Source organism: Microcebus murinus, chromosome 14 (genome assembly GCF_040939455.1).
Source record: "Microcebus murinus isolate Inina chromosome 14, M.murinus_Inina_mat1.0, whole genome shotgun sequence".
NCBI classification, from domain to species: Eukaryota; Metazoa; Chordata; class Mammalia; order Primates; family Cheirogaleidae; genus Microcebus; species Microcebus murinus.
Genome location: NC_134117.1, coordinates 74,708,189 through 74,779,348, shown reverse-complemented (window position 1 = coordinate 74,779,348; position 71,160 = coordinate 74,708,189).

Sequence of the window (71,160 nt, the reverse complement as noted above, 5' to 3'; positions counted from 1 at the left end):
AATTTATTGGTTTCAGAAAAGTATATAAGAAACATTCACTTCTTCATAAACAACTTCTGTATATAAATTTCTACGGTGACAGACAATGGTAATAAACATAAAGTGCATTTCTTATGTGCGTGTTCTACAGGTACTGAAACACTGTGCACATTGTTTTTACAAACGCATTTATGAGACTCTGTTTTCGTATAGAACTTCCACAATTAACAAAGACCTAGACAAAGGAGATAGAAACTTTTTGTGTATATATTTTTTCATCTCTAAGAATTAAAATACTCTGTACACTACACTAAAGTATATAAGAAACATCGGGTTCTTTCAGGAAGAAGTTTATACTTAAATGTTAGCAGTGACTTAGACGAAGTTGAATGCGTTCGTTAAGGGATTTTTTTCTGAGAACTGAAACTCAGTGAATGTTTTCACAAAGGCATATAAACTATAGTTCCTTCAGAAAGAACTGTCATGTAAATGTTTGCAATGACTTAGAAAAATCAGTTAGAAAATATCTTGTTTATACGTTTTGTTCTTCCTTCAGAAACGAATATTTGGTTACATTGTTTTCACAAAAGTATATAATGATCATTCTATTCTTTCATAAACCGCCAGATATAAATACTTATACTTAGAACAAGTTGGTATAAAGTTTGTTGCTTATGTGATTAATCATTTCTGACAAGGTAAAGTGTACCTTGTTTTCCAAAATGCATGTAAGAATCATATTTTTCTTCATAAAGAAATCCCATATATAAATAAACTCAGACAAATGAGAGAAAATGGAATTTTTATACACTTGTTCTCTTGTGCACTGAATACCTGTATACATTGTTTTTACAAACATATATATGGTTCATTCATTCTTCCATATATAAATGGTATTGACTTAGACAAATGCGGGAGAAAATACCTTGCTTATAAGCTTGATCTTCTCTGACAACTGAAGAACTGTGTACATTGATTTCAGAAACAGATATAAGAAAAAACTCTTCTTTCATAACAAACTCCCATATAAATTTCAGTGACTTACACAAATGTTAAGGAACTCTTATGTTTTTTCTTCTGTAAGAATTGAAGCACTTTGTACACGGTTTTCACTGACGTACAAAAGAAACATTCAGTTGATTCATAAAGAACTTTATATGCCAATATTTGTAGTGACTTACGAAAAGAAGATCGAAAGTGCCTTGCTTATATACTTGATCTTTGAGAACTGAAAAACTGTGTACTTTGTTTTCACAATAAGAAACGTATAGTTCTTTAATGAAGAAATCTCACGTGACTTATATGTCAGTGACATATAGGATAGAAAGTGTCTAGCTTATATTCTTTTTTAATCTATGACAACAGAAATAGAGATAGGAAGTTAATTTATTGTACTCGTGTTCGTTTCTGAGAACCGAAACGGTGTTTCGTTCTCACAAACCCATATGAGAATCATCCAGTTTGTACAGAAGGAACCTATATATATAAATGTTTACAGGGAGTTACAAAAAGAAACGGAAAGTGCCTTGTATATGCCTTTGATCTCTGAGAACTGAAGAACTGTAAACATTCTCACAAACACATATCAGAAACATACAGCTCTTTGGTAATTAATTCCCATATGTAAATATTTACAGTGACTTAGATGAAGGTTACAGAATGTGCCTTGCATATACTCTTGTTCTTCCCTAATAAATGAATTAATAAAAAAAGTTTGTTCTTCTCTAAGAATTGCAGCACTTTGTCACAGTTGTCACTAACATATATAAGAAAGAGTTCTTTCATAAATTACTGTATATGTGTTACAGCGACTTAGACAAAGGACGTAGAAAGTGTGTTGTTCATGCGGTTCTCTGAGAACTGAATATCAATCTACATTGTTTTCATAAACGCATATAAGAAACACAGTTGCTTCAAAAAGAAAATCCATTTATAAATGTTTGCAATGACTTAGACAACTTGGAGAGAAATTACCTTGGTTATATGCTTCTTCTCTGAGTACGGAAGACCTGGGTACCGTGTTTTCATAAGCACACTTAAGAATCAGAGTGCTCTCATAAGGAAACTCCCACTTACAATATATGATTACAGTGGCTTAGAAGACGAGAAAGTGTATTGCGTATACGCTTATTGTTCTCTGAGAGCTGCATTTCCGTTGTGTGTGGTTTTCACAAAAGGTTATAGGATTCGTTTCAAAGTTTTACACAAAACTTCCATATGTAAATGTTCTCAGTGACGTAGGAAATGAGAGAGAAAATGTTTTGCATATATGCTGGTTCTTCCGTGAGAACTGAAGAACTATTTACATTGTTTTTACAAAGGCAAATAGGAAACAGTTCTTTCAAATAAGACTTCCACATATGAATATTTACCATGACGAAGAAAAGGAGCTGGAAAATGCCCTGCTCACATGTTTGCTCCTCTCTAAACGTGAAGCAAATTCTAACTTGTTTTCGCTAAGGTGTGTAAGAAACATTCAGTTGTTTAACGAAGTTTATATGTGTAGACAGTGACTTAAACAAAGGAGATAGAAAGTGTCTTTCATCTCCGAGACAAAATGAAAGTGTCTTTTATCTCTGAGAACTGAAGAACTGTGTACCTGGTTTGCACAAACACATATAAGAAACATTCGTTCGTTCATAAAGAACTTCCATATGTAAATGTTTTCAGAGACTTAGTCAAAGGAGATAGATAGTGCCTTGTTTGTATGCTCGGTCTTGTCTGAGAACTGTACCAACCTGTACATTGTTTTGACAAACACATATACATACATTTACTCATGAAGAACGTACATATTACATTTTTAGAGTGACTTAGACTAAGTTGAGAATGCGTTGCTTGTGAGGTATTTTTTCACTGAGAACACAGTGTAAATTATTTTCAAAAATACACAGAAAGAAATGTTCTCAATAAAGAAATTACATGTATAAATGTTTACAGAGAGATTGAGAAGGGGGATAGAAACTACCTTTCAGAGAGGAACAACTGTGTACACTGTTTTCCCGTACTCGTATAAGCAATAAGTTCTTTCATAAATGACTCGTTTTCTTCTCTGAAAATTGAAACACTGTGTCAATTATATTCACAACACATATAAGAAACATACAGTTCTTCCATAAACAACTCCCTTATATAAATATTGGCAATGACTTGGACAAATGAGAGAGCAAATTGCTTTTTATAGGCTTTGTCTCCGAGTACTGAAGATCTGTGTACATTGTTTTCACAAACTCATATAAGAAATTGTTTTTTCATAAATAACGTTCATATGTAAATATTGATAGTGAATTAGACTAAAGAGGTGGTGCCTTGCATATATGTTTTTTCTTCTCCGAGAATTGAAGCACTGTGGACAGTTTTCACTAACGTTTAAAGGAAACATTCACTGCTTTTCATAAAGAATTTCCATATATGAATATAGAGTGTGTTGGACCAAGAAGAAAGAAAGTGCCTTCAGTATATGCTTGTTGTTCTTTGAGAACTAAAGCTATGTGGACATTGTTTGCACAAACATCAAAAAAACATGTTTCTTTTAAAAAGAATTTCCATACATATAAAGGCGATAGAAATAATTTGTTCTATGAAAACTTAGGCAGTGTGTATTGACAAACATGTAACCGAATCATTACGTTCTTTCATAAAAATTTCCACATACAAATGCATACAGTTACTTAGACAAAGAAAACAGAAAGTGCCTTCTTCGCTTGTTTATGTCGGATACTTGAAGTCGTGTCAGTGGTGTTTTGCAAATGCCTATAACACTAAGATCTGTCATATGCACATGTTAAAATCCGGACAAAAGAGATAGAACCTTATTTATATAAATATACTCGTTTTTCTTTGAGAACTTTAGTAGCGTGTACGGTATTCTGACAAAGGTATATAAGAAACCCATTCTCTCATAAAAAATTTTCATATACAAATGTTTATTTTAGTCACCTAAAAAATAGACAGAGACAAGAGAGACAAAAAGGTGACAGAATGTTTACAATCACAAGATTTACAAAAACAAGACAGAAACTATTTTGCTTATAAGCTCGTCTTTTTTTAAAAACTGAAGCAGTGTTTTCACAAAGGAGGAGAGAAAAAATTAGGTTATTTCATAAAGAACTTCCATAAGCAAATGTTAAAAGTGACTAAGAAAAAGTATGTACAATTGGTCTTGGTCATTGGCTTCTTCTCTGAGAACTGAAACACTGTGTAGAATGTATTGGCAAAAGCATATAAAGAAACCTTTGTTTTATAATCAACTTCAATGTGGAAATGTGTAGTGACTTAAACAAAGGAGATAGAAATTATCTTGCTTATATGCTTTTTCTTCTCTGAAAACTGAATAAGTGGGTAGAGTGTATTGACTAACGCTTAGAGAAACATTACTTTCTTTCATAACAAACTTTCTTATACAGATGTTTACAGTCACGAAAGAGATGAAGCGTTGGCTTACAAGCTTGTTCTCTGAAAACTGAAGCAACATGTACAGTGTTTTCACAAATGTGTATGGGAAACAAGTTCTTTCATAAAGAACTTTAATATGCAAAAGTTTACAGTGACTTAGACATAGGAGATAGAAAGTACCGTGTTTATTCGCTTGTTCTCGGAGAACTGAAGCAGTATGTACAGTTTATTCACAAATGGTGAGGAAAAACATTAAGTTCTTCGATAAAGAATTTATATATATAAATGTTTAAGGTCAAGAAAGGCATATCATATAGATTGCTTTGTTTGTGTGCTTGTTCTCAGAGAACTGAAGCAATGTGTAGATAGTTTTCATAAACGTGGAGAAAAAAATAAAGTTCTTTCATAAAGAACATATACAAATGTTTCCAGTGATTTACACAAAGGAGCTACACAAAGTAAGTTGCTTATAGATTTGTTCTCTGAGAACTAAAGTAGTGTGTGAGATATTTTCACACATGCCTATAGGAAACGTTAAGTTCTCTCATAAAGGAATTCATACTGACATGTGTACAGTGACTAAGACAGAGGATATAGAAAGGTGATTTCTTACATGTTTGTTCACTGAGAACTGGAGCAGTGTATTTTGACGAACGCATATAAGCAACATTAAGTTCTTTCTAAATAATTTCCATATACAAATGTTAAAAATCGCTTAGATAGATATGATATAAAAATCACTTAGATAGATATAATCAAGTAGATAGCGATTTCCGCAAGGAGTTGTTTCCTGAGATCTGAAGGAATGTGGAAGCTGTATTGACAAATGCATACAAGAAACATAGTGTTCTCTCATAGAGAACATCTAAATATAAATGTTTACAGTGACTTAGACAATGAAACTAGAAACTGCATTTCTTATCGGCTTGTTCTTATCTTAGAATGAAAACCACTTGTAGCCTTTTGTTTTAAATGTATGCCAGACCCAGTAATTTCTTAAACAGAAAACTTCCATATACAAATAAATCTAATTAGACAAGGGAGCGTAAAAGTGCCCTGATTTACCGATACTTCTTGTCTTAAAACTGTAACAGTAAAGTTTCCTTATAATGCACGTAGACATATTTAGTTCTTTCATAAAATATTCCAAATACAATATTTACAATAACGTACACAAATGAGCCAGAAAGGGATATTCCCATCAGTTAATTCTTTTCTAACAACCAAGGCAATATGTGGAGTTTTCTGGCAAATGCACATAAGAAACCTTACGTTCTTTCATAGAAAACTTGGATATACAAATGTACACAGGGACGTAAAGAAACTGGCTCTAAAGTGCATTGCTTATAGGTTTCTTCTTCCATAAGAATTGAATCACGGTGGAGAGTTTATGCCCGGGGCACATAGGACACAGTAAGTCCTCTCACAAAGCGCTACCATAGGCAAATATTAAAGTGACTTAGACAGGCAGCTGTAAAGTGCCTTGCTTCCAGGCTTGTTCTTCCCTGAGAACTGAGGTAGTCTATAGAGATTCTAGTAAGAAACACTTAAGAAGGCCGGGCACGGTGGCTCAGGCCTGTAATTCTAGCACTCCGGCAGACCGAGGTGGGAGGAAGGCTCAAGATCAGGAGTTCGAAACTAGCCTGTGTAAGAGGAAGACCCCGTATCTACTAAAAATAGGAAGAATTTAATTGGCCAACTAAAATATATATAAAAAATTAGCAGGGCATGGTGGCGATGCCTGTAATACCAGCTACTCGGAAGGTTCTAGCAAGAAGATCGCCTGAACCCAGGAGTCTGAGGTTGCTGTGAGCGTGACTGACGGCACGGCACTCTAACAGGTCACCCATGTGAGGCAAATCTCAAAAAAAAAAAAATTTAAGTAAATAAGTTCTTTCACAAAAATTGTCCAAAGAAAATTGTGTACATCCAAATAGAGAACGTTGCTAGACACTTGCTTTCCCCTGAGAACTGGGGCATTGGGAAAAGTTTGATTTCAAATGCATATAAAAATAGTAAGCTATGACATAAATAATATCCCAAGGCGAACGTTGAGGTCACTAGCGGAGCTAGAATGTGCACTATCCACTTTATTCATTCTGAGAGACGAAGATGTAGAGATTCCTGTCAAAGGCACAGAAGAAACTGTAAATTCTTTCACAGAGTGTATACTCATAAAAATATTTGCACATACTTAGATAAAGTGCGTGGTCTATTCGCTTCATCTCTGAGAACTGAAGTAGTGTTTAGAGCTTCTTGTCAAAGGCACAAAGGAAACAGTACGTCTTAATCAAGAATTTTTGTAAGCAAATATTTACTATCCTTTCGAGAAAACAAGTGGAAAGTTAGTTATGTATACTCTTGCTTTTCTCTGACAACGGAAGCAGTGTATAGAGATTGCTGCAAAACACGCCTGAGAAACAGTATGTTTTTTTCAGAAAAGGATCATTGGCAACCGTATCCTAACTTAAATGCTAAACCTAACCCATGTGTGAGAAGCATGCCTTTTACACGCTATTTTCTGAGAGCTGTAGCAAAGGGTACTGTTTCCGGTGAAATTCATAAGATAAAGATTTTTCATGTTTACTTACACTTTGAGAAAGCAGCTAGAAAGTGCTTTGTTTATACGTTTGGTTTCTCAGAACTGAAGCAGTGTGTACAGTTTTCTGTGAAATGCACATAAGAAAAATTAAGTTCTTTCAAGAAATGTTCTTAGGCAACCTGAACACTAAGGCTAAACGTAAACGTAAGAAATCCAGAAATTACGTTGCCTGTATGCTTTCTAAGTCTCTCAGAGGTGAAGCAGTGTGTGGATCTCGCTGTGAAACAAACAAGCAATAGTAAGTTCTTTGATATAGGAGATTCTTTGTCAAACCAATCGTAACCCTGAGTGTAACCATCAACCTAGCCCTATCTTATGCCATGCATTGCGTATACACTTGCGTTTCTCTAAGAGCTGAAGAAGTGTGTAAACTGCCCTCAAAGACACAAGAGAAATAATAGTGCCTTTATATATGAAGGAGACATTAAGACATTCTCAGATAGGCACAGAATTCAATAAATCTCCGAGAATTCACCAAGACCAGCCCTAAAAGAGGTACTCAAAAAAGTGTTACGCACAGAACACCATAATAAAGACTCACGATTAGAAACAACCAACATCCAAAGAATAAAGGCCAGATATTACAATGGTTCGATACAGAAATCAAAGCAAGAATATCTAAACCAACAGAATGAACAGTAATCTACCTTATCTATCAATTCTATCAATAAATGTGAATGGCTTAAACTCTCCACTCAAGAGACATACGCTGGCTGACTGGATAAGAAAATAGAGGCCAAGTATATGCTGCCATCAGGAAACACATCTAACCTGCAAAGATGTATATACACTGAAGGTAAAAGGGTGGAGATCAGTGTTTCAACAAGTGGAGGCAAAAAGAAGGCTGGCATGGCTGTTCTCATTTTAGACGACTTAGTTTTTAAACCAGCAAAGGTAGTGAAAGAGAAGGATGGTCATATAAAGGTGAAGGACTAGTTCAACAAGAAGGGACAACAATTTTAAATATTATGCAACCAACTTAGGTGCACCCTGATTCATATAGCAAACCTTACTCGCTCTAAGCAACTTGATTAATAGCAACTCCATAATCACCAGAGATTTCAACACTTCACTGACAGCACAAGAGAGATCCGTTAAAGAGAAAACTAATAAATAATGGACTTAAAAAAGAATTCTAGTACATTTGGATCTCACTGACATTTACAGGACATTCTACCCAAAATCCACTAATATATGTTCTTCACCTCAGCTCAGGGGACATTCTCTAACATGGACCATACCCTAGGACACAAAGTAAACATCAAGGAATTTTAAAAAATAGAAATCATACCATGTATTTCTGATCACAGTGGACTAAAGAAGAAACAAACCTAACTGAAAGTCACATTTCAACAAAAAGGGTTGAAACAATCTCCTACTAAATGATTAGTTCATAAATGAACATATCAAGATAGAAATAAGCAGGGTGCGGAGGCTCACACCTGTAATTCTTGCACTCTGGGAGGCCGATCCGGTGGATAACTCAAGATGAGGAATTCGAAACCAACCTGAGCAAGATCAACAATCCGTCTCTACTATAAAAAGAAAAAAATTAATTGGCCAACTGATACATATAGAAAATATTAGCCGGGCATGGTGGCGCATATCTGACGTTCTAGCTACTCAGGAGGCTGAGGCAGCAGGATTGCTTGAACCCAGGGGTTTTAGGTTGCTGTGAGCTAGGCTGATTCCACGACACTCACTCTAGCATGGGCAACAAAGCGAGACTCTCTCACAACAACAAAAAAAGGCGGAAATAAAAAATTCTATGAGCAAAATGACCGAGAGACATGTTATCAAATCCTCTGTGGCACAGCTAAAGCCGTTCTGAGAGGAAAGTGTATTTCCATAAATGCCTATAACCAAAAGTCAAGGAGATCACAAATCCAAAATCTAATGAAACAACTCAATGAACTGGTAAAAGAACAACACCAACCTCAAATCCAGCAGGAGGACTGAAATCAACAAGACCAAATCAGAACTAAACGAAACTGAAAACGGGAAAGCTATTCTGAAGATTAATAAAACAGAAAGTTGGTTCTTAGAAATAATACACATAATTGACTCGACATTGGCTCACGCCAAAAGAAAAGCAGAACATAGAAATCTCTAATCTACATCAGGAATAAAAAAGGACTATCATAACTCATCCCAAGGAGATACAACATATAATTTATGAATACTTCAAAAATCTGTATGCACACAAACGGGAACATGTGGAGGAAGTGGACAAATTTCTAGAAACACACTGTCTCCCTAGGCTCAAGCAGGAAGAAATAGATATCCTGGACAGACGAATCTCAAGAGCTGAAATAGTAACAGCAATTAAAAATCTACCTAAAATGTCCCAATTGAGGTGGTTTCACACCGGAATTTTATCACACTTACAACAAAAGAACTAGTGCCTATTTTGCAGAAATTAGTCCACAACATAGAGAATGGAAACCTCCCCGACACCTTTTATGAAGCAAATATTACTTTGATACCAAAGCCAGGAAAGGATGCAACAAAAAAGAAATCTACAGACCAATATCCCTAATGAATATAGATGCAAACAAACAAACATGTTACAAACAACAAAATCATAGCTAACCGAATCCAGACGCTTATCAAAAAAAATAATACATCACGACCAAGTGGACTTCATCCCTGCGATGCAGGGAAGGATACGTTCAACATACGTAAATCTATAAATGCAATTCACCACATATACAGAAGCAAAAACAAAGACCACGTGATTCTTTCAAAAGACGCAGAGAAAGCTTTTTACAAAAGTCAACATCTTTTCAAGATACGAACACTTAATAAAATACATACCTAAAAATGATACAAACCATATATGACAGACCCATAGCCAACATCATATTGAATGAAGAAAAATTGAAAGCATTCCCATTTAGAACGGGAACCAGACAAGGCTGCCCACAAACTCCACTACTATACATCATAGTCGTGGAAGTCATAGCTACGGCAATCAGACAAGAAAGGGCAATTAAAAGTATCCAAATAGGCCGGGCGCGGTGGCTCAAGCCTGTAATCCTAGCATTCTGGGCGGCCGAGGCGGGCGGATTGCTCAAGGTCAGGAGTTCAAAACCAGCTTGAGCAAGAGCAACACCCCGTCTCTACTATAAATAGAAAGAAATTAATTGGCCAACAAATATATATATATAAAATTAGCCGGGCGTGGTGGCGCATGCCTGTAGTCCCAGCTACTTGGGAGGCTGAGGCAGGAGGATTGCTTGAGCCCAGGAGTTTGAGGTTGCTGTGAGCTAGGCTGACGCCACGGCACTCACTCTAGCCTGTGCAACAAAGCGAGACTCTGTCTCAAAAAAAAAAAAGTATCCAAATAGGAGCAGAAGAGATCAAACTTTCACTGTTTGCTGATGATATGATATACCCCAAACATTCAACCAAGAAACACCTGGAGCTAATAAATGAATTTAGTAAAGTGTTAGAATACAAAATCAATACACAGATATCAGAGGCATTCATACACGCCAACAATCAAATTGAGAACCATAACAGAGACTCAATTCCCATCAGAATAGCTACAAAGAAATTAAAGTGCCTAGGAATATACTTAATATACGAGGCAAAAGACTGCTACAGGGTGAACTATGAAACACTGAGGAATGAAATAGCAGAGCATGTAAACAGATGGAAATATATAACATGCTCATGGATTGGCAGACTGAACCTCATTAAAATGTTTAAACTACCCAAACTGATTTATACACATAGTAAAATACCTATTAAAATCCCATTAGCATTCTTCACAGATATAGAAAAAATAATTTTATGCTTCGTATGGAACCAAAGAAGACCCCGAATGTGAAAAGCAATTCTAGGTAACATAAACAATGTTGGCGGTATTAATATGCCAGATATCAACCTATATCAATCTGATATTGGAAAAATATAGGAATATTGGCCAGTGGCTCAGATCTGAGAATTTTCATATAAAACCATCCACATATAGCCATCTAATCTTTGACAAAGCAGACAAAAACATACGTTGGGAAGAGTATCCCGTTTCTATAAATGGTGGGAAAAGAGGATAGACACCTGTAGAATGCTAAAACAGGACCCACACCTTTCACCTCTCACAAAACTCAACTCACGCTGGGTAACAGACTTAAACCTAAGGTACTAGAATTCGAGAAGAAAATTTGGAAACACTCTCATTAACATCGAGTTTATGAAGTCCGCAAATGCAATCACAGCAGCAACAAAAAGAAATAAATGGGACACGATCAAACGAAAAAGCTTCTGCACAGATAAGAAATAGTCATGAAAGTAGACAACCTACAGAATGGGAGAAAATGCATCCTACACATCTGATAAGTGGCTTATTCGAATATACTTAGAACTCACGAATATCAACAAGAAACGTCAAGTAACTCTATTCAAAAGTGGGCAAGGCACTTGAACAGAAACTTTTCTAAAGAAGAAAGCAAGCAAACATGCGAAAATGATCAACATCTCTAATCATCAGGGGAATGCAAATCAAAACCACAGTGAGATATCACTTAACACCAGTGAGAATGGCCTATATGAAAAATTCTCCAAACAATAAATGCTGGCCTGGGTGCCGGAGAAAGGAACTGCTGGTGGGGCTGCAAACCAGTTCTACCTCCGTGGAAAACAATATGGAGATACCTCAAAGCGATACAAGTGGATGTACCCTTTGATCCAGCAATCCCATTACTGGGCATCTATCAAAAGATCCAGTGACACTCTACAAAAAAGACACCTGCAGTCGAATGTTTATAGCAGCAGAATTCATAATTGCAAGACTGTGGAAACAGCTCTAGTGTCCATCGATCCAAGAATAGATTAACAAAATTGGTATACGTATCCCATGGAGTACTATTCAGCTCATAAAACAACGTTGATATAGCACATCTTATATTTTCCTGGTAGAGGTGGAACCTAAATGAAGCTGGAACTAAATTAAGTATCCCAGGAATGGAAAAACAAGCACCATATATACTCACCAGCAAACTGGTATTAACTGATCAGCACCTAAGTGGACACATAGGTATTACAGTGATAGCATATTGGGCAGGTGAGAAGGGGGCGGGGGGCGCGTGTATACATAAATAATGAGTGAGATGTGCACCATCTTGGGGATGGTCACGCTGGAAACACAGACTTGGGGGGGAAAGGGCATTTTTGGAAACCTTAAAAGCCGTACCCACATACTATGCCGAAATAAAAAATAACAGTTCTTCACATACACACACACACACACTCACACACACACACACACAAAGGAAATAATAGTGAGTCATTTCAAAAAGAATTTCCAAAAGAAAATGTTTAAAGTCACTAAGGAGCCGGGCGTGGTGGCTTACCACTGTAATCCTAGCACTCTGGGAGCCCAATGCGGGCAGATTGCTTGAAGTCAGGAGTTGCAATCCAACCTGAGCAAGTGCAAGACACCATCTCTGCTATAAATAGAAAGAAATTGATTGGCCAATATATAGAAAAAATACAGTCATGGTGGTGCATGCCAGTATTCCCAGATACTCAGGAGGCTGAAGCAGGAGGATCGTTTGAGCCCAGGAGATTAAGGTTGCTGTAAGCTAGGCTGAAGCCAGGGCATGCACTGTAGTTTGGGCAACAAAACGACACTCTCTCTAGTTTGTTTCAAACATACATAACAAACAGTAAACGCTTTCATAAAGAATTTATATAAGCAATCCAAACACATCCTTGCTAGGACGCTCGTGGTCTAGCATTGCTATTCTCTGAGAACTGAAGTAGTGTCTAGAGTTTGCTTTCCAACACACATAACAAATATTAAATGCTTTCAAAAAGAATTTTCATAGGCAATACAACCACTAACCGTAACTTAGGGAGTGCGCTGTCTAGCACTCTGAGCAAGCAAGGGGTGTGTAGATTTTCTCAGCAAATACAAACTAAAAAAATAAGTTCTTTCATAGAAAATTGTAATGAGAAAATGTTTACCATCACTTAGAAACAGAAGTTAAAACATGCGTTGTCTAAACCCTTCTGAGAACTGATGCTGTGTGTAGAGATTTCAGTTAAAAGCACATAAGAAACACTACGGTCTTTCAAAAAGAAGTTTCCTGTGCAATACTATCCTTAACGCAAAAGTTAATACTAACCCTATATAACAAAGCACATTGCTTATAGGTTTGCTATTCTGAGAGCTTAAGCAGGGTGCAGAGATTCCTGTCAAAGCTATATAAGGAACAGTAAGTTCTTTCATTAGTAATTGCCATAGTAAAATGTGTACAGTCACTTAGAGAATGCAGCTAGAGTGGATTGTGCTCACGCTTCGTGTTCTCAGAGAACTAAAGCAAAATGTAGACCTTGCCCTCAAATGCACATAAGAAACAGTCCTTTCATAACGAAGTTTCATCGGCAATCCTAACCTTAACCCTAATACTAACCCTAACACTAGCCTTAACTCCATTCTAGGAAGTTTATTCGCATATAGGCTTGCTATTCTCTGAGAGCTTAAGCAATGGTAAAGTTTCCTGTAAAGACACATAAGAAACAATAAGTTCTTTCATAAACAATTTTCAGGTGTTACTAGGTTGTAATTATGCATAGTATGCTCTATGTTTGTACATGTGTCAGAATTTTTTTTTTCAGGGGTTACTTTTACTACAATTTCAAATCTAAAAAGAAATGGTACCATCTGAAAGGCCATTATTCAGTAATTCCATTTTAAAAGCTTACAGTGAAAACATATGAAGCTAAACTAGACATGGAGCACTGACATATGAAACCATGCGTACACCTGGAAAACGTGTTGTGTGGGACAGCCCTGCAGGGAACCTTACCTTAGTGGCTGTGGTCTGAGCAGTGGATTCCTACAAGCTCTGGATTCAAATCGTGGCGCTGTTATTTCATAGCTGCACAATTTTGCCAAGCATCTTGACCATCTTTGAGCCTCAACATAAAAGTGGGGAATTACAGTCTTTGCCTCACGGAACTCTGTTGAGGATTCAAAGAGACAGCAAATGTATGGGGTTTTGCTCATAGACATAATTAAGTTCTCAAAATTTAGGAGCTATTAACAACATCAATTATTTAACCATTTGAAATCCTGGATCCTGATTTCTGAGATCTCCAACTGAAGTCAGTCCTTTCCTCAGGAAGCCACCTGTCCATCGCCCTGTCAAGGCCGGGGTATGCCTACAATTGGAGCTGTTTCTTCTTTTCTCTATCCCCTCTGTCTTTGTGCCCAGAGCTGCTCAATCAACCTTTGATGAGTGAAGAAATGAAGGAATGGGGGAAAAACTCAGGCAGGATTTGACTGGGCTTTTCGTGTGAAGGAGCAGGAGGGTTCAGGAAATCATTATTATGGTTTCAAATGCCACTGGCCAGGCAGAGTTTCCCTAAATGAAAAAGTACGTGTGTTTGGTAAGTACCTTAAGTTCACCTACTGTCCGCACTGCTGGGACAATTAGCCAACACCAGGAGCACAAGGGGCTTGGCCCTTCCCCATTTGGCCCAAAATAACCTCCTCCCCCTCTTTGAGCAAATGCTTGGGATACTTTCAACTGGATGATAAAGCCTTTCATCTGCCAATTACTGATAAAGAGAAAATGCAAATATCCAGGGGGAATAACAATGCTGGCTCCAGCCTGAGCCTCAGCCATGCCACACGCAGCTTTGTGATCCTGGTTGAGTGGCTTTGCCTTTCTGAGTCCCTGTTTTCCCTCTGCAAAGTAGGGACTAAGACTATTTCCATAAAGTGTTCTTATAAGAAAAAGAGACGCAAATAAAATGGTTCCCCATGCGCGGTGCCCCAGCCCGGGCCCAGGTTAATAAGATACAGCCCCACCGAGAGGGGTCACAGCTGAAAAGGGTTGTCCCAGAGAGCAGCTGCAGGAGGCACAGCGCCCATGCGCAGTCACCAGCGCGCTGGGGGTTGTGGATGGGTAGGGTGGGCGGAGCCCAGTACCGTTTGGGCCCCAGATGAAGGAAGGAAGGCACGGAGACAGGGTGTTGAAGGCTCCACGTAGGCCGATCCACAGTAGAAACGCAACGTGTGAGGACGAGAAAAGCCTGCTCGACCCAGCACCCCGCATTTGCCCGGTACCCATGTCCCAGGGAGTCTGTGTGGCCTGGAGAGGAACTCAACAGACCCAGCCAGGCAGAGATAACTGCTGGCACCTGATTGCTGGTGAGGGCACATGGTACTCGATTGTACATTCTAGGACACCTGGCTTACTGTCACGGGTTCCAGCTCTGGCCAGGAGAACACAAGAGTTTCCTGGAGGGTGTCCTGAACCACCGTCCACAACAAGACCTTGGAAGGCCCAGGTGACAGAGGAGACCGTCCTGCAGAGGCCGAGGACAGTGAAGGGAAGAGAGAGAAAAAGCGAATGAGGCAGGGGTAAAGTGACAGACCGGGCAAGGAGGAGCGTGTAAGGCAGGGGCAGAGGACGGAAACAGGCCTGGCGGGAAGGAGCCAGTCAGGAAAGGGCCCAGGACAGTGACAGGCCTGGCCAGGGAGGAGCACATCAGGCAGGGGTAGAGGAGAGGGGTTGGGAAAGGGAAAGGGTTACAGTTAGAGCACAATTCACAATCACAAAGATGTGGAAGCGACCCGAGTGCCCATCCATCCAGGAGTGCATTAATAACATGTGGCGCATGGACACCACGGAGTGCTATTCGGCTATGAGGAGCAGCGGTGAGAGGGCGCCTCTCGTGCTCTCCTGGCCAGAGCTGGAAACCATTCCAGTAAGCCAAGTATCCCAAGAATGGACACACGAGCACCACGTGAGCGCGCTCGCAGGGCAAATTGGTAGGAACAGATGGACACCAAAGTGGACAGAGAGGAATCACCTTCATCGGGTGGGTGTCAGGCGGGCGTGGGGATGGGGTGGGCATACACATCCATTAGGGAGGGGGTGGGTACGCACCAACTGGGGGATGGGCGCACTTGAAGCTCTAACCTGAGAGGGAAGGCGGGGAAAGAGCATGGCACCTGACCTTAACCTTGGTACCCCCACAATAGGCTGGAAAAAATGAGAAATAAATGAATAAGAAAACAGGGGGTATGGGGACACGGGCTATATACGTAACTTCAATGATTGGACTCACATAATCTGTTTGAAAGAGAGAGAAAAGAAAATGCAATAATAGAGATAAGAGACACTTTTTAAGAAAATGAATCCGAAAAGAAAAGTAAAAGGAGGCCTGTGGAGCAGGTCTGGGTGTGACTCCGGATCCCCCAACATCTGGTGCCACCACCAAAGATTCCTAGGTGTAGCCCATAGAACCCCGAAAGCAACGGGACGAGTTCTGGTCACATACTCCCTCAAATTACATCCTGGAATGCTTCCGGAACTCCCTCCCCTCTCAGACTCTCAAGGTTTCCTCCAGCGTGTCGGTTCCCACAGACCAGACCTTTGGTCTGAGACCTGACAGTCCAGATGGCACGCATGCTGCCGCGTGGCGGCGGTGCCGCGGCTCGGGACAAGAGGAGGCCCCACGGTGTGGGCTGTGGTGGCAGGCACCCCGGGGGGCGCTGAGGGTGGGGGCGATCCGCGGGACCCGCCGCCGCCACCGCAGTAGCACTCCCAGAAAGGGGACAGAATGAGAGGCAAAAAAAAAAGAAAAGTAAAGAAAAAAAAAAAGCCTCCGGCACCCGGTATTCCCAGGCGGTCTCCCATGCAAGTACTAACCAGGACGGAAGCTGCTTAGCTTCGGAGATCAGAAGAGATGGGAAGCGTTCAGGGTGGTGTGGCCTTAGACAGCGGAGGGCGCCCCCGCCCTGCTCAAGAAGCCGAGTCTCACTGCACTTCCCCGCGATAGCTCTGCCCCGCGCCGGGCCGGGCCTGTTGAGTTCGCCGGTCGGACAGGGCCTGTTGAGTTCGCGGGACTGAGGTGAGGGACGGGGCGGGGGGCTGTCTCTCCACACACAGACACACAGACACACAGACACACAGACACACAGACACACACACACACACACACACACACACACACACGATGTGCCTCCACGACTGGACCCGCCAAGGTGGGGACCTTCCAGCCCCCCTCATCTACTCACCTCGCCTCCTTCACCTACCCGCTCCCCACTCCCAGGGCGCCGGCCGCCGCTGACTGCGCACGCGTGGGGCGCTCGCCCTTTGCCCCCAGCCAGGGGCCGGCCTCGCGCACAACCCCTTTCACCTGCGCCCCCAGCCCTGTGGGTGGGCTGCCGCCTATTCCCCCGGGCCAGGGCTGCGGCACAGCGCATGGGGGAGGCGAGCGAGTGTAGGGGCGTCTCTCGGGATGTGTCCCATGGGTGGGGTGGGGTGGCGTGGCCTGTGGGGCGCTGAAGAAACCAGTCCCCTCCATCTCCTACCTCTGGAAAACCCCCAAGCCCTTGGAGAATGCCGGCACCGCGACCGTGGGGGCCGGGACCCTGCTCTGTGTCCTCCTGTGGCCCAGTCCAAGGGGCCTGGGCCTGGCCGGGGCTGCATTGGACCCCAACCACCCTGGGGTGTGGACTTGCTAAAAGTCGGCGATTAGATATTGGATTCGAGCTTCATTGAGGTCTTTTCACTAATGAATGCACCGAAAAGAGTTTCCTAATCCATCTGTGAGGGTGGCAACTGAAAGAGAATTTTAAAGCTGACAGAATAGGCGAGGAAAGGCATAGGAGATTTCCAAACCCAGTAAGGAAGCCTTTCCCGAAACGGAAGACAGAAACGAGCAAACAGAAACACCGGTAGCCCGCCCGGATCAGAGTCTGCCCCTGAGAGAAAGTACCCTGACCAGGTTCACCCGTGGGTGGGTGGCGAGCTAGCGGCATTCAGAAGAGCGAGGCCCGCAGTCTGTGCAGAAGACACCTGCACTCGGGTGTGTGTGGCGGCACAATTCCCAAGCAGCTCCAAATGGTAATCGAAAGAGAAGCCAGGGAGTTCCCAACGCCCCAGGTGTCCGCAGCCCACGACTGGCTGCTGTGGGAATGCGAAGCCCGGCTCCTTGTCTCAGAGCGGGACAACCAGGAGGTGTGATGTCCACTCCGGGGGTTCCCAGGAGGATGAGGCTGAAGCTGGGACTTGGCCTGAAAGTGTCCCCTCGCATGGGCACCCCCTTCCGCTTCCGGCTCCTCTACCCCTGGTGCCCCTCCATCCAGGGGCCAGACCTTAAAAAATCACCCGCAAGAGAATCCTGGTCCCAAAGAAGCCCTCTGGGGGACCCGTGCTGAGAGAGCTTGTGGGCATGGCCCGCTGGGGCTCTGCCCGACCCAGGGCTGGGAGATGCAACCTCCCAGCTCTGGGTCCCTGCAGGAAGTGTTGGCAAGCACTGGGCCAGTCCTCCAAAGGCCCAGGTGCAGGGAGCCCAGGCCAAGCAGCCTGTGCAAGAAGCCACATGCCGTGCCACCCCGGGAACACGACTGCAGGTCACGGCCCCTCCCTCCCCCCACTCCTCTTCCTCCTCCTCCTCCTCCTCCTCCTCCTCCTCCACCTCCTCCTCCCCACCCCCGACATGGCGCAGGGCTCAGAGACACCTCAGACGCTGCTACCAAAGTCCACAGGGCATCGGTTGCTACTCCAAAGCACCCGAGCAGACCGCGTTGTCCAGCCAGCCCCTGGGCCTCCCTGGGGTGCCCACACAAAAGTGCAGACAACCACCGGACTCGCAATGTCAGTTTGAGGATGTTTCTGCCACTCTAAGGACCCGCAGGCCAGCTGGGCCTTCGGGCAGGACAGAGAGCCCCGGAATCCGACGTGGAGAGCTGCGTGTACGTCCCCATCAGGAGGCGGTCCCCACCTCCCCGGCTCTCCCCTTGCGGGGAGCGGCAGCTGCAGGGCCTCAGGGAAGACACCAGGCTGGGCCCCCGCGGCACAGCGGGGCACCTGAGCCAGACTGCTGAGGCCGCCCTGCTGCCGGGTTCCCGGAGGGCTTCCTGGAAGCAGCGTCCACACCAAGCCCTTGGAAGGCCCAGGCGATGGAGGAGCCGGTCAGGCAGGGTCCTAGGAGGGTGACGGGCGGGGAGGAGCGTGTAAGGCAGGGGCAGAGGACGGTGACAGGCCGGGCGGGAAGGAGCCGGTCAGGCAGGGGCCCAGGACGGTGACCGGCCGGGTGGGGAGGAGCGAGTCACGCAGGGGCCGAGGTGAGGGGCCGGGCGGGGAGGAGGGTGTCAGGCAGGGGCAGAGGAAGGTGACAGGCCGGGCGGGAAGGAGCCGGTCAGTCAGGGGCCCAGGACAGTGACTGGCCTGGCCGGGGAGGAGCGCGTCAGGCAGGGGCAGAGGAGACGGGCTGGGTAAGGGTTAGGGTTACAGTTAGGGCACAATTCACAATCGCAAAGATGTGGAAGCGACCCGAGTGCCCATCCATCCAGGAGTGCATTAATAACATGTGGCGCGTGGACACCACGGAGTGCTATTCGGCTATGAGGAGCAGCGGTGAGAGGGCGCCTCTCGTGCTCTCCTGGCCAGAGCTGGAACCCGTTCCAGTAAGCCAAGTATCCCAAGAATGGACACACGAGCACCACGTGAGCGCGCTCACCAGCAAATTGGTAGGAACGGATGGACACCTAAGTGGACTGAGGGGAATCACCTTCATCGGGTGGGTGTCGGGCGGGCGTGGGGAGGGGGTGGACATACACATCCATTAGGGAGGGGGTGGGTGCGCACCAACTGGGGGATGGGCGCGCTTGGAGCTCTGACCCGAGGGGGGAGGCGGGGAAAGAGCAATGCACCTGACCTTAACCTTGGTACCCTCACAATAGGCTGGGAGAAAATGAGAAATAAATGAATAAGAAAACAGGGGCTGGGGGGCAGGGGCAATACATGTCACCTCAATGCTTGGACTCCCATCATCTGCTTGGAAAGAGAGAGAAAAGAAAATGCAATAATAGAGATAAGAGACACTTTTTAAGAAAATGAATCCGAAAAGAAAAGTAAAAGGAGGCCTGTGGAGCAGGTCTGGGTGTGACTCCGGATCCCCCAACATCTGGTGCCACCACCAAAGATTCCTAGGTGTAGCCCATAGAACCCCGAAAGCAACGGGACGAGTTCTGGTCACATACTCCCTCAAATTACATCCTGGAATGCTTCCGGAACTCCCTCCCCTCTCAGACTCTCAAGGTTTCCTCCAGCGTGTCGGTTCCCACAGACCAGACCTTTGGTCTGAGACCTGACAGTCCAGATGGCACGCATGCTGCCGCGTGGCGGCGGTGCCGCGGCTCGGGACAAGAGGAGGCCCCACGGTGTGGGCTGTGGTGGCAGGCACCCCGGGGGGCGCTGAGGGTGGGGGCGATCCGCGGGACCCGCCGCCGCCACCGCAGTAGCACTCCCAGAAAGGGGACAGAATGAGAGGCAAAAAAAAAAGAAAAGTAAAGAAAAAAAAAAGCCTCCGGCACCCGGTATTCCCAGGCGGTCTCCCATGCAAGTACTAACCAGGACGGAAGCTGCTTAGCTTCGGAGATCAGAAGAGATGGGAAGCGTTCAGGGTGGTGTGGCCTTAGACGGCGGAGGGCGCCCCTGCCCCGCTCAAGAAGCCGAGTCTCACTGCACTTCCCCGCCATAGCTCTGCCCCGCGCCGGGCCGGGCCTGTTGAGTTCGCCGGTCGGACAGGGCCTGTTGAGTTCGCGGGACTGAGGTGAGGGACGGGGCGGGGTGGGGGGCTGTCTCTCCACACACAGACACACAGACACACAGACACACAGACACAGACACACACACACACACACACACGATGTGCCTCCACGGCTGGACCCGCCAAGGTGGGGACCTTCCAGCCCCCCTCCTCTCCTCACCTCGCCTCCTTCACCTACCCGCTCCCCACTCCCAGGGCGCCGGCCGCCGCTGACTGCGCACGCGTGGGGCGCTCGCCCTTTGCCCCCAGCCAGGGGCCGGCCTCGCGCACAACCCCTTTCACCTGCGCCCCCAGCCCTGTGGGTGGGCTGCCGCCTATTCCCCCGGGCCAGGGCTGCGGCACAGCGCATGGGGGAGGCGAGCGAGTGTAGGGGCGTCTCTCGGGATGTGTCCCATGGGTGGGGTGGGGTGGCGTGGCCTGTGGGGCGCTGAAGAAACCAGTCCCCTCCATCTCCTACCTCTGGAAAACCCCCAAGCCCTTGGAGAATGCCGGCACCGCGACCGTGGGGGCCGGGACCCTGCTCTGTGTCCTCCTGTGGCCCAGTCCAAGGGGCCTGGGCCTGGCCGGGGCTGCATTGGACCCCAACCACCCTGGGGTGTGGACTTGCTAAAAGTCGGCGATTAGATATTGGATTCGAGCTTCATTGAGGTCTTTTCACTAATGAATGCACCGAAAAGAGTTTCCTAATCCATCTGTGAGGGTGGCAACTGAAAGAGAATTTTAAAGCTGACAGAATAGGCGAGGAAAGGCATAGGAGATTTCCAAACCCAGTAAGGAAGCCTTTCCCGAAACGGAAGACAGAAACGAGCAAACAGAAACACCGGTAGCCCGCCCGGATCAGAGTCTGCCCCTGAGAGAAAGTACCCTGACCAGGTTCACCCGTGGGTGGGTGGCGAGCTAGCGGCATTCAGAAGAGCGAGGCCCGCAGTCTGTGCAGAAGACACCTGCACTCGGGTGTGTGTGGCGGCACAATTCCCAAGCAGCTCCAAATGGTAATCGAAAGAGAAGCCAGGGAGTTCCCAACGCCCCAGGTGTCCGCAGCCCACGACTGGCTGCTGTGGGAATGCGAAGCCCGGCTCCTTGTCTCAGAGCGGGACAACCAGGAGGTGTGATGTCCACTCCGGGGGTTCCCAGGAGGATGAGGCTGAAGCTGGGACTTGGCCTGAAAGTGTCCCCTCGCATGGGCACCCCCTTCCGCTTCCGGCTCCTCTACCCCTGGTGCCCCTCCATCCAGGGGCCAGACCTTAAAAAATCACCCGCAAGAGAATCCTGGTCCCAAAGAAGCCCTCTGGGGGACCCGTGCTGAGAGAGCTTGTGGGCATGGCCCGCTGGGGCTCTGCCCGACCCAGGGCTGGGAGATGCAACCTCCCAGCTCTGGGTCCCTGCAGGAAGTGTTGGCAAGCACTGGGCCAGTCCTCCAAAGGCCCAGGTGCAGGGAGCCCAGGCCAAGCAGCCTGTGCAAGAAGCCACATGCCGTGCCACCCCGGGAACACGACTGCAGGTCACGGCCCCTCCCTCCCCCCACTCCTCTTCCTCCTCCTCCTCCTCCTCCTCCTCCTCCTCCACCTCCTCCTCCCCACCCCCGACATGGCGCAGGGCTCAGAGACACCTCAGACGCTGCTACCAAAGTCCACAGGGCATCGGTTGCTACTCCAAAGCACCCGAGCAGACCGCGTTGTCCAGCCAGCCCCTGGGCCTCCCTGGGGTGCCCACACAAAAGTGCAGACAACCACCGGACTCGCAATGTCAGTTTGAGGATGTTTCTGCCACTCTAAGGACCCGCAGGCCAGCTGGGCCTTCGGGCAGGACAGAGAGCCCCGGAATCCGACGTGGAGAGCTGCGTGTACGTCCCCATCAGGAGGCGGTCCCCACCTCCCCGGCTCTCCCCTTGCGGGGAGCGGCAGCTGCAGGGCCTCAGGGAAGACACCAGGCTGGGCCCCCGCGGCACAGCGGGGCACCTGAGCCAGACTGCTGAGGCCGCCCTGCTGCCGGGTTCCCGGAGGGCTTCCTGGAAGCAGCGTCCACACCAAGCCCTTGGAAGGCCCAGGCGATGGAGGAGCCGGTCAGGCAGGGTCCTAGGAGGGTGACGGGCGGGGAGGAGCGTGTAAGGCAGGGGCAGAGGACGGTGACAGGCCGGGCGGGAAGGAGCCGGTCAGGCAGGGGCCCAGGACGGTGACCGGCCGGGTGGGGAGGAGCGAGTCACGCAGGGGCCGAGGTGAGGGGCCGGGCGGGGAGGAGGGTGTCAGGCAGGGGCAGAGGAAGGTGACAGGCCGGGCGGGAAGGAGCCGGTCAGTCAGGGGCCCAGGACAGTGACTGGCCTGGCCGGGGAGGAGCGCGTCAGGCAGGGGCAGAGGAGACGGGCTGGGTAAGGGTTAGGGTTACAGTTAGGGCACAATTCACAATCGCAAAGATGTGGAAGCGACCCGAGTGCCCATCCATCCAGGAGTGCATTAATAACATGTGGCGCGTGGACACCACGGAGTGCTATTCGGCTATGAGGAGCAGCGGTGAGAGGGCGCCTCTCGTGCTCTCCTGGCCAGAGCTGGAACCCGTTCCAGTAAGCCAAGTATCCCAAGAATGGACACACGAGCACCACGTGAGCGCGCTCACCAGCAAATTGGTAGGAACGGATGGACACCTAAGTGGACTGAGGGGAATCACCTTCATCGGGTGGGTGTCGGGCGGGCGTGGGGAGGGGGTGGACATACACATCCATTAGGGAGGGGGTGGGTGCGCACCAACTGGGGGATGGGCGCGCTTGGAGCTCTGACCCGAGGGGGGAGGCGGGGAAAGAGCAATGCACCTGACCTTAACCTTGGTACCCTCACAATAGGCTGGGAGAAAATGAGAAATAAATGAATAAGAAAACAGGGGCTGGGGGGCAGGGGCAATACATGTCACCTCAATGCTTGGACTCCCATCATCTGCTTGGAAAGAGAGAGAAAAGAAAATGCAATAATAGAGATAAGAGACACTTTTTAAGAAAATGAATCCGAAAAGAAAAGTAAAAGGAGGCCTGTGGAGCAGGTCTGGGTGTGACTCCGGATCCCCCAACATCTGGTGCCACCACCAAAGATTCCTAGGTGTAGCCCATAGAACCCCGAAAGCAACGGGACGAGTTCTGGTCACATACTCCCTCAAATTACATCCTGGAATGCTTCCGGAACTCCCTCCCCTCTCAGACTCTCAAGGTTTCCTCCAGCGTGTCGGTTCCCACAGACCAGACCTTTGGTCTGAGACCTGACAGTCCAGATGGCACGCATGCTGCCGCGTGGCGGCGGTGCCGCGGCTCGGGACAAGAGGAGGCCCCACGGTGTGGGCTGTGGTGGCAGGCACCCCGGGGGGCGCTGAGGGTGGGGGCGATCCGCGGGACCCGCCGCCGCCACCGCAGTAGCACTCCCAGAAAGGGGACAGAATGAGAGGCAAAAAAAAAAGAAAAGTAAAGAAAAAAAAAAGCCTCCGGCACCCGGTATTCCCAGGCGGTCTCCCATGCAAGTACTAACCAGGACGGAAGCTGCTTAGCTTCGGAGATCAGAAGAGATGGGAAGCGTTCAGGGTGGTGTGGCCTTAGACGGCGGAGGGCGCCCCTGCCCCGCTCAAGAAGCCGAGTCTCACTGCACTTCCCCGCCATAGCTCTGCCCCGCGCCGGGCCGGGCCTGTTGAGTTCGCCGGTCGGACAGGGCCTGTTGAGTTCGCGGGACTGAGGTGAGGGACGGGGCGGGGTGGGGGGCTGTCTCTCCACACACAGACACACAGACACACAGACACACAGACACAGACACACACACACACACACACACGATGTGCCTCCACGGCTGGACCCGCCAAGGTGGGGACCTTCCAGCCCCCCTCCTCTCCTCACCTCGCCTCCTTCACCTACCCGCTCCCCACTCCCAGGGCGCCGGCCGCCGCTGACTGCGCACGCGTGGGGCGCTCGCCCTTTGCCCCCAGCCAGGGGCCGGCCTCGCGCACAACCCCTTTCACCTGCGCCCCCAGCCCTGTGGGTGGGCTGCCGCCTATTCCCCCGGGCCAGGGCTGCGGCACAGCGCATGGGGGAGGCGAGCGAGTGTAGGGGCGTCTCTCGGGATGTGTCCCATGGGTGGGGTGGGGTGGCGTGGCCTGTGGGGCGCTGAAGAAACCAGTCCCCTCCATCTCCTACCTCTGGAAAACCCCCAAGCCCTTGGAGAATGCCGGCACCGCGACCGTGGGGGCCGGGACCCTGCTCTGTGTCCTCCTGTGGCCCAGTCCAAGGGGCCTGGGCCTGGCCGGGGCTGCATTGGACCCCAACCACCCTGGGGTGTGGACTTGCTAAAAGTCGGCGATTAGATATTGGATTCGAGCTTCATTGAGGTCTTTTCACTAATGAATGCACCGAAAAGAGTTTCCTAATCCATCTGTGAGGGTGGCAACTGAAAGAGAATTTTAAAGCTGACAGAATAGGCGAGGAAAGGCATAGGAGATTTCCAAACCCAGTAAGGAAGCCTTTCCCGAAACGGAAGACAGAAACGAGCAAACAGAAACACCGGTAGCCCGCCCGGATCAGAGTCTGCCCCTGAGAGAAAGTACCCTGACCAGGTTCACCCGTGGGTGGGTGGCGAGCTAGCGGCATTCAGAAGAGCGAGGCCCGCAGTCTGTGCAGAAGACACCTGCACTCGGGTGTGTGTGGCGGCACAATTCCCAAGCAGCTCCAAATGGTAATCGAAAGAGAAGCCAGGGAGTTCCCAACGCCCCAGGTGTCCGCAGCCCACGACTGGCTGCTGTGGGAATGCGAAGCCCGGCTCCTTGTCTCAGAGCGGGACAACCAGGAGGTGTGATGTCCACTCCGGGGGTTCCCAGGAGGATGAGGCTGAAGCTGGGACTTGGCCTGAAAGTGTCCCCTCGCATGGGCACCCCCTTCCGCTTCCGGCTCCTCTACCCCTGGTGCCCCTCCATCCAGGGGCCAGACCTTAAAAAATCACCCGCAAGAGAATCCTGGTCCCAAAGAAGCCCTCTGGGGGACCCGTGCTGAGAGAGCTTGTGGGCATGGCCCGCTGGGGCTCTGCCCGACCCAGGGCTGGGAGATGCAACCTCCCAGCTCTGGGTCCCTGCAGGAAGTGTTGGCAAGCACTGGGCCAGTCCTCCAAAGGCCCAGGTGCAGGGAGCCCAGGCCAAGCAGCCTGTGCAAGAAGCCACATGCCGTGCCACCCCGGGAACACGACTGCAGGTCACGGCCCCTCCCTCCCCCCACTCCTCTTCCTCCTCCTCCTCCTCCTCCTCCTCCTCCTCCACCTCCTCCTCCCCACCCCCGACATGGCGCAGGGCTCAGAGACACCTCAGACGCTGCTACCAAAGTCCACAGGGCATCGGTTGCTACTCCAAAGCACCCGAGCAGACCGCGTTGTCCAGCCAGCCCCTGGGCCTCCCTGGGGTGCCCACACAAAAGTGCAGACAACCACCGGACTCGCAATGTCAGTTTGAGGATGTTTCTGCCACTCTAAGGACCCGCAGGCCAGCTGGGCCTTCGGGCAGGACAGAGAGCCCCGGAATCCGACGTGGAGAGCTGCGTGTACGTCCCCATCAGGAGGCGGTCCCCACCTCCCCGGCTCTCCCCTTGCGGGGAGCGGCAGCTGCAGGGCCTCAGGGAAGACACCAGGCTGGGCCCCCGCGGCACAGCGGGGCACCTGAGCCAGACTGCTGAGGCCGCCCTGCTGCCGGGTTCCCGGAGGGCTTCCTGGAAGCAGCGTCCACACCAAGCCCTTGGAAGGCCCAGGCGATGGAGGAGCCGGTCAGGCAGGGTCCTAGGAGGGTGACGGGCGGGGAGGAGCGTGTAAGGCAGGGGCAGAGGACGGTGACAGGCCGGGCGGGAAGGAGCCGGTCAGGCAGGGGCCCAGGACGGTGACCGGCCGGGTGGGGAGGAGCGAGTCAGGCAGGGGCCGAGGTGAGGGGCCGGGCGGGGAGGAGGGTGTCAGGCAGGGGCAGAGGACGGTGACAGGCCGGGCGGGAAGGAGCCGGTCAGGCAGGGGCCCAGGACGGTGACCGGCCGGGTGGGGAGGAGCGAGTCAGGCAGGGGCCCAGGACGGTGACCGGCCGGGTGGGGAGGAGCGAGTCAGGCAGGGGCCGAGGTGAGGGGCCGGGCGGGGAGGAGGGTGTCAGGCAGGGGCAGAGGACAGTGACAGGCCGGGCGGGAAGGAGCCGGTCAGGCAGGGGCCCAGGACAGTGACGGGCCTGGCCGGGGAGTAGCGCGTCAGGCAGGGGCAGAGGAGACGGGCTGGGTAAGGGTTAGGGTTACAGTTAGGGCACAATTCACAATCGCAAAGATGTGGAAGCGACCCGAGTGCCCATCCATCCAGGAGTGCATTAATAACATGTGGCGCGTGGACACCACGGAGTGCTATTCGGCTATGAGGAGCAGCGGTGAGAGGGCGCCTCTCGTGCTCTCCTGGCCAGAGCTGGAACCCGTTCCAGTAAGCCAAGTATCCCAAGAATGGACACACGAGCACCACGTGAGCGCGCTCACCAGCAAATTGGTAGGAACGGATGGACACCTAAGTGGACTGAGGGGAATCACCTTCATCGGGTGGGTGTCGGGCGGGCGTGGGGAGGGGGTGGACATACACATCCATTAGGGAGGGGGTGGGTGCGCACCAACTGGGGGATGGGCGCGCTTGGAGCTCTGACCCGAGGGGGGAGGCGGGGAAAGAGCAATGCACCTGACCTTAACCTTGGTACCCTCACAATAGGCTGGGAGAAAATGAGAAATAAATGAATAAGAAAACAGGGGCTGGGGGGCAGGGGCAATACATGTCACCTCAATGCTTGGACTCCCATCATCTGCTTGGAAAGAGAGAGAAAAGAAAATGCAATAATAGAGATAAGAGACACTTTTTAAGAAAATGAATCCGAAAAGAAAAGTAAAAGGAGGCCTGTGGAGCAGGTCTGGGTGTGACTCCGGATCCCCCAACATCTGGTGCCACCACCAAAGATTCCTAGGTGTAGCCCATAGAACCCCGAAAGCAACGGGACGAGTTCTGGTCACATACTCCCTCAAATTACATCCTGGAATGCTTCCGGAACTCCCTCCCCTCTCAGACTCTCAAGGTTTCCTCCAGCGTGTCGGTTCCCACAGACCAGACCTTTGGTCTGAGACCTGACAGTCCAGATGGCACGCATGCTGCCGCGTGGCGGCGGTGCCGCGGCTCGGGACAAGAGGAGGCCCCACGGTGTGGGCTGTGGTGGCAGGCACCCCGGGGGGCGCTGAGGGTGGGGGCGATCCGCGGGACCCGCCGCCGCCACCGCAGTAGCACTCCCAGAAAGGGGACAGAATGAGAGGCAAAAAAAAAAAGAAAAGTAAAGAAAAAAAAAAGCCTCCGGCACCCGGTATTCCCAGGCGGTCTCCCATGCAAGTACTAACCAGGACGGAAGCTGCTTAGCTTCGGAGATCAGAAGAGATGGGAAGCGTTCAGGGTGGTGTGGCCTTAGACGGCGGAGGGCGCCCCTGCCCCGCTCAAGAAGCCGAGTCTCACTGCACTTCCCCGCCATAGCTCTGCCCCGCGCCGGGCCGGGCCTGTTGAGTTCGCCGGTCGGACAGGGCCTGTTGAGTTCGCGGGACTGAGGTGAGGGACGGGGCGGGGTGGGGGGCTGTCTCTCCACACACAGACACACAGACACACAGACACACAGACACAGACACACACACACACACACGATGTGCCTCCACGGCTGGACCCGCCAAGGTGGGGACCTTCCAGCCCCCCTCCTCTCCTCACCTCGCCTCCTTCACCTACCCGCTCCCCACTCCCAGGGCGCCGGCCGCCGCTGACTGCGCACGCGTGGGGCGCTCGCCCTTTGCCCCCAGCCAGGGGCCGGCCTCGCGCACAACCCCTTTCACCTGCGCCCCCAGCCCTGTGGGTGGGCTGCCGCCTATTCCCCCGGGCCAGGGCTGCGGCACAGCGCATGGGGGAGGCGAGCGAGTGTAGGGGCGTCTCTCGGGATGTGTCCCATGGGTGGGGTGGGGTGGCGTGGCCTGTGGGGCGCTGAAGAAACCAGTCCCCTCCATCTCCTACCTCTGGAAAACCCCCAAGCCCTTGGAGAATGCCGGCACCGCGACCGTGGGGGCCGGGACCCTGCTCTGTGTCCTCCTGTGGCCCAGTCCAAGGGGCCTGGGCCTGGCCGGGGCTGCATTGGACCCCAACCACCCTGGGGTGTGGACTTGCTAAAAGTCGGCGATTAGATATTGGATTCGAGCTTCATTGAGGTCTTTTCACTAATGAATGCACCGAAAAGAGTTTCCTAATCCATCTGTGAGGGTGGCAACTGAAAGAGAATTTTAAAGCTGACAGAATAGGCGAGGAAAGGCATAGGAGATTTCCAAACCCAGTAAGGAAGCCTTTCCCGAAACGGAAGACAGAAACGAGCAAACAGAAACACCGGTAGCCCGCCCGGATCAGAGTCTGCCCCTGAGAGAAAGTACCCTGACCAGGTTCACCCGTGGGTGGGTGGCGAGCTAGCGGCATTCAGAAGAGCGAGGCCCGCAGTCTGTGCAGAAGACACCTGCACTCGGGTGTGTGTGGCGGCACAATTCCCAAGCAGCTCCAAATGGTAATCGAAAGAGAAGCCAGGGAGTTCCCAACGCCCCAGGTGTCCGCAGCCCACGACTGGCTGCTGTGGGAATGCGAAGCCCGGCTCCTTGTCTCAGAGCGGGACAACCAGGAGGTGTGATGTCCACTCCGGGGGTTCCCAGGAGGATGAGGCTGAAGCTGGGACTTGGCCTGAAAGTGTCCCCTCGCATGGGCACCCCCTTCCGCTTCCGGCTCCTCTACCCCTGGTGCCCCTCCATCCAGGGGCCAGACCTTAAAAAATCACCCGCAAGAGAATCCTGGTCCCAAAGAAGCCCTCTGGGGGACCCGTGCTGAGAGAGCTTGTGGGCATGGCCCGCTGGGGCTCTGCCCGACCCAGGGCTGGGAGATGCAACCTCCCAGCTCTGGGTCCCTGCAGGAAGTGTTGGCAAGCACTGGGCCAGTCCTCCAAAGGCCCAGGTGCAGGGAGCCCAGGCCAAGCAGCCTGTGCAAGAAGCCACATGCCGTGCCACCCCGGGAACACGACTGCAGGTCACGGCCCCTCCCTCCCCCCACTCCTCTTCCTCCTCCTCCTCCTCCTCCTCCTCCTCCTCCACCTCCTCCTCCCCACCCCCGACATGGCGCAGGGCTCAGAGACACCTCAGACGCTGCTACCAAAGTCCACAGGGCATCGGTTGCTACTCCAAAGCACCCGAGCAGACCGCGTTGTCCAGCCAGCCCCTGGGCCTCCCTGGGGTGCCCACACAAAAGTGCAGACAACCACCGGACTCGCAATGTCAGTTTGAGGATGTTTCTGCCACTCTAAGGACCCGCAGGCCAGCTGGGCCTTCGGGCAGGACAGAGAGCCCCGGAATCCGACGTGGAGAGCTGCGTGTACGTCCCCATCAGGAGGCGGTCCCCACCTCCCCGGCTCTCCCCTTGCGGGGAGCGGCAGCTGCAGGGCCTCAGGGAAGACACCAGGCTGGGCCCCCGCGGCACAGCGGGGCACCTGAGCCAGACTGCTGAGGCCGCCCTGCTGCCGGGTTCCCGGAGGGCTTCCTGGAAGCAGCGTCCACACCAAGCCCTTGGAAGGCCCAGGCGATGGAGGAGCCGGTCAGGCAGGGTCCTAGGAGGGTGACGGGCGGGGAGGAGCGTGTAAGGCAGGGGCAGAGGACGGTGACAGGCCGGGCGGGAAGGAGCCGGTCAGGCAGGGGCCCAGGACGGTGACCGGCCGGGTGGGGAGGAGCGAGTCAGGCAGGGGCCGAGGTGAGGGGCCGAGCGGGGAGGAGGGTGTCAGGCAGGGGCAGAGGACGGTGACAGGCCGGGCGGGAAGGACCGGTCAGGCAGGGGCCCAGGACGGTGACCGGCCGGGTGGGGAGGAGCGAGTCAGGCAGGGGCCGAGGTGAGGGGCCGGGCGGGGAGGAGGGTGTCAGGCAGGGGCAGAGGAAGGTGACAGGCCAGACGGGAAGGAGCCGGTCAGTCAGGGGCCCAGGACAGTGACGGGCCTGGCCGGGGAGGAGCGCGTCAGGCAGGGGCAGAGGAGACGGGCTGGGTAAGGGTTAGGGTTACAGTTAGGGCACAATTCACAATCGCAAAGATGTGGAAGCGACCCGAGTGCCCATCCATCCAGGAGTGCATTAATAACATGTGGCGCGTGGACACCACGGAGTGCTATTCGGCTATGAGGAGCAGCGGTGAGAGGGCGCCTCTCGTGCTCTCCTGGCCAGAGCTGGAACCCGTTCCAGTAAGCCAAGTATCCCAAGAATGGACACACGAGCACCACGTGAGCGCGCTCACCAGCAAATTGGTAGGAACGGATGGACACCTAAGTGGACTGAGGGGAATCACCTTCATCGGGTGGGTGTCGGGCGGGCGTGGGGAGGGGGTGGACATACACATCCATTAGGGAGGGGGTGGGTGCGCACCAACTGGGGGATGGGCGCGCTTGGAGCTCTGACCCGAGGGGGGAGGCGGGGAAAGAGCAATGCACCTGACCTTAACCTTGGTACCCTCACAATAGGCTGGGAGAAAATGAGAAATAAATGAATAAGAAAACAGGGGCTGGGGGGCAGGGGCAATACATGTCACCTCAATGCTTGGACTCCCATCATCTGCTTGGAAAGAGAGAGAAAAGAAAATGCAATAATAGAGATAAGAGACACTTTTTAAGAAAATGAATCCGAAAAGAAAAGTAAAAGGAGGCCTGTGGAGCAGGTCTGGGTGTGACTCCGGATCCCCCAACATCTGGTGCCACCACCAAAGATTCCTAGGTGTAGCCCATAGAACCCCGAAAGCAACGGGACGAGTTCTGGTCACATACTCCCTCAAATTACATCCTGGAATGCTTCCGGAACTCCCTCCCCTCTCAGACTCTCAAGGTTTCCTCCAGCGTGTCGGTTCCCACAGACCAGACCTTTGGTCTGAGACCTGACAGTCCAGATGGCACGCATGCTGCCGCGTGGCGGCGGTGCCGCGGCTCGGGACAAGAGGAGGCCCCACGGTGTGGGCTGTGGTGGCAGGCACCCCGGGGGGCGCTGAGGGTGGGGGCGATCCGCGGGACCCGCCGCCGCCACCGCAGTAGCACTCCCAGAAAGGGGACAGAATGAGAGGCAAAAAAAAAAAGAAAAGTAAAGAAAAAAAAAAGCCTCCGGCACCCGGTATTCCCAGGCGGTCTCCCATGCAAGTACTAACCAGGACGGAAGCTGCTTAGCTTCGGAGATCAGAAGAGATGGGAAGCGTTCAGGGTGGTGTGGCCTTAGACGGCGGAGGGCGCCCCTGCCCCGCTCAAGAAGCCGAGTCTCACTGCACTTCCCCGCCATAGCTCTGCCCCGCGCCGGGCCGGGCCTGTTGAGTTCGCCGGTCGGACAGGGCCTGTTGAGTTCGCGGGACTGAGGTGAGGGACGGGGCGGGGTGGGGGGCTGTCTCTCCACACACAGACACACAGACACACAGACACACAGACACAGACACACACACACACACACGATGTGCCTCCACGGCTGGACCCGCCAAGGTGGGGACCTTCCAGCCCCCCTCCTCTCCTCACCTCGCCTCCTTCACCTACCCGCTCCCCACTCCCAGGGCGCCGGCCGCCGCTGACTGCGCACGCGTGGGGCGCTCGCCCTTTGCCCCCAGCCAGGGGCCGGCCTCGCGCACAACCCCTTTCACCTGCGCCCCCAGCCCTGTGGGTGGGCTGCCGCCTATTCCCCCGGGCCAGGGCTGCGGCACAGCGCATGGGGGAGGCGAGCGAGTGTAGGGGCGTCTCTCGGGATGTGTCCCATGGGTGGGGTGGGGTGGCGTGGCCTGTGGGGCGCTGAAGAAACCAGTCCCCTCCATCTCCTACCTCTGGAAAACCCCAAGCCCTTGGAGAATGCCGGCACCGCGACCGTGGGGGCCGGGACCCTGCTCTGTGTCCTCCTGTGGCCCAGTCCAAGGGGCCTGGGCCTGGCCGGGGCTGCATTGGACCCCAACCACCCTGGGGTGTGGACTTGCTAAAAGTCGGCGATTAGATATTGGATTCGAGCTTCATTGAGGTCTTTTCACTAATGAATGCACCGAAAAGAGTTTCCTAATCCATCTGTGAGGGTGGCAACTGAAAGAGAATTTTAAAGCTGACAGAATAGGCGAGGAAAGGCATAGGAGATTTCCAAACCCAGTAAGGAAGCCTTTCCCGAAACGGAAGAAAGAAACGAGCAAACAGAAACACCGGTAGCCCGCCCGGATCAGAGTCTGCCCCTGAGAGAAAGTACCCTGACCAGGTTCACCCGTGGGTGGGTGGCGAGCTAGCGGCATTCAGAAGAGCGAGGCCCGCAGTCTGTGCAGAAGACACCTGCACTCGGGTGTGTGTGGCGGCACAATTCCCAAGCAGCTCCAAATGGTAATCCAAGGAGAAGCCAGGGAGTTCCCAACGCCCCAGGTGTCCGCAGCCCACGACTGGCTGCTGTGGGAATGCGAAGCCCGGCTCCTTGTCTCAGAGCGGGACAACCAGGAGGTGTGATGTCCACTCCGGGGGTTCCCAGGAGGATGAGGCTGAAGCTGGGACTTGGCCTGAAAGTGTCCCCTCGCATGGGCACCCCCTTCCGCTTCCGGCTCCTCTACCCCTGGTGCCCCTCCATCCAGGGGCCAGACCTTAAAAAATCACCCGCAAGAGAATCCTGGTCCCAAAGAAGCCCTCTGGGGGACCCGTGCAGAGAGAGCTTGTGGGCATGGCCCGCTGGGGCTCTGCCCGACCCAGGGCTGGGAGATGCAACCTCCCAGCTCTGGGTCCCTGCAGGAAGTGTTGGCAAGCACTGGGCCAGTCCTCCAAAGGCCCAGGTGCAGGGAGCCCAGGCCAAGCAGCCTGTGCAAGAAGCCACATGCCGTGCCACCCCGGGAACACGACTGCAGGTCACGGCCCCTCCCTCCCCCCACTCCTCTTCCTCCTCCTCCTCCTCCTCCTCCTCCTCCTCCACCTCCTCCTCCCCACCCCCGACATGGCGCAGGGCTCAGAGACACCTCAGACGCTGCTACCAAAGTCCACAGGGCATCGGTTGCTACTCCAAAGCACCCGAGCAGACCGCGTTGTCCAGCCAGCCCCTGGGCCTCCCTGGGGTGCCCACACAAAAGTGCAGACAACCACCGGACTCGCAATGTCAGTTTGAGGATGTTTCTGCCACTCTAAGGACCCGCAGGCCAGCTGGGCCTTCGGGCAGGACAGAGAGCCCCGGAATCCGACGTGGAGAGCTGCGTGTACGTCCCCATCAGGAGGCGGTCCCCACCTCCCCGGCTCTCCCCTTGCGGGGAGCGGCAGCTGCAGGGCCTCAGGGAAGACACCAGGCTGGGCCCCCGCGGCACAGCGGGGCACCTGAGCCAGACTGCTGAGGCCGCCCTGCTGCCGGGTTCCCGGAGGGCTTCCTGGAAGCAGCGTCCACACCAAGCCCTTGGAAGGCCCAGGCGATGGAGGAGCCGGTCAGGCAGGGTCCTAGGAGGGTGACGGGCGGGGAGGAGCGTGTAAGGCAGGGGCAGAGGACGGTGACAGGCCGGGCGGGAAGGAGCCGGTCAGGCAGGGGCCCAGGACGGTGACCGGCCGGGTGGGGAGGAGCGAGTCAGGCAGGGGCCCAGGACGGTGACCGGCCGGGTGGGGAGGAGCGAGTCAGGCAGGGGCCGAGGTGAGGGGCCGGGCGGGGAGGAGGGTGTCAGGCAGGGGCAGAGGACAGTGACAGGCCGGGCGGGAAGAAGCCGGTCAGGCAGGGGCCCAGGACAGTGACGGGCCTGGCCGGGGAGTAGCGCGTCAGGCAGGGGCAGAGGAGACGGGCTGGGTAAGGGTTAGGGTTACAGTTAGGGCACAATTCACAATCGCAAAGATGTGGAAGCGACCCGAGTGCCCATCCATCCAGGAGTGCATTAATAACATGTGGCGCGTGGACACCACGGAGTGCTATTCGGCTATGAGGAGCAGCGGTGAGAGGGCGCCTCTCGTGCTCTCCTGGCCAGAGCTGGAACCCGTTCCAGTAAGCCAAGTATCCCAAGAATGGACACACGAGCACCACGTGAGCGCGCTCACCAGCAAATTGGTAGGAACGGATGGACACCTAAGTGGACTGAGGGGAATCACCTTCATCGGGTGGGTGTCGGGCGGGCGTGGGGAGGGGGTGGACATACACATCCATTAGGGAGGGGGTGGGTGCGCACCAACTGGGGGATGGGCGCGCTTGGAGCTCTGACCCGAGGGGGGAGGCGGGGAAAGAGCAATGCACCTGACCTTAACCTTGGTACCCTCACAATAGGCTGGGAGAAAATGAGAAATAAATGAATAAGAAAACAGGGGCTGGGGGGCAGGGGCAATACATGTCACCTCAATGCTTGGACTCCCATCATCTGCTTGGAAAGAGAGAGAAAAGAAAATGCAATAATAGAGATAAGAGACACTTTTTAAGAAAATGAATCCGAAAAGAAAAGTAAAAGGAGGCCTGTGGAGCAGGTCTGGGTGTGACTCCGGATCCCCCAACATCTGGTGCCACCACCAAAGATTCCTAGGTGTAGCCCATAGAACCCCGAAAGCAACGGGACGAGTTCTGGTCACATACTCCCTCAAATTACATCCTGGAATGCTTCCGGAACTCCCTCCCCTCTCAGACTCTCAAGGTTTCCTCCAGCGTGTCGGTTCCCACAGACCAGACCTTTGGTCTGAGACCTGACAGTCCAGATGGCACGCATGCTGCCGCGTGGCGGCGGTGCCGCGGCTCGGGACAAGAGGAGGCCCCACGGTGTGGGCTGTGGTGGCAGGCACCCCGGGGGGCGCTGAGGGTGGGGGCGATCCGCGGGACCCGCCGCCGCCACCGCAGTAGCACTCCCAGAAAGGGGACAGAATGAGAGGCAAAAAAAAAAGAAAAGTAAAGAAAAAAAAAAGCCTCCGGCACCCGGTATTCCCAGGCGGTCTCCCATGCAAGTACTAACCAGGACGGAAGCTGCTTAGCTTCGGAGATCAGAAGAGATGGGAAGCGTTCAGGGTGGTGTGGCCTTAGACGGCGGAGGGCGCCCCTGCCCCGCTCAAGAAGCCGAGTCTCACTGCACTTCCCCGCCATAGCTCTGCCCCGCGCCGGGCCGGGCCTGTTGAGTTCGCCGGTCGGACAGGGCCTGTTGAGTTCGCGGGACTGAGGTGAGGGACGGGGCGGGGTGGGGGGCTGTCTCTCCACACACAGACACACAGACACACAGACACACAGACACAGACACACACACACACACACACACGATGTGCCTCCACGGCTGGACCCGCCTAGGTGGGGACCTTCCAGCCCCCCTCCTCTCCTCACCTCGCCTCCTTCACCTACCCGCTCCCCACTCCCAGGGCGCCGGCCGCCGCTGACTGCGCACGCGTGGGGCGCTCGCCCTTTGCCCCCAGCCAGGGGCCGGCCTCGCGCACAACCCCTTTCACCTGCGCCCCCAGCCCTGTGGGTGGGCTGCCGCCTATTCCCCCGGGCCAGGGCTGCGGCACAGCGCATGGGGGAGGCGAGCGAGTGTAGGGGCGTCTCTCGGGATGTGTCCCATGGGTGGGGTGGGGTGGCGTGGCCTGTGGGGCGCTGAAGAAACCAGTCCCCTCCATCTCCTACCTCTGGAAAACCCCCAAGCCCTTGGAGAATGCCGGCACCGCGACCGTGGGGGCCGGGACCCTGCTCTGTGTCCTCCTGTGGCCCAGTCCAAGGGGCCTGGGCCTGGCCGGGGCTGCATTGGACCCCAACCACCCTGGGGTGTGGACTTGCTAAAAGTCGGCGATTAGATATTGGATTCGAGCTTCATTGAGGTCTTTTCACTAATGAATGCACCGAAAAGAGTTTCCTAATCCATCTGTGAGGGTGGCAACTGAAAGAGAATTTTAAAGCTGACAGAATAGGCGAGGAAAGGCATAGGAGATTTCCAAACCCAGTAAGGAAGCCTTTCCCGAAACGGAAGAAAGAAACGAGCAAACAGAAACACCGGTAGCCCGCCCGGATCAGAGTCTGCCCCTGAGAGAAAGTACCCTGACCAGGTTCACCCGTGGGTGGGTGGCGAGCTAGCGGCATTCAGAAGAGCGAGGCCCGCAGTCTGTGCAGAAGACACCTGCACTCGGGTGTGTGTGGCGGCACAATTCCCAAGCAGCTCCAAATGGTAATCCAAGGAGAAGCCAGGGAGTTCCCAACGCCCCAGGTGTCCGCAGCCCACGACTGGCTGCTGTGGGAATGCGAAGCCCGGCTCCTTGTCTCAGAGCGGGACAACCAGGAGGTGTGATGTCCACTCCGGGGGTTCCCAGGAGGATGAGGCTGAAGCTGGGACTTGGCCTGAAAGTGTCCCCTCGCATGGGCACCCCCTTCCGCTTCCGGCTCCTCTACCCCTGGTGCCCCTCCATCCAGGGGCCAGACCTTAAAAAATCACCCGCAAGAGAATCCTGGTCCCAAAGAAGCCCTCTGGGGGACCCGTGCTGAGAGAGCTTGTGGGCATGGCCCGCTGGGGCTCTGCCCGACCCAGGGCTGGGAGATGCAACCTCCCAGCTCTGGGTCCCTGCAGGAAGTGTTGGCAAGCACTGGGCCAGTCCTCCAAAGGCCCAGGTGCAGGGAGCCCAGGCCAAGCAGCCTGTGCAAGAAGCCACATGCCGTGCCACCCCGGGAACACGACTGCAGGTCACGGCCCCTCCCTCCCCCCACTCCTCTTCCTCCTCCTCCTCCTCCTCCTCCTCCTCCTCCACCTCCTCCTCCCCACCCCCGACATGGCGCAGGGCTCAGAGACACCTCAGACGCTGCTACCAAAGTCCACAGGGCATCGGTTGCTACTCCAAAGCACCCGAGCAGACCGCGTTGTCCAGCCAGCCCCTGGGCCTCCCTGGGGTGCCCACACAAAAGTGCAGACAACCACCGGACTCGCAATGTCAGTTTGAGGATGTTTCTGCCACTCTAAGGACCCGCAGGCCAGCTGGGCCTTCGGGCAGGACAGAGAGCCCCGGAATCCGACGTGGAGAGCTGCGTGTACGTCCCCATCAGGAGGCGGTCCCCACCTCCCCGGCTCTCCCCTTGCGGGGAGCGGCAGCTGCAGGGCCTCAGGGAAGACACCAGGCTGGGCCCCCGCGGCACAGCGGGGCACCTGAGCCAGACTGCTGAGGCCGCCCTGCTGCCGGGTTCCCGGAGGGCTTCCTGGAAGCAGCGTCCACACCAAGCCCTTGGAAGGCCCAGGCGATGGAGGAGCCGGTCAGGCAGGGTCCTAGGAGGGTGACGGGCGGGGAGGAGCGTGTAAGGCAGGGGCAGAGGACGGTGACAGGCCGGGCGGGAAGGAGCCGGTCAGGCAGGGGCCCAGGACGGTGACCGGCCGGGTGGGGAGGAGCGAGTCAGGCAGGGGCCGAGGTGAGGGGCCGGGCGGGGAGGAGGGTGTCAGGCAGGGGCAGAGGACGGTGACAGGCCGGGCGGGAAGGAGCCGGTCAGGCAGGGGCCCAGGACGGTGACCGGCCGGGTGGGGAGGAGCGAGTCAGGCAGGGGCCCAGGACGGTGACCGGCCGGGTGGGGAGGAGCGAGTCAGGCAGGGGCCGAGGTGAGGGGCCGGGCGGGGAGGAGGGTGTCAGGCAGGGGCAGAGGACAGTGACAGGCCGGGCGGGAAGGAGCCGGTCAGGCAGGGGCCCAGGACAGTGACGGGCCTGGCCGGGGAGTAGCGCGTCAGGCAGGGGCAGAGGAGACGGGCTGGGTAAGGGTTAGGGTTACAGTTAGGGCACAATTCACAATCGCAAAGATGTGGAAGCGACCCGAGTGCCCATCCATCCAGGAGTGCATTAATAACATGTGGCGCGTGGACACCACGGAGTGCTATTCGGCTATGAGGAGCAGCGGTGAGAGGGCGCCTCTCGTGCTCTCCTGGCCAGAGCTGGAACCCGTTCCAGTAAGCCAAGTATCCCAAGAATGGACACACGAGCACCACGTGAGCACGCTCACCAGCAAATTGGTAGGAACGGATGGACACCTAAGTGGACTGAGGGGAATCACCTTCATCGGGTGGGTGTCGGGCGGGCGTGGGGAGGGGGTGGACATACACATCCATTAGGGAGGGGGTGGGTGCGCACCAACTGGGGGATGGGCGCGCTTGGAGCTCTGACCCGAGGGGGGAGGCGGGGAAAGAGCAATGCACCTGACCTTAACCTTGGTACCCTCACAATAGGCTGGGAGAAAATGAGAAATAAATGAATAAGAAAACAGGGGCTGGGGGGCAGGGGCAATACATGTCACCTCAATGCTTGGACTCCCATCATCTGCTTGGAAAGAGAGAGAAAAGAAAATGCAATAATAGAGATAAGAGACACTTTTTAAGAAAATGAATCCGAAAAGAAAAGTAAAAGGAGGCCTGTGGAGCAGGTCTGGGTGTGACTCCGGATCCCCCAACATCTGGTGCCACCACCAAAGATTCCTAGGTGTAGCCCATAGAACCCCGAAAGCAACGGGACGAGTTCTGGTCACATACTCCCTCAAATTACATCCTGGAATGCTTCCGGAACTCCCTCCCCTCTCAGACTCTCAAGGTTTCCTCCAGCGTGTCGGTTCCCACAGACCAGACCTTTGGTCTGAGACCTGACAGTCCAGATGGCACGCATGCTGCCGCGTGGCGGCGGTGCCGCGGCTCGGGACAAGAGGAGGCCCCACGGTGTGGGCTGTGGTGGCAGGCACCCCGGGGGGCGCTGAGGGTGGGGGCGATCCGCGGGACCCGCCGCCGCCACCGCAGTAGCACTCCCAGAAAGGGGACAGAATGAGAGGCAAAAAAAAAAGAAAAGTAAAGAAAAAAAAAAAGCCTCCGGCACCCGGTATTCCCAGGCGGTCTCCCATGCAAGTACTAACCAGGACGGAAGCTGCTTAGCTTCGGAGATCAGAAGAGATGGGAAGCGTTCAGGGTGGTGTGGCCTTAGACGGCGGAGGGCGCCCCTGCCCCGCTCAAGAAGCCGAGTCTCACTGCACTTCCCCGCCATAGCTCTGCCCCGCGCCGGGCCGGGCCTGTTGAGTTCGCCGGTCGGACAGGGCCTGTTGAGTTCGCGGGACTGAGGTGAGGGACGGGGCGGGGTGGGGGGCTGTCTCTCCACACACAGACACACAGACACACAGACACACAGACACAGACACACACACACACACACACACGATGTGCCTCCACGGCTGGACCCGCCAAGGTGGGGACCTTCCAGCCCCCCTCCTCTCCTCACCTCGCCTCCTTCACCTACCCGCTCCCCACTCCCAGGGCGCCGGCCGCCGCTGACTGCGCACGCGTGGGGCGCTCGCCCTTTGCCCCCAGCCAGGGGCCGGCCTCGCGCACAACCCCTTTCACCTGCGCCCCCAGCCCTGTGGGTGGGCTGCCGCCTATTCCCCCGGGCCAGGGCTGCGGCACAGCGCATGGGGGAGGCGAGCGAGTGTAGGGGCGTCTCTCGGGATGTGTCCCATGGGTGGGGTGGGGTGGCGTGGCCTGTGGGGCGCTGAAGAAACCAGTCCCCTCCATCTCCTACCTCTGGAAAACCCCCAAGCCCTTGGAGAATGCCGGCACCGCGACCGTGGGGGCCGGGACCCTGCTCTGTGTCCTCCTGTGGCCCAGTCCAAGGGGCCTGGGCCTGGCCGGGGCTGCATTGGACCCCAACCACCCTGGGGTGTGGACTTGCTAAAAGTCGGCGATTAGATATTGGATTCGAGCTTCATTGAGGTCTTTTCACTAATGAATGCACCGAAAAGAGTTTCCTAATCCATCTGTGAGGGTGGCAACTGAAAGAGAATTTTAAAGCTGACAGAATAGGCGAGGAAAGGCATAGGAGATTTCCAAACCCAGTAAGGAAGCCTTTCCCGAAACGGAAGACAGAAACGAGCAAACAGAAACACCGGTAGCCCGCCCGGATCAGAGTCTGCCCCTGAGAGAAAGTACCCTGACCAGGTTCACCCGTGGGTGGGTGGCGAGCTAGCGGCGTTCAGAAGAGCGAGGCCCGCAGTCTGTGCAGAAGACACCTGCACTCGGGTGTGTGTGGCGGCACAATTCCCAAGCAGCTCCAAATGGTAATCGAAAGAGAAGCCAGGGAGTTCCCAACGCCCCAGGTGTCCGCAGCCCACGACTGGCTGCTGTGGGAATGCGAAGCCCGGCTCCTTGTCTCAGAGCGGGACAACCAGGAGGTGTGATGTCCACTCCGGGGGTTCCCAGGAGGATGAGGCTGAAGCTGGGACTTGGCCTGAAAGTGTCCCCTCGCATGGGCACCCCCTTCCGCTTCCGGCTCCTCTACCCCTGGTGCCCCTCCATCCAGGGGCCAGACCTTAAAAAATCACCCGCAAGAGAATCCTGGTCCCAAAGAAGCCCTCTGGGGGACCCGTGCTGAGAGAGCTTGTGGGCATGGCCCGCTGGGGCTCTGCCCGACCCAGGGCTGGGAGATGCAACCTCCCAGCTCTGGGTCCCTGCAGGAAGTGTTGGCAAGCACTGGGCCAGTCCTCCAAAGGCCCAGGTGCAGGGAGCCCAGGCCAAGCAGCCTGTGCAAGAAGCCACATGCCGTGCCACCCCGGGAACACGACTGCAGGTCACGGCCCCTCCCTCCCCCCACTCCTCTTCCTCCTCCTCCTCCTCCTCCCCCTCCTCCTCCACCTCCTCCTCCCCACCCCCGACATGGCGCAGGGCTCAGAGACACCTCAGACGCTGCTACCAAAGTCCACAGGGCATCGGTTGCTACTCCAAAGCACCCGAGCAGACCGCGTTGTCCAGCCAGCCCCTGGGCCTCCCTGGGGTGCCCACACAAAAGTGCAGACAACCACCGGACTCGCAATGTCAGTTTGAGGATGTTTCTGCCACTCTAAGGACCCGCAGGCCAGCTGGGCCTTCGGGCAGGACAGAGAGCCCCGGAATCCGACGTGGAGAGCTGCGTGTACGTCCCCATCAGGAGGCGGTCCCCACCTCCCCGGCTCTCCCCTTGCGGGGAGCGGCAGCTGCAGGGCCTCAGGGAAGACACCAGGCTGGGCCCCCGCGGCACAGCGGGGCACCTGAGCCAGACTGCTGAGGCCGCCCTGCTGCCGGGTTCCCGGAGGGCTTCCTGGAAGCAGCGTCCACACCAAGCCCTTGGAAGGCCCAGGCGATGGAGGAGCCGGTCAGGCAGGGTCCTAGGAGGGTGACGGGCGGGGAGGAGCGTGTAAGGCAGGGGCAGAGGACGGTGACAGGCCGGGCGGGAAGGAGCCGGTCAGGCAGGGGCCCAGGACGGTGACCGGCCGGGTGGGGAGGAGCGAGTCAGGCAGGGGCCGAGGTGAGGGGCCGGGCGGGGAGGAGGGTGTCAGGCAGGGGCAGAGGACGGTGACAGGCCGGGCGGGAAGGAGCCGGTCAGGCAGGGGCCCAGGACGGTGACCGGCCGGGTGGGGAGGAGCGAGTCAGGCAGGGGCCCAGGACGGTGACCGGCCGGGTGGGGAGGAGCGAGTCAGGCAGGGGCCGAGGTGAGGGGCCGGGCGGGGAGGAGGGTGTCAGGCAGGGGCAGAGGACAGTGACAGGCCGGGCGGGAAGGAGCCGGTCAGGCAGGGGCCCAGGACAGTGACGGGCCTGGCCGGGGAGTAGCGCGTCAGGCAGGGGCAGAGGAGACGGGCTGGGTAAGGGTTAGGGTTACAGTTAGGGCACAATTCACAATCGCAAAGATGTGGAAGCGACCCGAGTGCCCATCCATCCAGGAGTGCATTAATAACATGTGGCGCGTGGACACCACGGAGTGCTATTCGGCTATGAGGAGCAGCGGTGAGAGGGCGCCTCTCGTGCTCTCCTGGCCAGAGCTGGAACCCGTTCCAGTAAGCCAAGTATCCCAAGAATGGACACACGAGCACCACGTGAGCGCGCTCACCAGCAAATTGGTAGGAACGGATGGACACCTAAGTGGACTGAGGGGAATCACCTTCATCGGGTGGGTGTCGGGCGGGCGTGGGGAGGGGGTGGACATACACATCCATTAGGGAGGGGGTGGGTGCGCACCAACTGGGGGATGGGCGCGCTTGGAGCTCTGACCCGAGGGGGGAGGCGGGGAAAGAGCAATGCACCTGACCTTAACCTTGGTACCCTCACAATAGGCTGGGAGAAAATGAGAAATAAATGAATAAGAAAACAGGGGCTGGGGGGCAGGGGCAATACATGTCACCTCAATGCTTGGACTCCCATCATCTGCTTGGAAAGAGAGAGAAAAGAAAATGCAATAATAGAGATAAGAGACACTTTTTAAGAAAATGAATCCGAAAAGAAAAGTAAAAGGAGGCCTGTGGAGCAGGTCTGGGTGTGACTCCGGATCCCCCAACATCTGGTGCCACCACCAAAGATTCCTAGGTGTAGCCCATAGAACCCCGAAAGCAACGGGACGAGTTCTGGTCACATACTCCCTCAAATTACATCCTGGAATGCTTCCGGAACTCCCTCCCCTCTCAGACTCTCAAGGTTTCCTCCAGCGTGTCGGTTCCCACAGACCAGACCTTTGGTCTGAGACCTGACAGTCCAGATGGCACGCATGCTGCCGCGTGGCGGCGGTGCCGCGGCTCGGGACAAGAGGAGGCCCCACGGTGTGGGCTGTGGTGGCAGGCACCCCGGGGGGCGCTGAGGGTGGGGGCGATCCGCGGGACCCGCCGCCGCCACCGCAGTAGCACTCCCAGAAAGGGGACAGAATGAGAGGCAAAAAAAAAAGAAAAGTAAAGAAAAAAAAAAGCCTCCGGCACCCGGTATTCCCAGGCGGTCTCCCATGCAAGTACTAACCAGGACGGAAGCTGCTTAGCTTCGGAGATCAGAAGAGATGGGAAGCGTTCAGGGTGGTGTGGCCTTAGACGGCGGAGGGCGCCCCTGCCCCGCTCAAGAAGCCGAGTCTCACTGCACTTCCCCGCCATAGCTCTGCCCCGCGCCGGGCCGGGCCTGTTGAGTTCGCCGGTCGGACAGGGCCTGTTGAGTTCGCGGGACTGAGGTGAGGGACGGGGCGGGGTGGGGGGCTGTCTCTCCACACACAGACACACAGACACACAGACACACAGACACACAGACACAGACACACACACACACACACACACGATGTGCCTCCACGGCTGGACCCGCCAAGGTGGGGACCTTCCAGCCCCCCTCCTCTCCTCACCTCGCCTCCTTCACCTACCCGCTCCCCACTCCCAGGGCGCCGGCCGCCGCTGACTGCGCACGCGTGGGGCGCTCGCCCTTTGCCCCCAGCCAGGGGCCGGCCTCGCGCACAACCCCTTTCACCTGCGCCCCCAGCCCTGTGGGTGGGCTGCCGCCTATTCCCCCGGGCCAGGGCTGCGGCACAGCGCATGGGGGAGGCGAGCGAGTGTAGGGGCGTCTCTCGGGATGTGTCCCATGGGTGGGGTGGGGTGGCGTGGCCTGTGGGGCGCTGAAGAAACCAGTCCCCTCCATCTCCTACCTCTGGAAAACCCCCAAGCCCTTGGAGAATGCCGGCACCGCGACCGTGGGGGCCGGGACCCTGCTCTGTGTCCTCCTGTGGCCCAGTCCAAGGGGCCTGGGCCTGGCCGGGGCTGCATTGGACCCCAACCACCCTGGGGTGTGGACTTGCTAAAAGTCGGCGATTAGATATTGGATTCGAGCTTCATTGAGGTCTTTTCACTAATGAATGCACCGAAAAGAGTTTCCTAATCCATCTGTGAGGGTGGCAACTGAAAGAGAATTTTAAAGCTGACAGAATAGGCGAGGAAAGGCATAGGAGATTTCCAAACCCAGTAAGGAAGCCTTTCCCGAAACGGAAGACAGAAACGAGCAAACAGAAACACCGGTAGCCCGCCCGGATCAGAGTCTGCCCCTGAGAGAAAGTACCCTGACCAGGTTCACCCGTGGGTGGGTGGCGAGCTAGCGGCATTCAGAAGAGCGAGGCCCGCAGTCTGTGCAGAAGACACCTGCACTCGGGTGTGTGTGGCGGCACAATTCCCAAGCAGCTCCAAATGGTAATCGAAAGAGAAGCCAGGGAGTTCCCAACGCCCCAGGTGTCCGCAGCCCACGACTGGCTGCTGTGGGAATGCGAAGCCCGGCTCCTTGTCTCAGAGCGGGACAACCAGGAGGTGTGATGTCCACTCCGGGGGTTCCCAGGAGGATGAGGCTGAAGCTGGGACTTGGCCTGAAAGTGTCCCCTCGCATGGGCACCCCCTTCCGCTTCCGGCTCCTCTACCCCTGGTGCCCCTCCATCCAGGGGCCAGACCTTAAAAAATCACCCGCAAGAGAATCCTGGTCCCAAAGAAGCCCTCTGGGGGACCCGTGCTGAGAGAGCTTGTGGGCATGGCCCGCTGGGGCTCTGCCCGACCCAGGGCTGGGAGATGCAACCTCCCAGCTCTGGGTCCCTGCAGGAAGTGTTGGCAAGCACTGGGCCAGTCCTCCAAAGGCCCAGGTGCAGGGAGCCCAGGCCAAGCAGCCTGTGCAAGAAGCCACATGCCGTGCCACCCCGGGAACACGACTGCAGGTCACGGCCCCTCCCTCCCCCCACTCCTCTTCCTCCTCCTCCTCCTCCTCCTCCTCCTCCTCCACCTCCTCCTCCCCACCCCCGACATGGCGCAGGGCTCAGAGACACCTCAGACGCTGCTACCAAAGTCCACAGGGCATCGGTTGCTACTCCAAAGCACCCGAGCAGACCGCGTTGTCCAGCCAGCCCCTGGGCCTCCCTGGGGTGCCCACACAAAAGTGCAGACAACCACCGGACTCGCAATGTCAGTTTGAGGATGTTTCTGCCACTCTAAGGACCCGCAGGCCAGCTGGGCCTTCGGGCAGGACAGAGAGCCCCGGAATCCGACGTGGAGAGCTGCGTGTACGTCCCCATCAGGAGGCGGTCCCCACCTCCCCGGCTCTCCCCTTGCGGGGAGCGGCAGCTGCAGGGCCTCAGGGAAGACACCAGGCTGGGCCCCCGCGGCACAGCGGGGCACCTGAGCCAGACTGCTGAGGCCGCCCTGCTGCCGGGTTCCCGGAGGGCTTCCTGGAAGCAGCGTCCACACCAAGCCCTTGGAAGGCCCAGGCGATGGAGGAGCCGGTCAGGCAGGGTCCTAGGAGGGTGACGGGCGGGGAGGAGCGTGTAAGGCAGGGGCAGAGGACGGTGACAGGCCGGGCGGGAAGGAGCCGGTCAGGCAGGGGCCCAGGACGGTGACCGGCCGGGTGGGGAGGAGCGAGTCAGGCAGGGGCCGAGGTGAGGGGCCGGGCGGGGAGGAGGGTGTCAGGCAGGGGCAGAGGACGGTGACAGGCCGGGCGGGAAGGAGCCGGTCAGGCAGGGGCCCAGGACGGTGACCGGCCGGGTGGGGAGGAGCGAGTCAGGCAGGGGCCCAGGACGGTGACCGGCCGGGTGGGGAGGAGCGAGTCAGGCAGGGGCCGAGGTGAGGGGCCGGGCGGGGAGGAGGGTGTCAGGCAGGGGCAGAGGACAGTGACAGGCCGGGCGGGAAGGAGCCGGTCAGGCAGGGGCCCAGGACAGTGACGGGCCTGGCCGGGGAGTAGCGCGTCAGGCAGGGGCAGAGGAGACGGGCTGGGTAAGGGTTAGGGTTACAGTTAGGGCACAATTCACAATCGCAAAGATGTGGAAGCGACCCGAGTGCCCATCCATCCAGGAGTGCATTAATAACATGTGGCGCGTGGACACCACGGAGTGCTATTCGGCTATGAGGAGCAGCGGTGAGAGGGCGCCTCTCGTGCTCTCCTGGCCAGAGCTGGAACCCGTTCCAGTAAGCCAAGTATCCCAAGAATGGACACACGAGCACCACGTGAGCGCGCTCACCAGCAAATTGGTAGGAACGGATGGACACCTAAGTGGACTGAGGGGAATCACCTTCATCGGGTGGGTGTCGGGCGGGCGTGGGGAGGGGGTGGACATACACATCCATTAGGGAGGGGGTGGGTGCGCACCAACTGGGGGATGGGCGCGCTTGGAGCTCTGACCCGAGGGGGGAGGCGGGGAAAGAGCAATGCACCTGACCTTAACCTTGGTACCCTCACAATAGGCTGGGAGAAAATGAGAAATAAATGAATAAGAAAACAGGGGCTGGGGGGCAGGGGCAATACATGTCACCTCAATGCTTGGACTCCCATCATCTGCTTGGAAAGAGAGAGAAAAGAAAATGCAATAATAGAGATAAGAGACACTTTTTAAGAAAATGAATCCGAAAAGAAAAGTAAAAGGAGGCCTGTGGAGCAGGTCTGGGTGTGACTCCGGATCCCCCAACATCTGGTGCCACCACCAAAGATTCCTAGGTGTAGCCCATAGAACCCCGAAAGCAACGGGACGAGTTCTGGTCACATACTCCCTCAAATTACATCCTGGAATGCTTCCGGAACTCCCTCCCCTCTCAGACTCTCAAGGTTTCCTCCAGCGTGTCGGTTCCCACAGACCAGACCTTTGGTCTGAGACCTGACAGTCCAGATGGCACGCATGCTGCCGCGTGGCGGCGGTGCCGCGGCTCGGGACAAGAGGAGGCCCCACGGTGTGGGCTGTGGTGGCAGGCACCCCGGGGGGCGCTGAGGGTGGGGGCGATCCGCGGGACCCGCCGCCGCCACCGCAGTAGCACTCCCAGAAAGGGGACAGAATGAGAGGCAAAAAAAAAAAGAAAAGTAAAGAAAAAAAAAAGCCTCCGGCACCCGGTATTCCCAGGCGGTCTCCCATGCAAGTACTAACCAGGACGGAAGCTGCTTAGCTTCGGAGATCAGAAGAGATGGGAAGCGTTCAGGGTGGTGTGGCCTTAGACGGCGGAGGGCGCCCCTGCCCCGCTCAAGAAGCCGAGTCTCACTGCACTTCCCCGCCATAGCTCTGCCCCGCGCCGGGCCGGGCCTGTTGAGTTCGCCGGTCGGACAGGGCCTGTTGAGTTCGCGGGACTGAGGTGAGGGACGGGGCGGGGTGGGGGGCTGTCTCTCCACACACAGACACACAGACACACAGACACACAGACACAGACACACACACACACACACGATGTGCCTCCACGGCTGGACCCGCCAAGGTGGGGACCTTCCAGCCCCCCTCCTCTCCTCACCTCGCCTCCTTCACCTACCCGCTCCCCACTCCCAGGGCGCCGGCCGCCGCTGACTGCGCACGCGTGGGGCGCTCGCCCTTTGCCCCCAGCCAGGGGCCGGCCTCGCGCACAACCCCTTTCACCTGCGCCCCCAGCCCTGTGGGTGGGCTGCCGCCTATTCCCCCGGGCCAGGGCTGCGGCACAGCGCATGGGGGAGGCGAGCGAGTGTAGGGGCGTCTCTCGGGATGTGTCCCATGGGTGGGGTGGGGTGGCGTGGCCTGTGGGGCGCTGAAGAAACCAGTCCCCTCCATCTCCTACCTCTGGAAAACCCCAAGCCCTTGGAGAATGCCGGCACCGCGACCGTGGGGGCCGGGACCCTGCTCTGTGTCCTCCTGTGGCCCAGTCCAAGGGGCCTGGGCCTGGCCGGGGCTGCATTGGACCCCAACCACCCTGGGGTGTGGACTTGCTAAAAGTCGGCGATTAGATATTGGATTCGAGCTTCATTGAGGTCTTTTCACTAATGAATGCACCGAAAAGAGTTTCCTAATCCATCTGTGAGGGTGGCAACTGAAAGAGAATTTTAAAGCTGACAGAATAGGCGAGGAAAGGCATAGGAGATTTCCAAACCCAGTAAGGAAGCCTTTCCCGAAACGGAAGAAAGAAACGAGCAAACAGAAACACCGGTAGCCCGCCCGGATCAGAGTCTGCCCCTGAGAGAAAGTACCCTGACCAGGTTCACCCGTGGGTGGGTGGCGAGCTAGCGGCATTCAGAAGAGCGAGGCCCGCAGTCTGTGCAGAAGACACCTGCACTCGGGTGTGTGTGGCGGCACAATTCCCAAGCAGCTCCAAATGGTAATCCAAGGAGAAGCCAGGGAGTTCCCAACGCCCCAGGTGTCCGCAGCCCACGACTGGCTGCTGTGGGAATGCGAAGCCCGGCTCCTTGTCTCAGAGCGGGACAACCAGGAGGTGTGATGTCCACTCCGGGGGTTCCCAGGAGGATGAGGCTGAAGCTGGGACTTGGCCTGAAAGTGTCCCCTCGCATGGGCACCCCCTTCCGCTTCCGGCTCCTCTACCCCTGGTGCCCCTCCATCCAGGGGCCAGACCTTAAAAAATCACCCGCAAGAGAATCCTGGTCCCAAAGAAGCCCTCTGGGGGACCCGTGCAGAGAGAGCTTGTGGGCATGGCCCGCTGGGGCTCTGCCCGACCCAGGGCTGGGAGATGCAACCTCCCAGCTCTGGGTCCCTGCAGGAAGTGTTGGCAAGCACTGGGCCAGTCCTCCAAAGGCCCAGGTGCAGGGAGCCCAGGCCAAGCAGCCTGTGCAAGAAGCCACATGCCGTGCCACCCCGGGAACACGACTGCAGGTCACGGCCCCTCCCTCCCCCCACTCCTCTTCCTCCTCCTCCTCCTCCTCCTCCTCCTCCTCCACCTCCTCCTCCCCACCCCCGACATGGCGCAGGGCTCAGAGACACCTCAGACGCTGCTACCAAAGTCCACAGGGCATCGGTTGCTACTCCAAAGCACCCGAGCAGACCGCGTTGTCCAGCCAGCCCCTGGGCCTCCCTGGGGTGCCCACACAAAAGTGCAGACAACCACCGGACTCGCAATGTCAGTTTGAGGATGTTTCTGCCACTCTAAGGACCCGCAGGCCAGCTGGGCCTTCGGGCAGGACAGAGAGCCCCGGAATCCGACGTGGAGAGCTGCGTGTACGTCCCCATCAGGAGGCGGTCCCCACCTCCCCGGCTCTCCCCTTGCGGGGAGCGGCAGCTGCAGGGCCTCAGGGAAGACACCAGGCTGGGCCCCCGCGGCACAGCGGGGCACCTGAGCCAGACTGCTGAGGCCGCCCTGCTGCCGGGTTCCCGGAGGGCTTCCTGGAAGCAGCGTCCACACCAAGCCCTTGGAAGGCCCAGGCGATGGAGGAGCCGGTCAGGCAGGGTCCTAGGAGGGTGACGGGCGGGGAGGAGCGTGTAAGGCAGGGGCAGAGGACGGTGACAGGCCGGGCGGGAAGGAGCCGGTCAGGCAGGGGCCCAGGACGGTGACCGGCCGGGTGGGGAGGAGCGAGTCAGGCAGGGGCCCAGGACGGTGACCGGCCGGGTGGGGAGGAGCGAGTCAGGCAGGGGCCGAGGTGAGGGGCCGGGCGGGGAGGAGGGTGTCAGGCAGGGGCAGAGGACAGTGACAGGCCGGGCGGGAAGAAGCCGGTCAGGCAGGGGCCCAGGACAGTGACGGGCCTGGCCGGGGAGTAGCGCGTCAGGCAGGGGCAGAGGAGACGGGCTGGGTAAGGGTTAGGGTTACAGTTAGGGCACAATTCACAATCGCAAAGATGTGGAAGCGACCCGAGTGCCCATCCATCCAGGAGTGCATTAATAACATGTGGCGCGTGGACACCACGGAGTGCTATTCGGCTATGAGGAGCAGCGGTGAGAGGGCGCCTCTCGTGCTCTCCTGGCCAGAGCTGGAACCCGTTCCAGTAAGCCAAGTATCCCAAGAATGGACACACGAGCACCACGTGAGCGCGCTCACCAGCAAATTGGTAGGAACGGATGGACACCTAAGTGGACTGAGGGGAATCACCTTCATCGGGTGGGTGTCGGGCGGGCGTGGGGAGGGGGTGGACATACACATCCATTAGGGAGGGGGTGGGTGCGCACCAACTGGGGGATGGGCGCGCTTGGAGCTCTGACCCGAGGGGGGAGGCGGGGAAAGAGCAATGCACCTGACCTTAACCTTGGTACCCTCACAATAGGCTGGGAGAAAATGAGAAATAAATGAATAAGAAAACAGGGGCTGGGGGGCAGGGGCAATACATGTCACCTCAATGCTTGGACTCCCATCATCTGCTTGGAAAGAGAGAGAAAAGAAAATGCAATAATAGAGATAAGAGACACTTTTTAAGAAAATGAATCCGAAAAGAAAAGTAAAAGGAGGCCTGTGGAGCAGGTCTGGGTGTGACTCCGGATCCCCCAACATCTGGTGCCACCACCAAAGATTCCTAGGTGTAGCCCATAGAACCCCGAAAGCAACGGGACGAGTTCTGGTCACATACTCCCTCAAATTACATCCTGGAATGCTTCCGGAACTCCCTCCCCTCTCAGACTCTCAAGGTTTCCTCCAGCGTGTCGGTTCCCACAGACCAGACCTTTGGTCTGAGACCTGACAGTCCAGATGGCACGCATGCTGCCGCGTGGCGGCGGTGCCGCGGCTCGGGACAAGAGGAGGCCCCACGGTGTGGGCTGTGGTGGCAGGCACCCCGGGGGGCGCTGAGGGTGGGGGCGATCCGCGGGACCCGCCGCCGCCACCGCAGTAGCACTCCCAGAAAGGGGACAGAATGAGAGGCAAAAAAAAAAGAAAAGTAAAGAAAAAAAAAAAGCCTCCGGCACCCGGTATTCCCAGGCGGTCTCCCATGCAAGTACTAACCAGGACGGAAGCTGCTTAGCTTCGGAGATCAGAAGAGATGGGAAGCGTTCAGGGTGGTGTGGCCTTAGACGGCGGAGGGCGCCCCTGCCCCGCTCAAGAAGCCGAGTCTCACTGCACTTCCCCGCCATAGCTCTGCCCCGCGCCGGGCCGGGCCTGTTGAGTTCGCCGGTCGGACAGGGCCTGTTGAGTTCGCGGGACTGAGGTGAGGGACGGGGCGGGGTGGGGGGCTGTCTCTCCACACACAGACACACAGACACACAGACACACAGACACAGACACACACACACACACACACACGATGTGCCTCCACGGCTGGACCCGCCTAGGTGGGGACCTTCCAGCCCCCCTCCTCTCCTCACCTCGCCTCCTTCACCTACCCGCTCCCCACTCCCAGGGCGCCGGCCGCCGCTGACTGCGCACGCGTGGGGCGCTCGCCCTTTGCCCCCAGCCAGGGGCCGGCCTCGCGCACAACCCCTTTCACCTGCGCCCCCAGCCCTGTGGGTGGGCTGCCGCCTATTCCCCCGGGCCAGGGCTGCGGCACAGCGCATGGGGGAGGCGAGCGAGTGTAGGGGCGTCTCTCGGGATGTGTCCCATGGGTGGGGTGGGGTGGCGTGGCCTGTGGGGCGCTGAAGAAACCAGTCCCCTCCATCTCCTACCTCTGGAAAACCCCCAAGCCCTTGGAGAATGCCGGCACCGCGACCGTGGGGGCCGGGACCCTGCTCTGTGTCCTCCTGTGGCCCAGTCCAAGGGGCCTGGGCCTGGCCGGGGCTGCATTGGACCCCAACCACCCTGGGGTGTGGACTTGCTAAAAGTCGGCGATTAGATATTGGATTCGAGCTTCATTGAGGTCTTTTCACTAATGAATGCACCGAAAAGAGTTTCCTAATCCATCTGTGAGGGTGGCAACTGAAAGAGAATTTTAAAGCTGACAGAATAGGCGAGGAAAGGCATAGGAGATTTCCAAACCCAGTAAGGAAGCCTTTCCCGAAACGGAAGAAAGAAACGAGCAAACAGAAACACCGGTAGCCCGCCCGGATCAGAGTCTGCCCCTGAGAGAAAGTACCCTGACCAGGTTCACCCGTGGGTGGGTGGCGAGCTAGCGGCATTCAGAAGAGCGAGGCCCGCAGTCTGTGCAGAAGACACCTGCACTCGGGTGTGTGTGGCGGCACAATTCCCAAGCAGCTCCAAATGGTAATCCAAGGAGAAGCCAGGGAGTTCCCAACGCCCCAGGTGTCCGCAGCCCACGACTGGCTGCTGTGGGAATGCGAAGCCCGGCTCCTTGTCTCAGAGCGGGACAACCAGGAGGTGTGATGTCCACTCCGGGGGTTCCCAGGAGGATGAGGCTGAAGCTGGGACTTGGCCTGAAAGTGTCCCCTCGCATGGGCACCCCCTTCCGCTTCCGGCTCCTCTACCCCTGGTGCCCCTCCATCCAGGGGCCAGACCTTAAAAAATCACCCGCAAGAGAATCCTGGTCCCAAAGAAGCCCTCTGGGGGACCCGTGCTGAGAGAGCTTGTGGGCATGGCCCGCTGGGGCTCTGCCCGACCCAGGGCTGGGAGATGCAACCTCCCAGCTCTGGGTCCCTGCAGGAAGTGTTGGCAAGCACTGGGCCAGTCCTCCAAAGGCCCAGGTGCAGGGAGCCCAGGCCAAGCAGCCTGTGCAAGAAGCCACATGCCGTGCCACCCCGGGAACACGACTGCAGGTCACGGCCCCTCCCTCCCCCCACTCCTCTTCCTCCTCCTCCTCCTCCTCCTCCTCCTCCTCCACCTCCTCCTCCCCACCCCCGACATGGCGCAGGGCTCAGAGACACCTCAGACGCTGCTACCAAAGTCCACAGGGCATCGGTTGCTACTCCAAAGCACCCGAGCAGACCGCGTTGTCCAGCCAGCCCCTGGGCCTCCCTGGGGTGCCCACACAAAAGTGCAGACAACCACCGGACTCGCAATGTCAGTTTGAGGATGTTTCTGCCACTCTAAGGACCCGCAGGCCAGCTGGGCCTTCGGGCAGGACAGAGAGCCCCGGAATCCGACGTGGAGAGCTGCGTGTACGTCCCCATCAGGAGGCGGTCCCCACCTCCCCGGCTCTCCCCTTGCGGGGAGCGGCAGCTGCAGGGCCTCAGGGAAGACACCAGGCTGGGCCCCCGCGGCACAGCGGGGCACCTGAGCCAGACTGCTGAGGCCGCCCTGCTGCCGGGTTCCCGGAGGGCTTCCTGGAAGCAGCGTCCACACCAAGCCCTTGGAAGGCCCAGGCGATGGAGGAGCCGGTCAGGCAGGGTCCTAGGAGGGTGACGGGCGGGGAGGAGCGTGTAAGGCAGGGGCAGAGGACGGTGACAGGCCGGGCGGGAAGGAGCCGGTCAGGCAGGGGCCCAGGACGGTGACCGGCCGGGTGGGGAGGAGCGAGTCAGGCAGGGGCCGAGGTGAGGGGCCGGGCGGGGAGGAGGGTGTCAGGCAGGGGCAGAGGACGGTGACAGGCCGGGCGGGAAGGAGCCGGTCAGGCAGGGGCCCAGGACGGTGACCGGCCGGGTGGGGAGGAGCGAGTCAGGCAGGGGCCCAGGACGGTGACCGGCCGGGTGGGGAGGAGCGAGTCAGGCAGGGGCCGAGGTGAGGGGCCGGGCGGGGAGGAGGGTGTCAGGCAGGGGCAGAGGACAGTGACAGGCCGGGCGGGAAGGAGCCGGTCAGGCAGGGGCCCAGGACAGTGACGGGCCTGGCCGGGGAGTAGCGCGTCAGGCAGGGGCAGAGGAGACGGGCTGGGTAAGGGTTAGGGTTACAGTTAGGGCACAATTCACAATCGCAAAGATGTGGAAGCGACCCGAGTGCCCATCCATCCAGGAGTGCATTAATAACATGTGGCGCGTGGACACCACGGAGTGCTATTCGGCTATGAGGAGCAGCGGTGAGAGGGCGCCTCTCGTGCTCTCCTGGCCAGAGCTGGAACCCGTTCCAGTAAGCCAAGTATCCCAAGAATGGACACACGAGCACCACGTGAGCACGCTCACCAGCAAATTGGTAGGAACGGATGGACACCTAAGTGGACTGAGGGGAATCACCTTCATCGTGTGGGTGTCGGGCGGGCGTGGGGAGGGGGTGGACATACACATCCATTAGGGAGGGGGTGGGTGCGCACCAACTGGGGGATGGGCGCGCTTGGAGCTCTGACCCGAGGGGGGAGGCGGGGAAAGAGCAATGCACCTGACCTTAACCTTGGTACCCTCACAATAGGCTGGGAGAAAATGAGAAATAAATGAATAAGAAAACAGGGGCTGGGGGGCAGGGGCAATACATGTCACCTCAATGCTTGGACTCCCATCATCTGCTTGGAAAGAGAGAGAAAAGAAAATGCAATAATAGAGATAAGAGACACTTTTTAAGAAAATGAATCCGAAAAGAAAAGTAAAAGGAGGCCTGTGGAGCAGGTCTGGGTGTGACTCCGGATCCCCCAACATCTGGTGCCACCACCAAAGATTCCTAGGTGTAGCCCATAGAACCCCGAAAGCAACGGGACGAGTTCTGGTCACATACTCCCTCAAATTACATCCTGGAATGCTTCCGGAACTCCCTCCCCTCTCAGACTCTCAAGGTTTCCTCCAGCGTGTCGGTTCCCACAGACCAGACCTTTGGTCTGAGACCTGACAGTCCAGATGGCACGCATGCTGCCGCGTGGCGGCGGTGCCGCGGCTCGGGACAAGAGGAGGCCCCACGGTGTGGGCTGTGGTGGCAGGCACCCCGGGGGGCGCTGAGGGTGGGGGCGATCCGCGGGACCCGCCGCCGCCACCGCAGTAGCACTCCCAGAAAGGGGACAGAATGAGAGGCAAAAAAAAAAGAAAAGTAAAGAAAAAAAAAAAGCCTCCGGCACCCGGTATTCCCAGGCGGTCTCCCATGCAAGTACTAACCAGGACGGAAGCTGCTTAGCTTCGGAGATCAGAAGAGATGGGAAGCGTTCAGGGTGGTGTGGCCTTAGACGGCGGAGGGCGCCCCTGCCCCGCTCAAGAAGCCTAGTCTCACTGCACTTCCCCGCCATAGCTCTGCCCCGCGCCGGGCCGGGCCTGTTGAGTTCGCCGGTCGGACAGGGCCTGTTGAGTTCGCGGGACTGAGGTGAGGGATGGGGCGGGGTGGGGGGCTGTCTCTCCACACACAGACACACAGACACACAGACACACAGACACAGACACACACACACACACACACACGATGTGCCTCCACGGCTGGACCCGCCAAGGTGGGGACCTTCCAGCCCCCCTCCTCTCCTCACCTCGCCTCCTTCACCTACCCGCTCCCCACTCCCAGGGCGCCGGCCGCCGCTGACTGCGCACGCGTGGGGCGCTCGCCCTTTGCCCCCAGCCAGGGGCCGGCCTCGCGCACAACCCCTTTCACCTGCGCCCCCAGCCCTGTGGGTGGGCTGCCGCCTATTCCCCCGGGCCAGGGCTGCGGCACAGCGCATGGGGGAGGCGAGCGAGTGTAGGGGCGTCTCTCGGGATGTGTCCCATGGGTGGGGTGGGGTGGCGTGGCCTGTGGGGCGCTGAAGAAACCAGTCCCCTCCATCTCCTACCTCTGGAAAACCCCCAAGCCCTTGGAGAATGCCGGCACCGCGACCGTGGGGGCCGGGACCCTGCTCTGTGTCCTCCTGTGGCCCAGTCCAAGGGGCCTGGGCCTGGCCGGGGCTGCATTGGACCCCAACCACCCTGGGGTGTGGACTTGCTAAAAGTCGGCGATTAGATATTGGATTCGAGCTTCATTGAGGTCTTTTCACTAATGAATGCACCGAAAAGAGTTTCCTAATCCATCTGTGAGGGTGGCAACTGAAAGAGAATTTTAAAGCTGACAGAATAGGCGAGGAAAGGCATAGGAGATTTCCAAACCCAGTAAGGAAGCCTTTCCCGAAACGGAAGACAGAAACGAGCAAACAGAAACACCGGTAGCCCGCCCGGATCAGAGTCTGCCCCTGAGAGAAAGTACCCTGACCAGGTTCACCCGTGGGTGGGTGGCGAGCTAGCGGCGTTCAGAAGAGCGAGGCCCGCAGTCTGTGCAGAAGACACCTGCACTCGGGTGTGTGTGGCGGCACAATTCCCAAGCAGCTCCAAATGGTAATCGAAAGAGAAGCCAGGGAGTTCCCAACGCCCCAGGTGTCCGCAGCCCACGACTGGCTGCTGTGGGAATGCGAAGCCCGGCTCCTTGTCTCAGAGCGGGACAACCAGGAGGTGTGATGTCCACTCCGGGGGTTCCCAGGAGGATGAGGCTGAAGCTGGGACTTGGCCTGAAAGTGTCCCCTCGCATGGGCACCCCCTTCCGCTTCCGGCTCCTCTACCCCTGGTGCCCCTCCATCCAGGGGCCAGACCTTAAAAAATCACCCGCAAGAGAATCCTGGTCCCAAAGAAGCCCTCTGGGGGACCCGTGCTGAGAGAGCTTGTGGGCATGGCCCGCTGGGGCTCTGCCCGACCCAGGGCTGGGAGATGCAACCTCCCAGCTCTGGGTCCCTGCAGGAAGTGTTGGCAAGCACTGGGCCAGTCCTCCAAAGGCCCAGGTGCAGGGAGCCCAGGCCAAGCAGCCTGTGCAAGAAGCCACATGCCGTGCCACCCCGGGAACACGACTGCAGGTCACGGCCCCTCCCTCCCCCCACTCCTCTTCCTCCTCCTCCTCCTCCTCCCCCTCCTCCTCCACCTCCTCCTCCCCACCCCCGACATGGCGCAGGGCTCAGAGACACCTCAGACGCTGCTACCAAAGTCCACAGGGCATCGGTTGCTACTCCAAAGCACCCGAGCAGACCGCGTTGTCCAGCCAGCCCCTGGGCCTCCCTGGGGTGCCCACACAAAAGTGCAGACAACCACCGGACTCGCAATGTCAGTTTGAGGATGTTTCTGCCACTCTAAGGACCCGCAGGCCAGCTGGGCCTTCGGGCAGGACAGAGAGCCCCGGAATCCGACGTGGAGAGCTGCGTGTACGTCCCCATCAGGAGGCGGTCCCCACCTCCCCGGCTCTCCCCTTGCGGGGAGCGGCAGCTGCAGGGCCTCAGGGAAGACACCAGGCTGGGCCCCCGCGGCACAGCGGGGCACCTGAGCCAGACTGCTGAGGCCGCCCTGCTGCCGGGTTCCCGGAGGGCTTCCTGGAAGCAGCGTCCACACCAAGCCCTTGGAAGGCCCAGGCGATGGAGGAGCCGGTCAGGCAGGGTCCTAGGAGGGTGACGGGCGGGGAGGAGCGTGTAAGGCAGGGGCAGAGGACGGTGACAGGCCGGGCGGGAAGGAGCCGGTCAGGCAGGGGCCCAGGACGGTGACCGGCCGGGTGGGGAGGAGCGAGTCAGGCAGGGGCCGAGGTGAGGGGCCGGGCGGGGAGGAGGGTGTCAGGCAGGGGCAGAGGACGGTGACAGGCCGGGCGGGAAGGAGCCGGTCAGGCAGGGGCCCAGGACGGTGACCGGCCGGGTGGGGAGGAGCGAGTCAGGCAGGGGCCCAGGACGGTGACCGGCCGGGTGGGGAGGAGCGAGTCAGGCAGGGGCCGAGGTGAGGGGCCGGGCGGGGAGGAGGGTGTCAGGCAGGGGCAGAGGACAGTGACAGGCCGGGCGGGAAGGAGCCGGTCAGGCAGGGGCCCAGGACAGTGACGGGCCTGGCCGGGGAGTAGCGCGTCAGGCAGGGGCAGAGGAGACGGGCTGGGTAAGGGTTAGGGTTACAGTTAGGGCACAATTCACAATCGCAAAGATGTGGAAGCGACCCGAGTGCCCATCCATCCAGGAGTGCATTAATAACATGTGGCGCGTGGACACCACGGAGTGCTATTCGGCTATGAGGAGCAGCGGTGAGAGGGCGCCTCTCGTGCTCTCCTGGCCAGAGCTGGAACCCGTTCCAGTAAGCCAAGTATCCCAAGAATGGACACACGAGCACCACGTGAGCGCGCTCACCAGCAAATTGGTAGGAACGGATGGACACCTAAGTGGACTGAGGGGAATCACCTTCATCGGGTGGGTGTCGGGCGGGCGTGGGGAGGGGGTGGACATACACATCCATTAGGGAGGGGGTGGGTGCGCACCAACTGGGGGATGGGCGCGCTTGGAGCTCTGACCCGAGGGGGGAGGCGGGGAAAGAGCAATGCACCTGACCTTAACCTTGGTACCCTCACAATAGGCTGGGAGAAAATGAGAAATAAATGAATAAGAAAACAGGGGCTGGGGGGCAGGGGCAATACATGTCACCTCAATGCTTGGACTCCCATCATCTGCTTGGAAAGAGAGAGAAAAGAAAATGCAATAATAGAGATAAGAGACACTTTTTAAGAAAATGAATCCGAAAAGAAAAGTAAAAGGAGGCCTGTGGAGCAGGTCTGGGTGTGACTCCGGATCCCCCAACATCTGGTGCCACCACCAAAGATTCCTAGGTGTAGCCCATAGAACCCCGAAAGCAACGGGACGAGTTCTGGTCACATACTCCCTCAAATTACATCCTGGAATGCTTCCGGAACTCCCTCCCCTCTCAGACTCTCAAGGTTTCCTCCAGCGTGTCGGTTCCCACAGACCAGACCTTTGGTCTGAGACCTGACAGTCCAGATGGCACGCATGCTGCCGCGTGGCGGCGGTGCCGCGGCTCGGGACAAGAGGAGGCCCCACGGTGTGGGCTGTGGTGGCAGGCACCCCGGGGGGCGCTGAGGGTGGGGGCGATCCGCGGGACCCGCCGCCGCCACCGCAGTAGCACTCCCAGAAAGGGGACAGAATGAGAGGCAAAAAAAAAAGAAAAGTAAAGAAAAAAAAAAGCCTCCGGCACCCGGTATTCCCAGGCGGTCTCCCATGCAAGTACTAACCAGGACGGAAGCTGCTTAGCTTCGGAGATCAGAAGAGATGGGAAGCGTTCAGGGTGGTGTGGCCTTAGACGGCGGAGGGCGCCCCTGCCCCGCTCAAGAAGCCGAGTCTCACTGCACTTCCCCGCCATAGCTCTGCCCCGCGCCGGGCCGGGCCTGTTGAGTTCGCCGGTCGGACAGGGCCTGTTGAGTTCGCGGGACTGAGGTGAGGGACGGGGCGGGGTGGGGGGCTGTCTCTCCACACACAGACACACAGACACACAGACACACAGACACAGACACACACACACACACACACGATGTGCCTCCACGGCTGGACCCGCCAAGGTGGGGACCTTCCAGCCCCCCTCCTCTCCTCACCTCGCCTCCTTCACCTACCCGCTCCCCACTCCCAGGGCGCCGGCCGCCGCTGACTGCGCACGCGTGGGGCGCTCGCCCTTTGCCCCCAGCCAGGGGCCGGCCTCGCGCACAACCCCTTTCACCTGCGCCCCCAGCCCTGTGGGTGGGCTGCCGCCTATTCCCCCGGGCCAGGGCTGCGGCACAGCGCATGGGGGAGGCGAGCGAGTGTAGGGGCGTCTCTCGGGATGTGTCCCATGGGTGGGGTGGGGTGGCGTGGCCTGTGGGGCGCTGAAGAAACCAGTCCCCTCCATCTCCTACCTCTGGAAAACCCCCAAGCCCTTGGAGAATGCCGGCACCGCGACCGTGGGGGCCGGGACCCTGCTCTGTGTCCTCCTGTGGCCCAGTCCAAGGGGCCTGGGCCTGGCCGGGGCTGCATTGGACCCCAACCACCCTGGGGTGTGGACTTGCTAAAAGTCGGCGATTAGATATTGGATTCGAGCTTCATTGAGGTCTTTTCACTAATGAATGCACCGAAAAGAGTTTCCTAATCCATCTGTGAGGGTGGCAACTGAAAGAGAATTTTAAAGCTGACAGAATAGGCGAGGAAAGGCATAGGAGATTTCCAAACCCAGTAAGGAAGCCTTTCCCGAAACGGAAGACAGAAACGAGCAAACAGAAACACCGGTAGCCCGCCCGGATCAGAGTCTGCCCCTGAGAGAAAGTACCCTGACCAGGTTCACCCGTGGGTGGGTGGCGAGCTAGCGGCGTTCAGAAGAGCGAGGCCCGCAGTCTGTGCAGAAGACACCTGCACTCGGGTGTGTGTGGCGGCACAATTCCCAAGCAGCTCCAAATGGTAATCGAAAGAGAAGCCAGGGAGTTCCCAACGCCCCAGGTGTCCGCAGCCCACGACTGGCTGCTGTGGGAATGCGAAGCCCGGCTCCTTGTCTCAGAGCGGGACAACCAGGAGGTGTGATGTCCACTCCGGGGGTTCCCAGGAGGATGAGGCTGAAGCTGGGACTTGGCCTGAAAGTGTCCCCTCGCATGGGCACCCCCTTCCGCTTCCGGCTCCTCTACCCCTGGTGCCCCTCCATCCAGGGGCCAGACCTTAAAAAATCACCCGCAAGAGAATCCTGGTCCCAAAGAAGCCCTCTGGGGGACCCGTGCTGAGAGAGCTTGTGGGCATGGCCCGCTGGGGCTCTGCCCGACCCAGGGCTGGGAGATGCAACCTCCCAGCTCTGGGTCCCTGCAGGAAGTGTTGGCAAGCACTGGGCCAGTCCTCCAAAGGCCCAGGTGCAGGGAGCCCAGGCCAAGCAGCCTGTGCAAGAAGCCACATGCCGTGCCACCCCGGGAACACGACTGCAGGTCACGGCCCCTCCCTCCCCCCACTCCTCTTCCTCCTCCTCCTCCTCCTCCTCCTCCTCCTCCACCTCCTCCTCCCCACCCCCGACATGGCGCAGGGCTCAGAGACACCTCAGACGCTGCTACCAAAGTCCACAGGGCATCGGTTGCTACTCCAAAGCACCCGAGCAGACCGCGTTGTCCAGCCAGCCCCTGGGCCTCCCTGGGGTGCCCACACAAAAGTGCAGACAACCACCGGACTCGCAATGTCAGTTTGAGGATGTTTCTGCCACTCTAAGGACCCGCAGGCCAGCTGGGCCTTCGGGCAGGACAGAGAGCCCCGGAATCCGACGTGGAGAGCTGCGTGTACGTCCCCATCAGGAGGCGGTCCCCACCTCCCCGGCTCTCCCCTTGCGGGGAGCGGCAGCTGCAGGGCCTCAGGGAAGACACCAGGCTGGGCCCCCGCGGCACAGCGGGGCACCTGAGCCAGACTGCTGAGGCCGCCCTGCTGCCGGGTTCCCGGAGGGCTTCCTGGAAGCAGCGTCCACACCAAGCCCTTGGAAGGCCCAGGCGATGGAGGAGCCGGTCAGGCAGGGTCCTAGGAGGGTGACGGGCGGGGAGGAGCGTGTAAGGCAGGGGCAGAGGACGGTGACAGGCCGGGCGGGAAGGAGCCGGTCAGGCAGGGGCCCAGGACGGTGACCGGCCGGGTGGGGAGGAGCGAGTCAGGCAGGGGCCGAGGTGAGGGGCCGAGCGGGGAGGAGGGTGTCAGGCAGGGGCAGAGGACGGTGACAGGCCGGGCGGGAAGGACCGGTCAGGCAGGGGCCCAGGACGGTGACCGGCCGGGTGGGGAGGAGCGAGTCAGGCAGGGGCCGAGGTGAGGGGCCGGGCGGGGAGGAGGGTGTCAGGCAGGGGCAGAGGAAGGTGACAGGCCAGGCGGGAAGGAGCCGGTCAGTCAGGGGCCCAGGACAGTGACGGGCCTGGCCGGGGAGGAGCGCGTCAGGCAGGGGCAGAGGAGACGGGCTGGGTAAGGGTTAGGGTTACAGTTAGGGCACAATTCACAATCGCAAAGATGTGGAAGCGACCCGAGTGCCCATCCATCCAGGAGTGCATTAATAACATGTGGCGCGTGGACACCACGGAGTGCTATTCGGCTCTTAGGAGCAGCGGTGAGAGGGCGCCTCTCGTGCTCTCCTGGCCAGAGCTGGAACCCGTTCCAGTAAGCCAAGTATCCCAAGAATGGACACACGAGCACCACGTGAGCGCGCTCACCAGCAAATTGGTAGGAACGGATGGACACCTAAGTGGACTGAGGGGAATCACCTTCATCGGGTGGGTGTCGGGCGGGCGTGGGGAGGGGGTGGACATACACATCCATTAGGGAGGGGGTGGGTGCGCACCAACTGGGGGATGGGCGCGCTTGGAGCTCTGACCCGAGGGGGGAGGCGGGGAAAGAGCAATGCACCTGACCTTAACCTTGGTACCCTCACAATAGGCTGGGAGAAAATGAGAAATAAATGAATAAGAAAACAGGGGCTGGGGGGCAGGGGCAATACATGTCACCTCAATGCTTGGACTCCCATCATCTGCTTGGAAAGAGAGAGAAAAGAAAATGCAATAATAGAGATAAGAGACACTTTTTAAGAAAATGAATCCGAAAAGAAAAGTAAAAGGAGGCCTGTGGAGCAGGTCTGGGTGTGACTCCGGATCCCCCAACATCTGGTGCCACCACCAAAGATTCCTAGGTGTAGCCCATAGAACCCCGAAAGCAACGGGACGAGTTCTGGTCACATACTCCCTCAAATTACATCCTGGAATGCTTCCGGAACTCCCTCCCCTCTCAGACTCTCAAGGTTTCCTCCAGCGTGTCGGTTCCCACAGACCAGACCTTTGGTCTGAGACCTGACAGTCCAGATGGCACGCATGCTGCCGCGTGGCGGCGGTGCCGCGGCTCGGGACAAGAGGAGGCCCCACGGTGTGGGCTGTGGTGGCAGGCACCCCGGGGGGCGCTGAGGGTGGGGGCGATCCGCGGGACCCGCCGCCGCCACCGCAGTAGCACTCCCAGAAAGGGGACAGAATGAGAGGCAAAAAAAAAAGAAAAGTAAAGAAAAAAAAAAGCCTCCGGCACCCGGTATTCCCAGGCGGTCTCCCATGCAAGTACTAACCAGGACGGAAGCTGCTTAGCTTCGGAGATCAGAAGAGATGGGAAGCGTTCAGGGTGGTGTGGCCTTAGACGGCGGAGGGCGCCCCTGCCCCGCTCAAGAAGCCGAGTCTCACTGCACTTCCCCGCCATAGCTCTGCCCCGCGCCGGGCCGGGCCTGTTGAGTTCGCCGGTCGGACAGGGCCTGTTGAGTTCGCGGGACTGAGGTGAGGGACGGGGCGGGGTGGGGGGCTGTCTCTCCACACACAGACACACAGACACACAGACACACAGACACAGACACACACACACACACACACACACGATGTGCCTCCACGGCTGGACCCGCCAAGGTGGGGACCTTCCAGCCCCCCTCCTCTCCTCACCTCGCCTCCTTCACCTACCCGCTCCCCACTCCCAGGGCGCCGGCCGCCGCTGACTGCGCACGCGTGGGGCGCTCGCCCTTTGCCCCCAGCCAGGGGCCGGCCTCGCGCACAACCCCTTTCACCTGCGCCCCCAGCCCTGTGGGTGGGCTGCCGCCTATTCCCCCGGGCCAGGGCTGCGGCACAGCGCATGGGGGAGGCGAGCGAGTGTAGGGGCGTCTCTCGGGATGTGTCCCATGGGTGGGGTGGGGTGGCGTGGCCTGTGGGGCGCTGAAGAAACCAGTCCCCTCCATCTCCTACCTCTGGAAAACCCCCAAGCCCTTGGAGAATGCCGGCACCGCGACCGTGGGGGCCGGGACCCTGCTCTGTGTCCTCCTGTGGCCCAGTCCAAGGGGCCTGGGCCTGGCCGGGGCTGCATTGGACCCCAACCACCCTGGGGTGTGGACTTGCTAAAAGTCGGCGATTAGATATTGGATTCGAGCTTCATTGAGGTCTTTTCACTAATGAATGCACCGAAAAGAGTTTCCTAATCCATCTGTGAGGGTGGCAACTGAAAGAGAATTTTAAAGCTGACAGAATAGGCGAGGAAAGGCATAGGAGATTTCCAAACCCAGTAAGGAAGCCTTTCCCGAAACGGAAGACAGAAACGAGCAAACAGAAACACCGGTAGCCCGCCCGGATCAGAGTCTGCCCCTGAGAGAAAGTACCCTGACCAGGTTCACCCGTGGGTGGGTGGCGAGCTAGCGGCGTTCAGAAGAGCGAGGCCCGCAGTCTGTGCAGAAGACACCTGCACTCGGGTGTGTGTGGCGGCACAATTCCCAAGCAGCTCCAAATGGTAATCGAAAGAGAAGCCAGGGAGTTCCCAACGCCCCAGGTGTCCGCAGCCCACGACTGGCTGCTGTGGGAATGCGAAGCCCGGCTCCTTGTCTCAGAGCGGGACAACCAGGAGGTGTGATGTCCACTCCGGGGGTTCCCAGGAGGATGAGGCTGAAGCTGGGACTTGGCCTGAAAGTGTCCCCTCGCATGGGCACCCCCTTCCGCTTCCGGCTCCTCTACCCCTGGTGCCCCTCCATCCAGGGGCCAGACCTTAAAAAATCACCCGCAAGAGAATCCTGGTCCCAAAGAAGCCCTCTGGGGGACCCGTGCTGAGAGAGCTTGTGGGCATGGCCCGCTGGGGCTCTGCCCGACCCAGGGCTGGGAGATGCAACCTCCCAGCTCTGGGTCCCTGCAGGAAGTGTTGGCAAGCACTGGGCCAGTCCTCCAAAGGCCCAGGTGCAGGGAGCCCAGGCCAAGCAGCCTGTGCAAGAAGCCACATGCCGTGCCACCCCGGGAACACGACTGCAGGTCACGGCCCCTCCCTCCCCCCACTCCTCTTCCTCCTCCTCCTCCTCCTCCTCCTCCTCCTCCACCTCCTCCTCCCCACCCCCGACATGGCGCAGGGCTCAGAGACACCTCAGACGCTGCTACCAAAGTCCACAGGGCATCGGTTGCTACTCCAAAGCACCCGAGCAGACCGCGTTGTCCAGCCAGCCCCTGGGCCTCCCTGGGGTGCCCACACAAAAGTGCAGACAACCACCGGACTCGCAATGTCAGTTTGAGGATGTTTCTGCCACTCTAAGGACCCGCAGGCCAGCTGGGCCTTCGGGCAGGACAGAGAGCCCCGGAATCCGACGTGGAGAGCTGCGTGTACGTCCCCATCAGGAGGCGGTCCCCACCTCCCCGGCTCTCCCCTTGCGGGGAGCGGCAGCTGCAGGGCCTCAGGGAAGACACCAGGCTGGGCCCCCGCGGCACAGCGGGGCACCTGAGCCAGACTGCTGAGGCCGCCCTGCTGCCGGGTTCCCGGAGGGCTTCCTGGAAGCAGCGTCCACACCAAGCCCTTGGAAGGCCCAGGCGATGGAGGAGCCGGTCAGGCAGGGTCCTAGGAGGGTGACGGGCGGGGAGGAGCGTGTAAGGCAGGGGCAGAGGACGGTGACAGGCCGGGCGGGAAGGAGCCGGTCAGGCAGGGGCCCAGGACGGTGACCGGCCGGGTGGGGAGGAGCGAGTCAGGCAGGGGCCGAGGTGAGGGGCCGAGCGGGGAGGAGGGTGTCAGGCAGGGGCAGAGGACGGTGACAGGCCGGGCGGGAAGGACCGGTCAGGCAGGGGCCCAGGACGGTGACCGGCCGGGTGGGGAGGAGCGAGTCAGGCAGGGGCCGAGGTGAGGGGCCGGGCGGGGAGGAGGGTGTCAGGCAGGGGCAGAGGAAGGTGACAGGCCAGACGGGAAGGAGCCGGTCAGTCAGGGGCCCAGGACAGTGACGGGCCTGGCCGGGGAGGAGCGCGTCAGGCAGGGGCAGAGGAGACGGGCTGGGTAAGGGTTAGGGTTACAGTTAGGGCACAATTCACAATCGCAAAGATGTGGAAGCGACCCGAGTGCCAATCCATCCAGGAGTGCATTAATAACATGTGGCGCGTGGACACCACGGAGTGCTATTCGGCTCTTAGGAGCAGCGGTGAGAGGGCGCCTCTCGTGCTCTCCTGGCCAGAGCTGGAACCCGTTCCAGTAAGCCAAGTATCCCAAGAATGGACACACGAGCACCACGTGAGCGCGCTCACCAGCAAATTGGTAGGAACGGATGGACACCTAAGTGGACTGAGGGGAATCACCTTCATCGGGTGGGTGTCGGGCGGGCGTGGGGAGGGGGTGGACATACACATCCATTAGGGAGGGGGTGGGTGCGCACCAACTGGGGGATGGGCGCGCTTGGAGCTCTGACCCGAGGGGGGAGGCGGGGAAAGAGCAATGCACCTGACCTTAACCTTGGTACCCTCACAATAGGCTGGGAGAAAATGAGAAATAAATGAATAAGAAAACAGGGGCTGGGGGGCAGGGGCAATACATGTCACCTCAATGCTTGGACTCCCATCATCTGCTTGGAAAGAGAGAGAAAAGAAAATGCAATAATAGAGATAAGAGACACTTTTTAAGAAAATGAATCCGAAAAGAAAAGTAAAAGGAGGCCTGTGGAGCAGGTCTGGGTGTGACTCCGGATCCCCCAACATCTGGTGCCACCACCAAAGATTCCTAGGTGTAGCCCATAGAACCCCGAAAGCAACGGGACGAGTTCTGGTCACATACTCCCTCAAATTACATCCTGGAATGCTTCCGGAACTCCCTCCCCTCTCAGACTCTCAAGGTTTCCTCCAGCGTGTCGGTTCCCACAGACCAGACCTTTGGTCTGAGACCTGACAGTCCAGATGGCACGCATGCTGCCGCGTGGCGGCGGTGCCGCGGCTCGGGACAAGAGGAGGCCCCACGGTGTGGGCTGTGGTGGCAGGCACCCCGGGGGGCGCTGAGGGTGGGGGCGATCCGCGGGACCCGCCGCCGCCACCGCAGTAGCACTCCCAGAAAGGGGACAGAATGAGAGGCAAAAAAAAAAGAAAAGTAAAGAAAAAAAAAAGCCTCCGGCACCCGGTATTCCCAGGCGGTCTCCCATGCAAGTACTAACCAGGACGGAAGCTGCTTAGCTTCGGAGATCAGAAGAGATGGGAAGCGTTCAGGGTGGTGTGGCCTTAGACGGCGGAGGGCGCCCCTGCCCCGCTCAAGAAGCCGAGTCTCACTGCACTTCCCCGCCATAGCTCTGCCCCGCGCCGGGCCGGGCCTGTTGAGTTCGCCGGTCGGACAGGGCCTGTTGAGTTCGCGGGACTGAGGTGAGGGACGGGGCGGGGTGGGGGGCTGTCTCTCCACACACAGACACACAGACACACAGACACACAGACACAGACACACACACACACACACACACGATGTGCCTCCACGGCTGGACCCGCCAAGGTGGGGACCTTCCAGCCCCCCTCCTCTCCTCACCTCGCCTCCTTCACCTACCCGCTCCCCACTCCCAGGGCGCCGGCCGCCGCTGACTGCGCACGCGTGGGGCGCTCGCCCTTTGCCCCCAGCCAGGGGCCGGCCTCGCGCACAACCCCTTTCACCTGCGCCCCCAGCCCTGTGGGTGGGCTGCCGCCTATTCCCCCGGGCCAGGGCTGCGGCACAGCGCATGGGGGAGGCGAGCGAGTGTAGGGGCGTCTCTCGGGATGTGTCCCATGGGTGGGGTGGGGTGGCGTGGCCTGTGGGGCGCTGAAGAAACCAGTCCCCTCCATCTCCTACCTCTGGAAAACCCCCAAGCCCTTGGAGAATGCCGGCACCGCGACCGTGGGGGCCGGGACCCTGCTCTGTGTCCTCCTGTGGCCCAGTCCAAGGGGCCTGGGCCTGGCCGGGGCTGCATTGGACCCCAACCACCCTGGGGTGTGGACTTGCTAAAAGTCGGCGATTAGATATTGGATTCGAGCTTCATTGAGGTCTTTTCACTAATGAATGCACCGAAAAGAGTTTCCTAATCCATCTGTGAGGGTGGCAACTGAAAGAGAATTTTAAAGCTGACAGAATAGGCGAGGAAAGGCATAGGAGATTTCCAAACCCAGTAAGGAAGCCTTTCCCGAAACGGAAGAAAGAAACGAGCAAACAGAAACACCGGTAGCCCGCCCGGATCAGAGTCTGCCCCTGAGAGAAAGTACCCTGACCAGGTTCACCCGTGGGTGGGTGGCGAGCTAGCGGCATTCAGAAGAGCGAGGCCCGCAGTCTGTGCAGAAGACACCTGCACTCGGGTGTGTGTGGCGGCACAATTCCCAAGCAGCTCCAAATGGTAATCCAAGGAGAAGCCAGGGAGTTCCCAACGCCCCAGGTGTCCGCAGCCCACGACTGGCTGCTGTGGGAATGCGAAGCCCGGCTCCTTGTCTCAGAGCGGGACAACCAGGAGGTGTGATGTCCACTCCGGGGGTTCCCAGGAGGATGAGGCTGAAGCTGGGACTTGGCCTGAAAGTGTCCCCTCGCATGGGCACCCCCTTCCGCTTCCGGCTCCTCTACCCCTGGTGCCCCTCCATCCAGGGGCCAGACCTTAAAAAATCACCCGCAAGAGAATCCTGGTCCCAAAGAAGCCCTCTGGGGGACCCGTGCTGAGAGAGCTTGTGGGCATGGCCCGCTGGGGCTCTGCCCGACCCAGGGCTGGGAGATGCAACCTCCCAGCTCTGGGTCCCTGCAGGAAGTGTTGGCAAGCACTGGGCCAGTCCTCCAAAGGCCCAGGTGCAGGGAGCCCAGGCCAAGCAGCCTGTGCAAGAAGCCACATGCCGTGCCACCCCGGGAACACGACTGCAGGTCACGGCCCCTCCCTCCCCCCACTCCTCTTCCTCCTCCTCCTCCTCCTCCTCCTCCTCCTCCACCTCCTCCTCCCCACCCCCGACATGGCGCAGGGCTCAGAGACACCTCAGACGCTGCTACCAAAGTCCACAGGGCATCGGTTGCTACTCCAAAGCACCCGAGCAGACCGCGTTGTCCAGCCAGCCCCTGGGCCTCCCTGGGGTGCCCACACAAAAGTGCAGACAACCACCGGACTCGCAATGTCAGTTTGAGGATGTTTCTGCCACTCTAAGGACCCGCAGGCCAGCTGGGCCTTCGGGCAGGACAGAGAGCCCCGGAATCCGACGTGGAGAGCTGCGTGTACGTCCCCATCAGGAGGCGGTCCCCACCTCCCCGGCTCTCCCCTTGCGGGGAGCGGCAGCTGCAGGGCCTCAGGGAAGACACCAGGCTGGGCCCCCGCGGCACAGCGGGGCACCTGAGCCAGACTGCTGAGGCCGCCCTGCTGCCGGGTTCCCGGAGGGCTTCCTGGAAGCAGCGTCCACACCAAGCCCTTGGAAGGCCCAGGCGATGGAGGAGCCGGTCAGGCAGGGTCCTAGGAGGGTGACGGGCGGGGAGGAGCGTGTAAGGCAGGGGCAGAGGACGGTGACAGGCCGGGCGGGAAGGAGCCGGTCAGGCAGGGGCCCAGGACGGTGACCGGCCGGGTGGGGAGGAGCGAGTCAGGCAGGGGCCGAGGTGAGGGGCCGGGCGGGGAGGAGGGTGTCAGGCAGGGGCAGAGGACGGTGACAGGCCGGGCGGGAAGGAGCCGGTCAGGCAGGGGCCCAGGACGGTGACCGGCCGGGTGGGGAGGAGCGAGTCAGGCAGGGGCCCAGGACGGTGACCGGCCGGGTGGGGAGGAGCGAGTCAGGCAGGGGCCGAGGTGAGGGGCCGGGCGGGGAGGAGGGTGTCAGGCAGGGGCAGAGGACAGTGACAGGCCGGGCGGGAAGGAGCCGGTCAGGCAGGGGCCCAGGACAGTGACGGGCCTGGCCGGGGAGTAGCGCGTCAGGCAGGGGCAGAGGAGACGGGCTGGGTAAGGGTTAGGGTTACAGTTAGGGCACAATTCACAATCGCAAAGATGTGGAAGCGACCCGAGTGCCCATCCATCCAGGAGTGCATTAATAACATGTGGCGCGTGGACACCACGGAGTGCTATTCGGCTATGAGGAGCAGCGGTGAGAGGGCGCCTCTCGTGCTCTCCTGGCCAGAGCTGGAACCCGTTCCAGTAAGCCAAGTATCCCAAGAATGGACACACGAGCACCACGTGAGCACGCTCACCAGCAAATTGGTAGGAACGGATGGACACCTAAGTGGACTGAGGGGAATCACCTTCATCGGGTGGGTGTCGGGCGGGCGTGGGGAGGGGGTGGACATACACATCCATTAGGGAGGGGGTGGGTGCGCACCAACTGGGGGATGGGCGCGCTTGGAGCTCTGACCCGAGGGGGGAGGCGGGGAAAGAGCAATGCACCTGACCTTAACCTTGGTACCCTCACAATAGGCTGGGAGAAAATGAGAAATAAATGAATAAGAAAACAGGGGCTGGGGGGCAGGGGCAATACATGTCACCTCAATGCTTGGACTCCCATCATCTGCTTGGAAAGAGAGAGAAAAGAAAATGCAATAATAGAGATAAGAGACACTTTTTAAGAAAATGAATCCGAAAAGAAAAGTAAAAGGAGGCCTGTGGAGCAGGTCTGGGTGTGACTCCGGATCCCCCAACATCTGGTGCCACCACCAAAGATTCCTAGGTGTAGCCCATAGAACCCCGAAAGCAACGGGACGAGTTCTGGTCACATACTCCCTCAAATTACATCCTGGAATGCTTCCGGAACTCCCTCCCCTCTCAGACTCTCAAGGTTTCCTCCAGCGTGTCGGTTCCCACAGAGCAGACCTTTGGTCTGAGACCTGACAGTCCAGATGGCACGCATGCTGCCGCGTGGCGGCGGTGCCGCGGCTCGGGACAAGAGGAGGCCCCACGGTGTGGGCTGTGGTGGCAGGCACCCCGGGGGGCGCTGAGGGTGGGGGCGATCCGCGGGACCCGCCGCCGCCACCGCAGTAGCACTCCCAGAAAGGGGACAGAATGAGAGGCAAAAAAAAAAGAAAAGTAAAGAAAAAAAAAAGCCTCCGGCACCCGGTATTCCCAGGCGGTCTCCCATGCAAGTACTAACCAGGACGGAAGCTGCTTAGCTTCGGAGATCAGAAGAGATGGGAAGCGTTCAGGGTGGTGTGGCCTTAGACGGCGGAGGGCGCCCCTGCCCCGCTCAAGAAGCCGAGTCTCACTGCACTTCCCCGCCATAGCTCTGCCCCGCGCCGGGCCGGGCCTGTTGAGTTCGCCGGTCGGACAGGGCCTGTTGAGTTCGCGGGACTGAGGTGAGGGACGGGGCGGGGTGGGGGGCTGTCTCTCCACACACAGACACACAGACACACAGACACACAGACACAGACACACACACACACACACACACGATGTGCCTCCACGGCTGGACCCGCCAAGGTGGGGACCTTCCAGCCCCCCTCCTCTCCTCACCTCGCCTCCTTCACCTACCCGCTCCCCACTCCCAGGGCGCCGGCCGCCGCTGACTGCGCACGCGTGGGGCGCTCGCCCTTTGCCCCCAGCCAGGGGCCGGCCTCGCGCACAACCCCTTTCACCTGCGCCCCCAGCCCTGTGGGTGGGCTGCCGCCTATTCCCCCGGGCCAGGGCTGCGGCACAGCGCATGGGGGAGGCGAGCGAGTGTAGGGGCGTCTCTCGGGATGTGTCCCATGGGTGGGGTGGGGTGGCGTGGCCTGTGGGGCGCTGAAGAAACCAGTCCCCTCCATCTCCTACCTCTGGAAAACCCCCAAGCCCTTGGAGAATGCCGGCACCGCGACCGTGGGGGCCGGGACCCTGCTCTGTGTCCTCCTGTGGCCCAGTCCAAGGGGCCTGGGCCTGGCCGGGGCTGCATTGGACCCCAACCACCCTGGGGTGTGGACTTGCTAAAAGTCGGCGATTAGATATTGGATTCGAGCTTCATTGAGGTCTTTTCACTAATGAATGCACCGAAAAGAGTTTCC